The following is a 60,948-nucleotide window of genomic DNA, read 5'->3' on the forward strand; positions in this document are numbered from 1 at the left end:
CCGAGGAGCCGAGCCCCGCGGAGGAGCCGAGCCCCGCGGAGGAGCCGAGACCCGCGGCCGAGCCCAGCCCCGGGACGGCCGAGAGCATTCCCCGGAAGCCGCCCGCCGAGCCCCAGGAGGATGCAGGAGCCCACGCAGCATTTCCCAGCAAAGCAGAGGAGGAAGAGCTGAACCCAGGAAAAGAGAAGCTGGTGGTGGGAGAGCCGGCAAGCACAGCAGCTGCACGAGCCCCAGGGACAAGTACAGCAGAATCATTTGAGAGTTCTGAAGGTGTTAAATGGGCTTTGGGTACCCTTGGGACCTGCCTGCTGATTGTGATGGGGATCAGCATGTTGGCACACACACAGAGTGTGTTCTACCCACTACCATTGTGTCTGATCTCGAAAGTTAAGCAGAGTCAGGTTTGGGTCTTGTCTGGGATTAGACGATGATATGGGAGGACCAAGAGATCTTCCCCAAGGCTGGACAGTCATGAGTGGCAGGGTGTATGGGACAGTATGAGCGAGTATCTGGTCCTCTGGGCCCCTCCAGTGCTTTGGAAGCGTCAGAAATGGAAGGCAGCTCTATGGAGTCCCCAGCAACAAGCTGCAGAAACTGCTGAAGGGGACAGTGAATTATTCTGAGCCTGGTGGGCCCATGGCACTTCAGGCCATCAGGGCAGAGATGCAACATAGAGGTGGACTCATGGTGAGGGGTGGACTTAGCAATGGACACTATTGACCATGTTATTCACGAGAGTGAACACTGCACACAGCCTCTCCTGCTCTGAGAGACTGTTATAAGAGATAGAGCCTGACATCATGAATCAGATGGACTCAGCAGCTTTATAGGGACTGGTCCATGCACTAAGAGTGCACTGAGATAAGAGTGATGGTATATTGAAAATGTGGGATCTGAGCATGACGTGAATGGTACGGAGTAAGGGGGGAATACTGTCCTGGGTTCAGCAGCAGCAGTTATTTTTCTCCTTCTTAGTAGCTAGTGCAGTGCTGTGTTTTCATTTTTTGGCCTGGGAACAGCGCTGATAATGCTGATGTTTTCAGTTGCTGCTCAAATGTTTGGTCTGGCCAAGGACTTTCTGAGCCTCATGCTCTGCCAGGGAGGAGGGGAGGCCGGGAGAAAGCAGAGACAGGACACCTGACTCAAACTGACCAAAGAGGTATTACATACCAGAGCACATCTTGCCCAGGATGTAACAGAAAGTTACCCATAAGGGCTAGGGACTGGAGGGTTGGATGAGGTATCGGTCGGTGCTCGGCTGGGGGGAGTGGGGCGAGTTATTGGTCGGCTGGTGTTGAGGTGTTGTATTCTTTCCTCTTGTTATTTCCTTTACCATTGTTATTATTGGTGGTAGCAGTAGTGATTTGTGTTATACCTTAGTTACTAAACTGTTCTTATCACAACCCGTGGGAGTTGCATTCTTTTTGATTCTCCTCTCCATCCCTCTGGGAGTAGGGGGAGGGCAAGAAGTGGGGGAAGTGAGAGAGCGACTCTATGATTTATGGGTGACTTTGTTTAAACCACGACAAATGTAAACAAGGGGAGAGCTATGGAACCAAAAGGGAAAGAAACGCCAACAGCAGAAGTTATGCCAAATACAATTGCTCAGCACCCGCTGAGCAACACACAGCCTGACCCGATCAAGGACCCATCCCTTCTGGGTAACTCCCCCCAGTTTCTATGGCCTGAGGTGTTATGGGTCCACCAGGCTGAAAAGAATTTCTATTAGAGTGTATGATTTATTATAGTAATACATATGTTACCATAAAAGAGTCAGAGAAACTCTCTAAGACTTAATTTGGAGTTTCAGAAAGCAGCATTCTTTATTGCAGTGCTGGGTGCACACGTGAATTGTTTCACAAAGGTGAGCGCACCTCATACTTGCTGACAGCAGCTGTATACTTAGCATGCTCATGCATATCCACAGCTTCTTCGGGAGCTAATTATAATATTTGCGCTTAATTATGCATTTGCTTTCTTGCTGAGTCGTTGGTGGTTGTCAGTAGTCTTCCTCACTGTGTTTACTGAATGACCTCCGTGATTGTGCACACTTGCAAGTTCTGAGTTAGGAGCTGGTATGTCTTTGCTTCTGTCCTATTTCGTTATCACTCCATGCTGGGCACCACTCTGCTATCTTGAAGGCTGGCATCCTTGGTCTTATTTACTGGCTCCTTAGGTGTTTGGCCTGTTCTACTATGTTAAAGGCACACACACTATTATTAGTTTAAGATTCAAGGTTACACTTTAATCAGCTGTATTTGTATACTTAACAAAGCAGTTGGTAGGGCTTGTAACCAAGTTGTATAAGTTTCTTGACATATTTTACTTAACTGTAACTTGAGCATCTGATTCATACATTCCACTTTTCCACTAGCCTGAGGTCGATATAGGGTATGCAGATCCCACTTGATGCCCAAACACTCTCCTACCTTCCTAATTACTTTTGCAAGAAAATCCAGGCTTCTGTCCAAGGACAAGACTGCTGGTACACCATATCGTGATATTACCTGAATATATACCTGAGCCCGTTATGCTGTGGCAATTCTGTAAAGTCTACTTGCTAATAGTCTCCTGGACAATTGCCTTTGTTGTTCCAGGTTTGGGGGGGGGGGGGTGGGTTAGCATTGCAAGCAAGGTTCACAGTTCCTTATAACACTTTTATAATTCCAGCCATTTGCGTACTCAGAACTTGGAGTTTTAAAGCCTCACTCATTGATTCTGTTCCCCCATGAGTTACCTGGCGGTTTTCTTCCCATAAGAGGCTGGGCAATTCTTACTTGCCTGTTTGGTGTAAACCACCATCCTTCAACATGCTTCTTGGCTCCTAATAGACTAAGTAATTTCCCATCCTCTGTTTGATAACTTGGAACTTCATTATCCAAGCACTGATACTTATGAGGCAATATTAATGAAAGGTCCCCACCCACAGCTTCTTCTACTGCTTTTTCAGGGACGTGATTACCAATATTCACTGGAGTGTTATCAAACTGATGTGTCTTAAAAAGCAAATTTTGACTTTCTGACAATTCTGTAAGTCTCAGTTGCACCATCAGCTCGGCTTTCTGTGCTGATGGTTTGGGGGGGAGGGGGAGGGGGGAGAGGAATGCAGGGCTATAGCCTCTATTATGTTTGTTTACCACAGCGTAGCCTTCTTTCCGGTTTCCATTTTCATAAAGCTGCTCCCATCCACAAACAGTTCATAGTCCACATCCTTCAGGGATGTATCTTGCAGGTCAGACTGGAATACACCTGCTCAATGTCCTGTAAACAGTTCTGAGTCAGTTCTCTTGCTTCTGGATCGGTTGTCAAAACCACTGCTGGTTCAAAAGGTTAGTCACTTTCAATTCTACATCCTCTTGTTCTAAGAGCATAGCCTGATATTTTAGCAGACTGCTTGGGGAAAGCCAGTGATTGCTTTTCTGTTTCAGAATGGTTGTTAACATGTGAAGTACAAATACAGTCCATTTTTGTCCCAAAGTATTCTTTTTTTTTTTTTTTCGATTAGAGGCTCTAGTCCTTTTCTTGCTTCCAGTTTTATAGGATACTGTTTCTGTCTTAGCAGTGTGATGTTTGGTTTCAGATAAAGTTACTGCTTCTGTATTTTGTGATTGTCCCAGTGCTCCAGCAGCCCATACTTGTGGATATACCCACTTCCTCTTGGCATATCCGGCTCAGTGGCTGGTTTCTGTAACATAAAAACTCGGGCCTCCACAGCCTTTTCACTCTGTTCAGGCAACAGTGCCTGAAGCTGTTTGTTTGCTTAATTGCCCTTTACAAGTATTTATAACAGAATAAGTAGCTCCTATTCCCACAAGGAATTTTACCCTCTCATTCCCCAACCTAACTGTAGCCAGGGGCTCTGCTGGGAAGAGTTTAGAATCTTCCCCCACTCCTCCTCAGTCTTCATCTAAAGTAATCGTTCTCTCTGCCTGTCCTGATGTTCCACTAAATCTCTAGTGTTTATTTTGATTCTGAGGGCATTCTCTCTTCCAGTGCAACATACGGAGTTTGTTCACAAATCTTTTCATGTAATCCTTCTTTCCTCTCCTCCCTGGCTGCTCCCCCCTTTCCCGGTTTCTTGTGTGATAGCTACAGCCAACAATTTTTCTCTTTTTTTTACCTTAAACTTTTCAGTTTTGCTCTGGAGCTTATCTTATGCTCCCACATATACATTAAAAAATTCCTAGTTGAAACCTGACAGACTATAACCCACAATACACAATATTGTATTATATTAATGATCATATTGTTTTAAAAACTTGCCACAGACGTGAATTTGTCTGATTAATTTTATTTACAATTGATTAGTATTGAGAGGCAATAAGCAAGCAGCGCTCGGTGCGCCGGGGAGTCTCCGCTCCACCTACGACACACACCTATTCCCAAAGATTCTCTCTTTTTATACTCTTTTGTGTCTGGTATACGTGTCCTTTCACATATTGTAAAGTGTCCTTTTATGGTATGATCCGAGTCTGCGCCAGTCTGCTGCTAGAGGTCTTTATCTTCCTTCCTTGAAGATTGTTGAATCGAAGGTCTCAAATCTTCCTGTTTTGTGAATTCTACACAATAGGTGTCAAGCCTTGTTTACATTACCGGATATCTGCAGTTAGCATCAGGCTTAGCATCAGCATATCTATACGTCCGTGCTTGAGGTTACAACCTTGCATAAGCATGTGTTAGTTTAAAGTTTATCTTGGTTAATACAGTTAAATGCAAAAATAAATTCAATAGCTTTCTAAGTTACTGACACGAATCACACCCACATTCCTCACAATTCCCCCATTTGTCTTTCTGTGACTTATTGATTTGTGTTTTATTTTCTAATTTGATAACTGCCTTTTGGGCTGCAGACAAAACCGGTATTGTCTCTGCCTTTAATACCATTAAGGAATGAGTTTTCCAGTCATATGCAGTCTCTGGGTCTAATGGTACAGCCGTGAATTGCATTTTTCGTACAATTGTATGTATTAATTTGGTAAAGCATGGAATTATGCAAGGGATTATCAATAAGCCTCCAAATATTCCCAATATTACTATACCTATTTTTGTAATCCAATCTCCATTGAAGAATTGTCCCCAAGATCCTAATCCTCCAAAATTGACTCCATTCCAGGTTTGCACCGGAACATGGGCTACCTTCTTCATTTCTTTTATTAGCTCGCTTATAGCTTTACCTTCATCATTTATTTCTAAACAACAGTTACTAAGATTAGATTTTCCACAGACTCCTCCCTCTTGAGTTAATAGATAATCAAGAGCTAAACGATTTTCATATATAGCAGTCCTCATTTTAGTATTCTGTTTTGCAATTAATCCTAATGCATTTCCGGTTTTGTTTACTACTATTTCTACTAGAGCTTGTAATCTTATAATCCTATTCAACATATATATATAGGAGTCTTGTATCCCCAGGACCCATCTTCGGCCCAAGTTGCCGGGTCATAATAAGAAATTATTCGTTCGGGTGGCCATTCATTATCTTTCCAGTTACCAATTTGTAGCTCTCTTTTATATCGCTTTTTTTCTCTTAATTCATCAGTTTCTGTATATAACTGGACCCCCAAGCGTTCTCCTCGGCTAATAGGCAATAAAAAGAAACTAGGTCTGATCATTGCTAATATACATGATCCTGTCCAATTTTGGGGTAAAAATGCAAAGGCTATTTTACCACAGATCCAATAGTGTCCATCTGGAGTGGGCCAACCGTTTGGTATGTTAGTTCCATTGGTCCAGTTTTTGAATTGGTTATTCATTTCTATAGGATTTCCCCATCTTTCCCAGTCTTTCTTCATTCTGTTCCATTTATAACCTCCTTCACAAAGTAAATTCCCTACTGGTTTGCCACCATTTTCTAAATTTTGCCAGCAACTTTTTCCGATTATACTTGTTTGCAAGATCCATTGTTGTTTCCTTTTGTTCCTTTTTTGATTTTTCCAAATTGCAGGATCACCTATATTACTTTCCATTGCCTCCCAGGGCCATCTGTCTCCCTGGTTAGTTCCTCCACAAACATAGCAGTTAGTTGCACTTAGTGCTTTAGCTATATTTTCAGCAAGATTCACAAAAAGATTTTTAGTAACTGTGGGAATTTCATATTTGACTCCAGTTTCCATCTCATGATAAAATGAATTGAATAATAAGTGATGTTGTACTGACTCTCTAAATTTTTCTTTAATTATTATTTGTAAAACCACTACTGAATCTTCTCCAGGTCCATAAATCAATAGTCCCATTTTTACTTCTTGTTTCCATTGCTCTGGATTCCAGATGGTTAGATTGACAGGGTTACAAGAATGGGCTGTGCAGTTGGGAAAAGTTACTCCCTTTTTAATCTCTGCTCTCAATTGGGTTCCCCCACATTTTTGGGGCCATCCCCAGGTAGGAGTTTTACTCCAACAGGCACAACTCCATCCTGGGCCTGCACAATAGTGATAACTCCTGGCAATCTCGTCTGTATCACTATGATAGCAATTAAAGGGTAATGATGATTTAGGCTTGGGACATATGTATTTCTCACTTCTGCTGTAATATTTTCTCCAATTCAAGTTTCCACAGTTGGAGTAATAGTCATCATCAATAGCATCACAGGCATCAAAAGTCACCCATACAGGGTGACTTAGATTAGTTATTATTTGGCTTTCTGCTATCAGTCTTCCTTCTGCCGAGTTTGTTCTTATTTCTACCCAATATTGATAGGGGAGTTCTTCTGGATTAAAACATACCGTTTTAGTTTTTCCTTCGTTACAAAGTTCATATTTAGTTTGATTATATACACAACTACCTACTTTCGTTCCTTTTCATTCATAAACAGTGTGATATACCAATGTCTTTGAAGTTATCCTCCCTCTTCTAGTTGTGGTTATACATTCACTACAGTTGCTATGGATACTTTCAAAAGCCGCGGCATTTTCCCGTATGGTTCCGATCAGAACCAACACCAAAAGAGGTCAGGTCAGGCTCATAATGCTCAGCGGTCACAGCCCCAGGGGTTGCAGCCCTCGGCAGACCTTTTTTCAGCTGCAGCACCGATTCCCTCCGGGCTTGCCCTCTCTGGTAACTTGAAGGTATATTCCCCGTCGGCTATAGCAACAATAGTGTTTGACCCACACTAAGTGTTCCAGGGAGATAGTAATTTCACACCGACTGCAAAGGAACTTCTACTGATCTTTCAAATATTATTCATGGTTATTCCCTCAAATAATGATATATTTCAAACTGCTATAACACTTGGCTCTTAAATAATTATAACTATTTCTGCATGTCTCTCTTCAAGTTTGCAGGAGTCAATATGGATTCCCTCAGTTACTTGTTTAAGTCCTTTTGAGGGTCAGCTTGATGTCTCCGGGTTCAGTCACAACTTTCCATTCTTTTACGGGTCCTTTTACTCGTGACGCGTGTGTCCACCCTTTTTCCGCGGTTCTTATCGCCGTTTCTGTGAATTGCAACTTTGATTTTGAAACTTTTAATCCTTTTTCTCCCAGAAAATTCAATAGTCCTATTGTGTTTTCTCGGACCTCTTCCTCTAGTTTCCCAGCTATTAGTAAATCGTCTACATATTGTAAGAGTTTTACATTTCCCTCAGGTTTGAAGGACATTAATAAATTCTCTGGAGCTTGACCAAATAAATTTGGCGACTCAGTGAAGCCCTGAGGTAATACTGCCCATCTCAATTGTTGCTTTCTACCCGTTTCTGGGTCTTCCCACTCAAAGGCAAAAAAATCTCTACTTTCTTCAGCTAAAGGGCAGGTCCAGAAAGCGTCTTTTAAATCAATTACACTATACCAAGTATGTTCTGGTGATACTTGATTTAATAAAGTATATGGGTTTGCTGCTACAGGGAAGCGGGTGACTGTTAACTGCCTGATTAACTGCCCTTAAATCTTGAGCTAACCTATAACTCCCATCTAGTTTTCTTACCGGGAGGATTGGAGTATTATGTGGTGACATACAAGGTTCTAAAGTCCCCTTTTGTATCAGGTCTTCAATTATTGGTTTCAAACCTTTTCTTCTTTCCAAGGAAATTGAGTATTGTCTGACCCTAATAGGTTCCCTTGGATTTGTTATTTTTACTTTTAATGGTTCAATATTTAATTTTCCTACTTCCCCTTTATTATGCCAGACTTTCAAATTTATGCGTTCCTCATCCTTTTCTGTTAATTGATATAAGTTTATCGTTATTGCTCCTTCTCCCACCTCCAGATTTATCCCTAATTTTATGATTAAATCTCGGCCTAATAGGTTATATTCTGCTTCCTCTACTATCAAAAAATCACCTAAACAAATTTTCCTTTCAGATTCGATTTCTACATTCTTGATAATGGGCACCCTAAAAGGTTCTCCTTTTGCTCCCACTACTAGAGTGGATTCTTTGCTTACTTGGCATCCCGTAGGGACACACCGGACTGTAGATCTCTCGGCTCCGGTATCAACTAAAAACGTTATCTCTTCTCCCTGGGGGCCTATCTTTAAATTTATCAAGGGCTCGGATGATGTTTTTGTCCCCAGGATGTATAGCCCCTGACACCCCTATTCTTCCTCTTTGAACATTTTCCCATCTCGCATCCGCTTCTTACAATTCCTCTTAAGGTGTCCTTTCTTACCACAATAATAACATTCCGGGATTTCCCCAGAAACAGTCTTAATTTCTTCCCTTCGTTTTGTCTGTTTTCTTTCTTGATACCCAAATCCTGAAGCCTTGGGTCTTGGTTTAGACTTTTCTCGTTTTTGAGTTTCTCGTATTGCTGCTACAAATATTTTTGACTTTGCTTTCTGCTTTTCTTCATCCCTGCGTACGTACATTTTCTGAGCCTCCCTTAACAATTCCTGGAGCCCACGATCTTGCCAATCATCTAGTTTTTCTAACTTCCTCCTAATATCTCCCCAGGATCGTGCCACAAATTGGGTTTCTAACAGGGCTTCCCCTACTGGGGAAGCTGGATCTACACCAGAATACATTTGTAATGTTTTTCTTAACCTTTCTAACCAGTCTGTAGGGGACTCATCTTTCTCCTGATATTCACTAAAGGCTTTATTAATATTTTGTCCCCTCGGGACCGCATCCTTAATTCCTTGTATAATCATTCCTCTTAAATCCATCATATTTTGTCGGTCAGGGCCATTCTGATTATTCCAATTAGGATTTTGACTCGGCCACTTTTGTTCTCCGGGAGGACCTTGCTGATGTTGTCTCTCCCAATTTCGCATTCCAATTTGTCTGATCATAGGTCTCTCCTCTGCAGTAAATAGTATTCCCAGTATTGACTGTATTTCTTCCCAGGTATAAGTATTAGGACCTAGGAATTGGTCTAGGCGTTTAGAAACCCCTAAAGGGTCATCTAACAATCTGCCCATTTCCTTTTTAAAAGATCTTACAGCATTCGTGTTTAAAGGCACCGCCACAAATCCAATTCCTCCTGCTCCTCCTCCCATCGGAACCTCTCGGAGCGGTGCCAACGTTACTGTTTCTTCTACTTTCTCCGATTTTTCATTTTTCTTTGTTCTTACTTTGCTCCTAGTATGGGCAGAAGAGGGGGGAGGATGGGGGAGCCGACGGGACAGGGTCAGGTGAACTTGGAGGATTAGTATTCCTTTGTTCACCTTCCATGTTTTGTCCCTGATAAGGAGGTGGTAAGTGGTCTAACGGCTCCCAAGGTGGTTTGTTTAGTTTGTCCCCTTTCACTCTCCTTTCTTTTAGGGGAAATAATGAGACCGTTACAGACGATCCCTTCCATAAGGCTGCATACTCACTCTCTTCCTGACTAAAAGGTTCTTTCCCATTTACATATAAATTTAAAGCCTGACCATATCCAATCATCAAAAGACCAAAATATCGGCCAATACAAATGGTCGGGTCGGATTTCCTCTTTTGTCCATACTTCCATGCAGTAGTGGACCATTTTTTCCTTACTTTTTCCCTCCTGGGATGGCCAAGAGCCCCAGTATTTAAGCATTAACCCCAAGGGACTGTCTGGGGGTATATCTGGTAATTCGCTCCCTATCTTATTCCTGGGACCTCTCCGTGGGCCCCCTTCTGGGTTAGAGCTACGACCCACTTCCCGCCGGGTGTCTCTCCTTTCAATCATCCGCTACCACTTTTTCACTATCGCTTCCCTCCTTCAGCGGCCAAGTCCCTCGCGGGAGATTGGAAACGCGCTTAGAAGAGGTCCACACTCGCTTCACAAATCCGATATCCTGGCCCGTGCTTTACAGACCCAGGATGCTCGGTCTGTGTCTCGGTTACACCTATCATGCAATTACGCAACTTTGTTGCGTTTCAGACGTACATACACAAACATTCACTCTGTCTCTACACCAACCAGTTCCTTCAAGGATGCCTGGAATTACGGCGAGAGGAACACACCGGCCTTCCCACCCAACCGAACGATACTTACAGTCCGTTGTTCTCGTCCGGGCCTTCGCGCACAAGAATTACGGGTATTTTATACTGCAGTTTTCCGGGAGCTCGATTTCCTTGGTTATTGCCTCTCTGTTCGTTGATCTCTTGAGACTACCCGAGACTACAACTCCCGAGCCACAATTTGTGGGGGCGCCCCTCGTAAGAGCTACAGTCCCAAGCAGCCACACAGAGATCACGTCGGGGTCACCAATTTTGTTATAAAAACTTGCCACAGACGTGAATTTGTCTGATTAATTTTATTTACAATTGATTGGTATTGAGAGGCAATAAGCAAGCAGCGCTCGGTGCGCCGGGGAGTCTCCGCTCCACCTACGACGCACACCTACTCCCAAAGATTCTGTCTTTTTATACTCTTTTGTGTCTGGTATACGTGTCCTTTCACATATTGTAAAGTGTCCTTTTATGGTATGATCCGAGTCTGCGCCAGTCTGCTGCTAGAGGTCTTTATCTTCCTTCCTTGAAGATTGTTGAATCGAAGGTCTCAAATCTTCCTGTTTTGTGACTTCTACACAATAGGTGTCAAGCCTTGTTTACATTACCGGATATCTGCAGTTAGCATCAGGCTTAGCATCAGCATATCTATACGTCCGTGCTTGAGGTTACAACCTCGCATAAGCATGTGTTAGTTTAAAGTTTATCTTGGTTAATACAGTTAAATGCAAAAATAAATTCAATAGCTTTCTAAGTTACTGACACGAATCACACCCACATTCCTCACAATATGAATTATTATATTAAGTATATTAATAATCAGGGACTCAAACCCCTTTCCACCACCATTTGAACCATTTCAGGGAACTGAAATTAGTGGTGGACTAATTGCGATAGGTCTCCCAGGCCACATTCATTATCTTTCCCAAATCATATTGGTCCTTTCCTTCCTTCCTCAAATTCAGGATCAATAGTAGTATATTTATGCATCACCTCTTTTAATCTTTCCACAAATCCAGACGGTGATTCATTTGTATCTTGCTTTACTTTATATAGCTCAGACCAGCTCACTGCCCTGGGGACCACATTCCTAATACCAAATAAAATCTACCTCCAGTATTGTTTCAAAGCCTGCCTGTCCTGGTCCCGGTTAGGGTCTCAGTTAGGATTGGGGGTAGGTATTTGAAGATTCACTGTACCTGCCCATATGCCTTCTGTTATTTGTTGCATTACCGCTGTCCAAGCCATATGAATAATCATATTCCTGTCAACACTCTCAAAAGCATGATGCATGATTACCAGCCACTTGTTTCCAAATATTCCAATCTGTAATGGTGAACGGAATCTTCATCATGACCAGACCATCGTGGCCCACAGCTTGTCTTAAAGGCGCAATCAGAGTTTCCCCTCATTTTCCTCTAGTTTGCCCTGCTGTAGGGCTAAATCCTTCAGCCCCCTCTAATATCTCTGGTGCCTGTGCTGGTGCTTGTGCTTAATTCTCATTGTCAGTACCTTCAGCCCCATTGCTCACAATACTCCTTCTCTGGGCGGCTACCATCAAGTCCAGATCCTCCGCATTCCTCAAAGTCTGGTGCATAACTGTCCTATGCTGCACCAAGAGCAACAGCGTTTAAGCAAATTTTACTGTCTTTCTCCAAGGACAATACTAACAGGTCCTGGGGTGCAAAACTAAAGCTAAAATCCTTTTGCTGTTCCAGATGATATCTCAAAGTGAAAAACATTTCTGCATAAGCTACTTCATCCCACTTTCCTTCTCGTCTCAAGAATAACATCCACCATTGATAACAGTATTTTACCAGAGTCACCTGAGTAACTGAACTCCTCAGGGGTCCACCACTTTGTTCTGAAGTCTCCCAAGTGACCAAGCCACCCAGGAGTTCACCAATTTGTTTCCAGTGTTGCAAAATGCAACCCAGTGGGTATTTCTTCAAACCCCCCTAGGGAGGCAGTGATCCTGACCTCCACCCAAATTGTTACAAAATGCAACCCAGTGGGGGACCTTTTCAGAATCCTCCCTTTGGAGGCAGTGGTACCCATGATCCTGACTGCCACCAAATACCAAAGTCCAGACCACCAAAACCAAACTACCTTTTACCCAACATGCAGGGTGTTCCGCTGCTCCTTACATGGAAAGGGACCAAAAAGAATGCCATTTTAAAGAAATTAAACCAGGGTCTTACAGAGGTCCCAACTCAGCCCGGGGAGCTGTGGTTCCTTTCAGGGAAAAACCCCTCATGCTGGCATGAAGGTCCCAGACACTCCACAGATACGTGGGAAACATGGCTGGGTTTCCCCGTTCGGGCGCCAAATTGTTACCATAAAAGTCGGTCAGAGAAACTTTCAGTTTGGAGTATGTCGTGGTTTAAGCCCAGCCGGCAACCCAGAACCACGCAGCTGCTCGTTCTCTCCCCCCTCTTCTTCCTCCCCCAGCTCCCGAAGAGATGGGGAGGAGAACCGAAAGAATGTAACTCCCACGGGTTGAGATAATGACAGTCCAGTAACTAAGGTTAACAAAACCATTACTGCTACCACCAATAATAATAATGATAAGGGAAATAAGAAGGAAAGAGAATACAACCACTCACCACCCACCGATACCCAGCCCAATCTGAGCAGAGATATAGGCCTTCCAGGTAACTGCACCCAGTTTCTATACTGGGCATGACATGCTGTGTTATGGAATACCTCTGTGGGTAGTTCGGGTCAGGTGTCCTGTCTCTGCTTCCTCCCAGCTTCCCCTCCTCCCTGGCAGAGCACGAGACTCAGAAAGTCCTTGGTCAGAGTAAACATTACTTAGCAACAGCTGAAAACATTAGTGTTATTAGTGTTGTTCCCAGGCTGAAAGTCAAAAACACAGCACTGCACAAGCTACTAAGAAGGAGAAAAATGACTGCTACTGCTGAACCAAGGACAGTTCATATTACCGTGTAAACCTTTTGGTGTGGTGCTAACTTTAGTTATCATTAGTTACTGCTTAGTTTCCCATTGCTACAATAACTAAATTGCTGTTTATATTAAACTCACACCAGAAGAATAATAGGTGAAAGTTCCACATAATTTCTCTGAAGAAATAACTTTGAAGTTCTGAAATTGACTTAAACTTCCAGAAGCTAGCCGGCTTAAATGCTACGGTTTCATATATCTTCTATTTCTATTCTATTTCCTTGCGGTAGGAGATTTCACATTTGCCATAAAATCTGAAGCAGTCAGAAACTCATACGACTCAGGAAAAGGTCTTACAACATGAGACATTCTGCCTGTGGGAAAAAAAAAAATAAAATAGAATTGGTGCAATGTAACACGGATCTGGTTGTACCAAACATTGCTTAAAGTAAACCAGTTTCTCAAAGTGAGGTGTGCCTTTGGAGCAGTGAATACTATGTTGACCTCAATTGCTCAATATTTGTGAAGCTAAACATGCAATTTCAGAAACTTTGAGCCATGATCTAGCAACAGGCTCCAGCTATATAATCTTTATAGCATTTCCACAGGCCCTTACTTTATAGAGATGTTTACTACTTGAAACTAAAAAAATTATTTCACTTTGAGGATACTGAAGATGATGAAAATTCCTCTAGATTATCAAAGCTGTGTTTCCGAAGCTCTATTCAACCAATGCAAGCAGCTCTTTGAGAAGTAACAGATATGGAGCATTTGCCAGATTAACCTTTCTCTGTTCAGAAGACACATTCAGTTGAGCTGCATGTGACTTGAGAGATCTTTTAGTGTTCAGAACAACAATAACAAAACAACTACATATACACAACAAAATGCAAGTGCCAACCCCTTGGGAGGAATAAGTATCACAGCGACTCACACTGTAAAATTTGTTTAAATGAACTTTCTGAAATTACTTTTTAGTTCCTCTCCCTTTCTGTAGATAGATTGTAAATGTGCATACTTGGAACCTCCACAGCATAGCTGTACTTGGCTGGACAAATTATCTATACACATTACTCATTGTTGATTGAGTAAGCACCCACAAAACTCCAGTATCCATTTCCTAAAATTTTTTTGTACTAATTGTTGAAAGGAACATACTGAATAAATTGAAGATTTCTTTTTTCCCCATGAGAACAGCAAGAGATACAAAAGGGCTTTTGATCTGTAAAGGAAGTTTTGTTAAAATATAGAAGATCTGAATCTCCTTGGCCATGATAGATAGAATTGAAAGTTTTGAAATTTTCCTTTCTTATTCATTTTTTCTTTGAAGAATAGTTTTTTTCATTTCAGGGGCTTCTTTCTTTGTTTTTGTTTGGTGGAGTTTTTTTTTTTTTTTTTTTTTTTTTTTTTTTGTGGGTTCTTTTTCTAGATGAGGTTTCAGAGCTCAGATTGAGCTGACCTAACGGCTTGCTTACACTAATGGAGGCTATTTCACCCTTCAGTCCTAGACTGATTACAGTTATTATCTGACCCCTATGTGAGCTAGTACAGCAGAGAAATAAGCTGCTGCTTTGTTGTTGATGATGTTGGGTTTTGTTTTTTTCCCCCTTGGATAGGTTAATTTTCCATTAGTGTAATTAGCTAAGGGACAAGAATACAATCTGGGCTTGCATAAGAAAAATGCATAATCATTCTGTGGTTTTAGTGACGCAAAATTGACTGGCTTTCTTGCTTATTCAAGATTCAACAGACTGAAATTATGTAATATTAGCCCAAAAGAAAAAGCAAAACCAAACAAACAAAGCCCTTATAAAAATATTTTTGAGCACTGTTTGAGAAGTGCTGGAATGCTGTATCTTGACATTTGTGTTCTGAAATAAGCCATAAACTGTGTGCTGTGTGCTGACCTGTATGACACCTAATAAGATTTGGAATTGTGGTCCTTCAAATTCCTCTTTTTCTGTCATCAGTGTGTGTAAAGAAACATTCATGCACACTGGGTTTCTTTTGTATTCTCCTTTCCTTTTGCGTGTGTATTTGTGTGCATCTGTGTGTGTGTGTGTATGCATGTATGTGCGTGTATGTGCATGTGTCTGTGCATGTGCGCATGACATGTGTGATGTGTGTATGACGTGTCTGTGACACGTGTGTGACACGCATGTGGTATATGTCACGTGTGTGTTGTGTGACACATGTGACCTGTGTGATGTTTATTATGTGACATGTGTGACACGTGTGTGACAGGTGATGTTTATGATGCTACAAGTGTGACAGGTGTGATGCGTGTGACATGTCTTATATTTATGACATGTGTGATGTGACACTTGTATAACATCTGTGAAATACTGGTGACGTGTGACGTGTCTGGCATTTGTGATACATGTGATACGTGACATGTGTGTGACATGTGTGACATGGTTATATGTGTGACACATGACAGGTGTGACGTGTGTCACACGTGACGTGTATGTTGTGTATATGATGTGTGACATGTGTGTGACAAATTTGTGATATTTGTATGACACTTGTGTGACATGTGTCATGTGTCATCACTTCTGTGATGCTTATGATGTGATATGTGTGACACGTGTGATGTGTGTGACATTTCTGATCTTGCTGACAAGTGTGTGATGTGTATGACACTTGTGTGATGTGTGTGGCATGCATAACACGTGTGTAATGTGTGACACGTGACATGTCTGACGTGTGAGATCTGTGACACGTGTGTAATGTGTGTTACACATGCGTGATGTGAGGCATGTCTGTGACGTGTGACACGTGTACGATGTGTGCGGCACATGTGTGACAAGTGTGTGCCATGTGTGTGATGTGTGTGATGTATGTTACATTTATGACACGACATGTGACATGATATGTATGACATGTCTGAAGTTTGTGACGTGTGTATGTGTGACATGAGTGTGACATCTGTATGATGTGTGATGCATGACGTGTGTGACACATGCAAAAAGTTTGTCATCATGTGTCTGATGTTTTACCTGCATGACAGGTATGACATGTATGATGTGAGTGACATGTGTAACATGACATGTGTGACGTGTGATTCACCTCTGATGTTTGTGATGTGACGTGTTGTGTTTCATGTGTGTGCCACGTGTGTGATGTGTGATGTTTGTGTGACATGTGTGGCACATCTGTGACACATACATGACATGTGCCATGCATGTGTGACACTTGTGTGGCACATCTGTGACACCTGACATGTGTGACACATGTGATGTGTGTGACACATCTGATGTTTGTGACACGTGTGATGTATGTGAGACATGATGTGTGACAAGAGACGTGACTTGTGTGTGACATTTATGACATGACATATAACACGTGAGATGTTTTTGACATGGTTGATGTGTGTGACACGCATGTGACATCTGTGTAATGTGTAATGTCTGACACATGCGACAATGTGAAACATTTGTGTCATGTGTCTGACACGTGCTGTGCCCCACCTGTGCACTGGCCCCACCCACAGCATAGAGCCCACCCTCACTGGAGGTCACGCCCCTTGTCCCTCATTGGCCCACCCCAATAGAGGCCTCGTACCCTACTACCACCCAGCCTTATCCTGGACCACGCCCACACTCCTATATTAGCCTCTCCCACAGCACAGACCACACCCCAAGGACTTTATTATCCTTGGACTACCCCCTGTGCCCCGTAAGTGCCCCAACACCATTAATTTTTTTATTCACTTTCATTTTTAACTTTTTCTTAATTTAAAATCACTTTTAGTCACTTTTCATTGACTTTCTTCAGTTTAATTCACTTTTTATTTGGTTTTTAATCTTTTTTTGTCATTTTTTTGTTCACTTTTACTCAAGTTCTATTCATATTGATTCATTTTTAATTCCCTTTTTAATCACTTTATGATGGGTCTGGGCTGGGAGCAGGGCTAAAGAGGGGTTAATAAAGGTTGAGGGTGTAGTCTGCGCTGTGGAAAGGCTATGTGAAGTGCGGGCTTACTAAAGGCTGGGGGGTGTGGTCTGTGCTGTGGGAAGGGTTAATGTAAGAGTGTGGGCGTGGTCTAGAGTAAGAGATGGGTGGTACCAGGGGGACGAGGCGTCTTTTGGGGTGGCCCAATGAGGGGTAAGGGGCGTGGACTCCGGATGTGATCTGCGCTGTGGGTGGGGCCAGTGCACGGTGGGCCGTGGCCAAGTTTGGGGGCAGAGCTATTGCAGGGTAGGGGTGTGGTGTAGACAAGGGGCTGATGTCATGGTGCTGGGGTGGGCGGGGACTGTGCTGGGGGCTTGGCCGAGGCTGTGGCTAGGGCTGCGGGCTCGGCCAGGAGTGTGGTCGGGGTTAGGGTACGGTTGCTGACTGGGGGTTGTGGTCTCAGTCAGGGGCCTCAGTCCTGGTTGGCCTGGGGTGGAGGCGGGGGGTGTGACAGGGGGCGTGTCTTGGGCAGGGTGGTGGTCAGGGCTCTGGGCGGGGTTAGTAAAGGGCCAGGGGGGTGTCCAGGCTGGGCTCATGCTCCGAAGAGGGCGGGGCCATGCTTAGCGGCATCTCCTTGGCAAGGAATGTGGGAGTCGCCAGTGTGGGGCATAGGGCACGGCCATGATAGGGGCGGGTAGGCAAATCGGCCGCAAGCAGCACAGTAGGCGATGTGCGATATGGAGTCACCTCCTGAGTGCGGTGTGGTCCGCGCTGGGGGCAGGGCTACAGGGGAATGTAAAAAGGAAAAAAAAAAAAAGGGAATGAGCCTAAACGAAACTCAAAAAGAAGTGAATAAAAGTTAATAAAATTAAAGTCAACAGATAAATTGCGTTTGGGCATTTATGGGGCACAAGGGGGTAGTGGGGGCCCTAAGGGGCACCATGGTGGTTGATGATGCTCCTGATGCCATGGCAGTCCAGGTGACATCACACCACCACAAATCAATAAAAGCTGTGGGGGGTGTGTTGTGTGTCTGCAGGGAACTATGGGGCAGTGGGGGGTGGGCATCTACTGGGTGCTGTGTGGCACTGGAGGGAGTCTGTGGGGCACTATGGGTTGTCATGGGGCCATGTATGCATCTGTAAGGAATTTAGGAGTTGCTTTGGATCTCTATGGGTTGTCTATGGGTGGCCATGCATTTCTACGGGGCATATACAGGTCACTATTGTATGTCCATGAGGCATCTATGGGTCACTGTGGGTCACTATGGGTGTCTATGAATCGCTATGGAGTGTCCATTGGTTACTGTGGGTCTCTATGGCATGTCTATAGGGTGTCTATGAGGCTGGGGGGCGCCCCACAGGGGATTTAAGGGGGAGTCTATGGGGCTTCATGTGGCCTCTTTGGGTTTCCATGGGGTGCTGTGGATGGCTATGGGGTGTCTACGGGTCACTATATGGTGACTATGGGTCTCTATAAGTCACTATGGTGTGTCTATGGGTTGCTCTGGAACTCTACAGCATGTTTATAGAGAGTCTATGAGCCTGGGGGGGGGGGAGCCTATAGGGGATCTACTGAGGTCTATGGGGCTCTGTGGGGTGTCCATAGGTTGCCCTGGGTCGCCATCGGCTATCTAAAAAAAAAATACATTAGTAAAAGTGACCAAATCAAACTGAAGTGAATAAAAAGTGAACAAAAAGCACACTAAAGTGAATAAAAAGAGAATAAAAATGAACAAGCCTGAATAAAACGTGAATAAAAGCAAATGAAAGGTAAAAATAAAAGAATGAAAGTGAATTAAAAAAATCTATTGGTGGTGTGGTACTGATGGGTTGCAGGGGGATAGTGGGGGCCCTATGGGACACTTTGGGGCCATAATGGGAGCCATGTCATGGATGATGCTGACGTCATCACCATCCTGGTGACATCATGATGGCACATGTCAATAAAAGCTGTGGGACACATTTTGTGGGTTCATAGGGCTCTATAGGACTAGGGAAGGGGTGTGTCTATGGGTCTCTGTGGGGGACACAGCATGGCATCAGCGAGCAGTCCTGGGGTGCAAGATTAAAATCACAATCCTTTTGCCCCAAGGTGCAGCTCGTTACTTCATTCCTTTCGTAACTGCCGTTCACACAGACTCTAAGAAGAAGGGGGGGACTCTGCCTGAAAGAGACTAGAAGGACAACACCCCCAACTGGCCAGTGGCTGCGGTGCCGTCAATCCCTCCCGGGACGACACCCTCGCCACTGCCATTGGCCACCACGCCCCGCGGCAGTCATTGGCCACCGCTCCCGTCAATCACTCACGAGACCCCCCCCATCCCGCCCCCCAGCTCTCATTGTCTGCCGGGCCCAGCACCACCCTATCACCATTACCTGCAGTACTACGGTACTAGTTTGGACACAGGATGGCAGCAGCACTACCAAAAAAATCCCAAACAGCATGCTTTACTCCCCAAAAAATTCTGCTAATTCCACCCCCCCAGCCTTGCAGACCCAGAATCTGAGGGTCTGGAGTATTTTTGGGGCACCACAGTGTGATGAGCATCATGAAAAGTCTTCAACAAGTCACTCAAAAAACAGAAATCCCAAATTGTATTTCTACATGTTAAAAAAAAACCCAAAAAAAACACATAATCAAAAACCTACCAATGAAACAAAACAAAGGATTTTACAGTAAAAAATAAAGTCTGTTTCTTCTGAACAGCTGAACTCTTACAAACAGGTTTTTAACTCTTTTGTTGCAAAACTATTTTCTCACTGTCATTTAACAGTTAACCACACAGACACTTCTTTCAGGAAAACTAAAAGAAGCTTTGCATAGGCGTAACATGCTCCGCAATGGACCTTATGTCGAGCATTTGTCTTTAAATCTTTCATGGAAAAAAACAGAGAAAGAAAGTGGGCACGCTCTTTATGGCATCTTTAAATCCCATACTACAAGCACCTTAGGAAAAACGCAGACACGCATCATAGACATACCTTGCATCACAGACCATGATGGATTTGGATTCTTCCTTCTGTTTTGTCCTTCCATGGCAAAAGAAAGGGTGACCATGGTGGCAGTTGACATCCATCTGGGACAGGGAAAACATACCCCAAAACCAAAACCTTTATCATCAAGCTGGGTGGGCTCCTGTCCTGGGTTCAGCAGTAGCAGTCATTTTTCTCCTTCTTAGTAGCTGGTGCAGTGCTGTGTTTTCAAATTTAGTCCGAGAACAATGCTGATAACACCGATGGTTTTAGTAGTTGCTAAGTAATGTTTACTCTGATAAAGAACTTTTCAGTCTCATGCTCTGCCAGTGAGGAGGGGCACAGGAAGCTGGGAGGAAGTGGAAACAGGACACCTGATCCAAACTAGCCAAAGGGGTATTCCAAACCACAGCACGTCATGCCCAGGATAAAAACAGGGCGGGGAGTTACATGGAAGGCCCAGATCGCTGCTCAGGTTGGGCTGGGTATTGGCTGGTGGGTGCTGAGCAGTTGAATTGTGCATCCCTTGTATTTATTCTTTTCCTTTTCCTCTTTTAGTTTCATATTCTCTCCCCTTGTTATTTGCCTTATCATTATTATTATTGGTGGTAGCAGTACTGGTTTTGTGTTATACCTTAGTTACCAGACTGTTCTTATCTCAAGCCATGGCAGTTACATTCTTTTGATTCTCCTTCCTATCCCTCTATGAAGAAGTTGGGGGGGATGAGCAAGCAGTTGCGTGGTTCTGAGTTACTGGCTGGGCTTAAAAAACAACAGTTTAAAGCTTCCTTTTTTTATGAAGGCTACAAATGAGCAGAAGAAAGAAGTATTTTGCACCATCTCTGGTACAATTAGTGAAAGAGAAATGGAGCAAGAAAATGGAGGGTGTGGGACCAGGGCATAAAGATGCTGGAGGGTGGGTGGGGAAGGAGAGGAAGAAGGGAGAGACGAGGACAGTGGTGGGGCACAGGACATGTTGACAGAGCGAGAAAAAGAAGAGGGAAGAGAACAAAGGGATTAAGAAATAAAGAAATGTCAGATCTGTAAGAAGTGACCAAGAAGGAAAAAAAATCTAAAACCAGAAATTGGCCAGAGGACAGAAACAGAGGAAAAAAGAAAAGGGGCCAGGGAGCAGGACAGAGGAGGAGAGAAAGGGAAAAAGACAGCTGGCTGGATGGATGGAAAGGCATAGCAAGGAATGAGGCAAGGACAGGCAGCGGGCAGAGAGACAGAAGTACTGGGGACAGGAAACAGGACAGAGAGACAGTGAGTAGGACAGAGCTGGAGAGAAGCATCAGGGCAGAAGGAAAAGAAAGACAAAGACAAGGACCAGGACAAGGCGATACAGAGAGAATAAAAAAACGACAGGGAGGCAGGATAAAGGGAAAGACAGGGAGCAGGACAGAGACGGGGGTAAAGCCTGTCAGAGGCATCATGAGAGAAAGGTGGAGAAGGATAGGCTGCAAGACAAGGAGTTACTTCAGCAGTTACTGCTGAAGCTGCTCATCCATGGCTGCAAAAACTTTTGTGTTTTATTCTGTGCAAAATGCGCTGGGGAAGCAAGAGATTTGCAAAAACCAGATTACAAAGGATTGTGGTGGATCAATCCTCAGTCAGCCTGTGTGGTCATTTCCATGTCAGGGACAGTGCCTGGTATCCTGAACATACACAGCACTACCTTAGTTCCAGCTGCAGAGCCCTCCTCCTCCATCCAGCCAGAAGCCTCGCTAAGCTTTCTGGAAATGTCTTCTCTCTGCTCCCCTGAGGATAAAAAACAACGCTCCTCCTGGTAAAGCTTCTCTTGCAAAGAACGAAGCAAGCGCTCCCATCAAATACCACTGAGCATGGAAGCATAAAACCACCCATCACCCCCTTGCAACCAGGCTGGAATGTAGACTCCTGGAGTGCTGTCTGCACTGGCCAGGAGATACTCACTCAACCCTCCCACATCTGAGCTCCTGCTCCCAATGTTACCAGGAGCATGATGGTAACACAGTAAGTATAAAGACACCTGCACACCAGGTACACGATGGAAAAGCTGTAACCATGGTAACTTCACATGCACGTAACTGCACAGCAATGGTTCTTGAGAAGCTGTACCTTCTTCATAGCCTGAGAGCAAGCATTCCAAAATGCCTGGGTAGGCACACAGAAAAGGTACTTAACACTTAATGTGTTAAGACATATCTGGGGAAAGTCTTGCACTTCTATCTAGTCCCCGTGGGCTTAGCAAGGCTAGAGGTAGCAGAAAAATGACTGAAAGACGAAAGCTGCGCTCTTCAAATCATCTCCCCCTAGCCCAAACAACTCTTCTGCATTCAGATCAGCCAATCTGCACAAGTTACAAAGGTGCAACGGGCCATTAAAAACTACACTGAGAGCAATGGGTGGTGGGACTTTCAAACACTGGCATACAGATTTACCAAAAGCCACCTGGTTGGTCACACCAGGGGATCTGCCAACAGTGCTGCCCCACCCCAATCAGAACTTTTATGTACTGTAGAGAGGCATAACATTCCTGTGGTCCACATAAAGAATCTGTTGGGGAAGACAGTCTGGGTTATTCCTGCTTCAGGTAAAGGCAAACCTACCCATGGGACTGCTTTTGCTCAGGAACCCGGATACACTTGGTGGGTGTCCTGGGTTCAGCAGTAGCAGTCAGTTTTTCTCCTTCTTAGTAGCTGGTGCAGCACTGTGTTTTGACTTTCAGCCTGAGAACATTGCTGATAACACAAATGTTTTAGTCTGACCAAGGACTTTCTGAGCCTTATGCTCTGCCAGGGAGGAGGGAAAGCCGGGAGGAAGCAGAGACAGGACACCTGACCCAAACTAGCCAAAGAGGTATTCCATACCACAGCACGTCATGCCCAGGATGTAACGGAGAGTTACCCAGAAGGACTAGGGCACTGCGGGGTTGGACGAGGTATCGGTCGGTGCTCGGTCAGGTGGGGTTGGGGGAGTTATCGGTCGGCTGGTGTTGAGGTGTTGTATTCTCATCCCTTGCTATTTCCTTTATCATTATTATTATTGGTGGTAGCAGTAGTGATTTGTGTTAACCTTAGTTACTAAACTGCTCTTATCTCAACCCGTGGGAGTTACATTCTTTCAATTCTCCTTCCCATCCCTCCAGGAGCAGGGGGAGGGCAAGAAAGGGGGGGGAGTGAGTGAACGAGCTGTGTGGTTGGGTTCAAACCACGACAGTGGGTAATGCGGGAAGACGGGGAAGTCCTGTGTGTACCTCAAGGGGATTTAATTCTGAGGGAAAACAGCCAATGAACTCAATTATCTGCTGTTGCCTGCTATGTAATACTTCTATAGCCCATCACCTAGATGCCCATCTCCGCCATTCTGGGCTTTGAAGAAAAGATATGGGCTGTCATGATCATCAGCAGAGATTAAAGGCATGAAAAAAGCTAGCAGCAACAGCAGAAATGTCCTCAGAACACCATCAACTGACCCTGACTTCCCTCCAATTATCACCCCAACAAAGAATGAGCTTTGATGAAACCAGACGAGCCCAGCAGTGACCAGACAAGTTTGGCAGTGTCGTCAGCAGGCAATAACCTAATACTTCAGTCTGGGAAGAGTGCTGATAAGTCACCTATGTTTTTCGTTCTTGCTGAGTAATGCTTACTCTGATCAAGGACTTTTCAGACTCATGCTCTACCAGTGAGGAGGGGAAGCCAGAAGGAAGCAGAGACAGGACACCTTACCCAAACTAGCCAAAGAGGTATTCCATACCACAGCACATCATGCCCAGGACAGAAACTGGGGGCAGTTACCCAGAAGGGCAAGATTGCTGCTTGGGTTCGGCTGGGTATTGGTTGGTGGGTGGCGAGCAATTGTATTCTGTCCCCTTGTTACTTCCCTTATCATTATTATTACTGGTGGTAGCAGTAGTGGTTTCCGTTATACCTTAGTTACTGGACTGTTCTTATCTCAACCCGTGGGAGTTACACTCTTTCCATTCTCCTCCCCATCCCTCTAGGAGCAGGGGTAGAAAGAAGGGGGTGGAGTGAGCGAGTGGCTGCCTGGTTCTGAGTTACCGGCTGGGCTTAAACCATGACAACAAGACACTTCTACCTGCTCTCCTGGCCTTCTCATTTCTTGATATCCCTCTCTTACCTGGGTCTCAAAGGTGAATGACTCCAAGCTGTTGGCCAATTTCTCTCTTTCTTGTTTCTCTAGATCTCTGATTGTCAAGTCTTAGAGTCTAGCATGCAAAGAGAACAGTAATCAGAAGTAGCAAGTGCCTTTAGCTGAGCAGCACATCATATACATAAGCTTCTGATGACAGCAGCGCTACATGAGCCACCACCATTCCAAAGCAATTCACTTCCTTTACGTGGAGCTTTAACCCAGCAGAGCCATTTCAAACATCCCTTTTTCATCAAGCTCTTCACTTCGTCCTCCAGCAGGTAGGGCACATCATTTACACCCAGTTCCAAGAGGACCTCATGGACAAGTTTCTGCTTCTTGGGTGCTTTGATCTTCTTCCCTTCCTTTGTTCTGGTAACCGTGCTGTCACTGGAATTTTTGTATGGTTCTTCCTCTTTCACATTTTCTCTATTTCCTTTGGGATCCTGTAACAGAAAAAATACATTCTCAGGCAGTGGAACAGATTTGCGGGTTTTCCAGATTTTTTCTCAGGGCAGGGGACAAACACGGAAAGAAGAGTTCACCTGCGTACACTCTGTGAGAGAAACAGTGATGTTTTCACAATATCGGGGATGGGGCTTTGCAATATTAAGATTTTGCAATAGTGGGGCCGAGGCTAAGTTACTAAGGAAATGAAACAAAGGGTTTGAAATACGATGACTTAAACAGACACACTCTGTGGTTAAAGACAATGTCATCTTTGGGTGACAGACACACTCTGTGGTTAAAAAGAATGCTATCTTTGTACAACATATGAAACTTAGCTGGTGCAAACTGGTTCTGTAGTTAAACAGTAATTTGGGGTATAACATGTCTGCCAGAGAGTTATGAAATTGAACCATAAAAGGAGAGAAAGTGGCATACAAAATAGAATAAGGGAAGGTGTGACCAGAGGCGGGACAGTTAGCACATAGGTTATACATGTCAGATACGCTGTAAACCTTGGAGTCCCCACCCAATGGGAAAACGTGGGAAAAGGGAGGGAACATGCAGACAGGATAGGAAAAAACAAATCAAAGTTCTGGCTACTTGCCAGGACACTCGTTTTCACACAAACGTTAAATAAATACCTGCTTCACTGCTGTGTCTGACCAAGGTCTGCCTGAACCTAGAGACTGTTTCTCACAATTCAACTTCTCAGACACCAAAATCCAAGACCATTTCCTCAGTGGGATGCTCACCTGAGATTCCATCTTCTTGCCTTCTTCCTTTTTCTGGGATTCTGCTCTGGGAGGGGCAGTTTCTGCCTGACCTGGAGACAGATGCTTCTCTTCTCCCTGCTCTTCACTGGCATCTTCCGTACTGCTTTTCTGGGCTTGCTTCTTCCCCTTTCTCTTCTTTACCCACCTTTGTTAGGCATTCTTCTTCTCCTTCCTGGTCATCACAGGCAAGCAATGGGGAAAACAAAACAAGCGTTTCACAGAAGAGACAATCTCCTGCAAAAAAAACGTATGTACGAAAACCAGCACTCACAGCGACTGCAGCCATTAGTGAGGGCCTGTGCTTGAGCTACAACAGTAACTAAGAGTCACTTCAGTGCAGGACATGACTCCGTGATGAAGCACAGAGCCTGCTGGACACCTGCACAGACAACACACGGCCAGGAGCCTGTCCACAGTGCACCAGGACAGTCTAGAAATGAGAGACTTCCCCAGAAACAAGTCCTGGAACATTTTCAATTCATCCTCAAATAACCTCCTGTGACACCACACTCATTTTCAGCCACATGGAGTGACCAATAAGGTCATACATATTTTGTACTGTAGGGTGCTGTATGCATAGCCTGCATACTGGGCCATCCATAGCTATCTCATACATTAAACAAACTAAGATTTAAAGTGCATTTGTAGAGCTTTAATGCAATACAGTCCATTTAGTTTTTAGGCGGCATAATTTTTAGATGGCATAAGATTAGGTGAAAAAGCCCTAGATCAACTGCTCCTAGATCTAAAGCCTTCACCTCGATGACCAAAGCAAATCAGCAGCAGAGCAAATAAAGATTCTGCCCGCTCTCAACAGACTGAGACTTGAAATGACTTGGCATAAAATAGAGAAGCCCTAAAGCCACCCACTCTGGTAACTCAATGCATCTCCTGCTACAAGCACCTTGCAGCACAGATGGAATCCTGGATCAGCTCCCTCACAACACTGTCTCTGTATCTAGAATAGTAAGCATTTATGAAGAAACCTAATGACTTTATTGTAGCAAGGCAGGTGTCCAAACCATGGGAAATCAGGAGAGCAGCAGCAGCAACTGAAATCCCTGCTGACAGTCTCAAACAGAAGAGCTGTGATTAGCTGGGGTCCACCAGGGCACAACACGTTAAGCTCTATCTGCAGAACAAAAGGAGGGCAACTAGCCCTGCTCCTGCTGCAGATCTCACTGCTTTCATGGAGAGAGAATTTCAGTCTCTAGATCTTTCAGCATTTTAAAGCTATGGTGAACAGTCTCATTTCCAAAATAACTCCAATCTTAGAATGGAAGTGAGAAACAGGGAATTCCTTGGCTAGTTTCTAAACGGGTATTTCCATCTTCGTCACTTTCCCTATGAATGAAGATGCAGTGTGAATTAAGGACCTTCCGGGTGACCCCCAGTTTCTTTACTCCCCTCAGAACTGAGCACGACGTGCTGTGGTATGTAGGGAATACTCCTTTGGCTAGCTCAGGTCCGGTGTGCTGTTTCTGCTCCCCTCCAGCTACTTATGCCCCTCCTCACCGGCAGAGGACAAAGGACCAAAACGTCCTTGATCAAGTGTGATAAGCACATAAACGTATTGGCTTTCGCAAATCATAGGTGTTGCTATGTGGATATAATTGTATCAGTTCGCAAAGCTTGCTAAAGATGCAAGATTAGACAACAAGTTGAAAATGGCCAGAACGCTTGACCAAAATGGAGTCACATTGATTACAGGGTTAACCAATGTACAAGGGGATAATACAGGGAAATCCGACTAATATACAGGGGAGTGTATAAAGGGGTTAGAAGAATTCGCTTGCTTAAACAAAAGTATTGTCTGTTGTAAACACCTATCATGCCTACTAAGCAGAACAAGGCACAAACTACTGATAAGGGGAGAAGCAGAGGTCTGGTTCTACTGATAAGTAACTACAGACAAGGAAAAGCAGATGCCTGAGTCTATTGATAAGGGGGAGAAACAGATGGTTTATGGCTGGGATACCAACCAAACCCCAAGGCTATGCATGAAGATTAAAAGGTGAAAAGTTTAAGAAGAGGAAGACTCATTTACTTCATCTTTAAGACCCCTGCCCATGACCAGAGGGGGCACTGCACAGGCACAAAGGACCTTCTAGCTCATTATAATATGAAGCGGGGATAGATACTAAATATGTATATGCGTATCAGTAATCTAATGCGCATATATATACCTTAAGAGAATAAATGTAAAGGGAAAAACGACCCTGTGTGTGCATACTTTGGAGGAGCTATTCCCATGCACCTCAGCGCTGAATAAAAAGCATACCTACTTTACAACTTTAACGAGTTGTGGAGTCAATCTGTTAGCGTAAGAATAAATACATAACCACCGGAATGGTTATATGAGGTGCTTTATTGCAGCGCGGGGAAACCAGGGGGACTCGCCCAAATCTGGCTTCAACCTCGTCACATCGTGTCCACAATTTATATCCTAAAAGTTTCACAGTTAATACATATTCATCATAGGTTACAACATTTAACTAATACATATGCATTAGGGATTGCCACATCCATCTATTACGACATCTTTTCTTTTTGGCGCCCAACGTGGGGCCCGAAGGGTTGAGATAAGGACAGATCTGACCGGATTAATAGTCACTCGTCACAATGCTGATTTATTGGCTCTCAAAGCTGTTCCTCTTGGTCTCACAGGTTCAGAACTCTGTACATTACATACAGCCGGTATTTGCTGTGGTACTGTTTTTCAAGTGTGGGGCTTGGGCTAAGGTTTTTGTCTCATTGTACTTTATTATAATGACTTGTAATACAATAGAATCATTGATCATGAAACTGATTGGTCTTATGTTCCCAGTGTGGTCACCACCTTTATACTTTGGGAGGTATATAATACAGGTGCTTAGCAATTTCACATCTTTTTTCTCCTTCTCGGGTGGTCAACCTGTGAAGGAAACATTCTTTTACCCTCCTAGCCCCCCTCTCAGACCAGCTACAGCATCATTTGAGAGTTTCGAAGTTCTTGAATGGCCTTTTAATATTGTTGAGACCTGTTTCCTGATTGTGATGGGGATTTCCATGTTGGCACGCATACGGAGTATGTTTTGCCCACAACCATCTCGTTTGATTTCAAGAGTTAAGCAGAGTCAGGTTTGGGCCTTGTCTGGGGTTAAATGACGATATGGGAGGAACAAGAGATCTTCCCCAAGGCTGGACAGTCATGAGGCAGGGTGTGTGGGACAGTATGAGCGAGTATCTGGTCCACTGGGCCCCTCCAGTGCTTTGGAAGCGTCGGAGATGGAAGGCAGCTCTATGGAGTCCCCAGCAACAAGCTGCAGAAACTGCTGAAGGGGACAGTGAATTATTTTGAGCTTGGTGGGCCCATGACACTTCAGGCCATCAGGGCAGAGATGCGACACAGAGATGGACTCATGATCGAGGGGTGGACTTAGCAATGGACACTACTGACCAGGTTATTCACGAGTGTGAACACTGCACACAGCCTCTCCTGCTCTGAGAGGCTGTTACAAGAGATGGAGCCTGACATCATGGACCACATGGACTCAGCAGCTTTATAGGTCCATGCACTAAGAAATGATCTTTATCTCTATGTGTATGTAGACGTATATATATATGTAAGAGTGATGGTATATTGAAAATGTGGGATCTGAGCATGACGTGAATGGTATGGAATAAGGGGTGGATACTGTCCTGGGTTCAGCAGCAGCAGTTATTTTTCTCCTTCTTAGTAGCTAGTGCAGTGCTATGTTTTGCTTTTTTGGCCTGGGAACAGTGCTGATAACACCGATGTTTTCAGTTGCTGCTCAAATGTTTGGTCTGCCCAAGGACTTTCTGAGCCTCATGCTCTGCCAGGGAGGAGGGGAGGCTGGGAGGAAGCAGACACAGGACACCTGACCCAAAGTGACCAAAGAGGTATTTCATACCACAGCACGTCATGCCCAGGATGTAACGGGGAGTTACCCCGGAAGGGTGGGAACGGTAGGGTTGGACAAGGTATCGGTCGGTGCTCGGCTGGGGGGGAGTGGGGCGAGTTATTGGTCGGCTGGTGCTGAGGTGTTGTATTCTTTCTTCTTGTTATTTCCTTTATCATTATTATTATTGGTGGTAGCAGCAGTGATTTGTGTTATACCTTAGTTACTAAACTGTTCTTATCTCAACCCGTGGGAGTTGCATTCTTTTCGATTCTCCTCTCCGTCCCTCCAGGAGCGGGAGGAGGGCAAGAAGGGTGGGGGGAGTGAGTGAACGAGGTTTGTGGTTCGGTTTAAACCACAACAGGAATACTAGCACAGGACTTGGGCCTGTACAGGAGAGCAGTTAAGCAATTGGACTCTGTAGCTGAAGGATGGCCTGGATACCTCAGGGCCGTTGCAGCAGTTGTACTAAACATCCAAGATTCACCTTGGGCCAGAAAATGACTGTGCTGGTATCCTATACAGTGTCTGCAGTGCTGAAAGCGAAAGGTGGGCACTGGCTTTCCCCACAAAGGTTTCTGAAATATCAAGCCATCACGGTGGAACAAGACAATGTAGAGATAGTGGTAACTAACATTGTCAACCCAGATTCTTTCCTCAGCAGAAACGAAGGAGAACCAGTACACCACGACTGCCTGCAGACTATTGAGGCCACATATTCCAGTTGTCCGGATCTGAAAGATACCCCTTTAGATGACGCAAAAACCTGGTTTACTGATGGGAGCAGCGATGTCATCAGTAGAAAACAGCATGCTGAAGTAATAGAATCCAGACCATTACCCGTAAGCACCTCTGCACAGAAGGTGGAACTGATTGCTCTGACTAGAGCTCTGGAACTGGCAAAAGGGAAAAACATAAATGTCTGTCCAGACTCAAGATATGCATTCAGAGTTGTGCATGCACATGGTGCCATTTGGAAGGAGAAGACTGTTGAATTCACAAGGAAAAAAACATTAAACACACACAAGAAATATTGAGACTGTTGGAAGCAGTCCAACTACCTGAGAAGGTGGCAATTATGCACATCAAGGCACACCAGAAGGTGAGCTCAGAATTAGAGGAAGGAAAAGAGCTGGTGGACAGAGAGGCAAAAGAAGCAGCAAAAGATGAGATTACAATTGAAGGAGCTTTAATTCCTGATGGGAAAATTTCTCTGGAAGGTAAGCCAAACTATAATAAGGAAGATCAGAAATTGATTATAGATCAAGATGGAATATTTAATGAGGAAGGGTGGGCTAGTACACCACAGGGGAAGATAATTGTTCCCTCATCTTTCTTATGGTCCTTAGTAAAGAATGCATATCAAAAACACACTGGGGAGTGGATGCCTTGTATAAATATTTGATAAGCAAAATTATGGCTAGAACTCTGTATGCTACTATTCAACAGGTAACTCACCAGTGTGATCTCTGCCTCCAAACAAACCCAAAAAGTAATCCTAAACCCAAAACAGGTCAAACTGGGAGGGGCAATGAACCAGGACAACAGTGGCAGATCGACTTTACAGAACTGCCAAGAAAAGGGGGGTATAGATACTTGTTGGCACTAACGGATACCTTTTCAAATTGGCCAGAAGCCTTTCCAACTAGAACTCAGAAAGCCTGAGAAGAAACGCAATTGATACAAAGAACATAGGCCTTGACACAGAACAAGGCATTTATCATTTTGAAATCCATCCAGACATTACTCAAAGGACTGTACTTGTATATATTGTACTTGCATATACTGTATATATGTGTGTGCTTGTGACTGTTAAGAATAATTCTAATTTTTATATGCTACCATCCAACAAGTAACTCAACAGTGTGATCTTTGCCTTCAAACAAACCCCAAGATTACTCCCAAACTTAAAATAGGACAAATTGGCAGAGGTAATGGACCAGGCCAACAATGGCAGATTGACTTCACAGAACTGTCAAGAAAAAGGGGGTACAGACATTTGTTAGTACTAACAGACACCTTTTCAGGTTGCCCAGAAGCCTTTCCAGCTAGAGGCACACAAGCCCGGGAGGTAACAAAGATATTGTTACAGGAAATAATACCACAATATGGAGTTCCAGCCACTATATCTTCAGACAGAGGACCACATTTTGTTTCAAAAGTGGTACAACAAATTAACAAACATTTAGGTATTGATTGGCAACTTCATACTCCCTACCATCCTCAGTCAAGTGGTCAGGTGGAGAAAATGAACCATCTAATTAAATAACAAATAGTGAAATTGGGTGAGGAGGCCAGTCTACCTTGGCCCCAAACACTTCAAGTAGCTCTGTTGAGAATTCAAACTAAACCAAGAACTCGAGAAGGGCTGAGCCCTTTCGAAATTCTGTATGGAAGGCCATATGGAGTCCAACAGGGAACGTCTCTCCAAGTGGGAGAAGAGACTATGAGTAACTATATAATAGAGCTAGGAAACAACTCAGAAAAATTGAAGAATATGTGGCTGGAACTCAACTGGATAGTCCCATACATAATATACAACCTGGAGATTATGTGTATATAAAATCTTTCAGACCCACAGGGGAAAAAGATCTCGAACCAAGGTGGAAAGGGCGGTTCCAAGTACTACTCACAGCTTTCACAGCTATCAAAATTAGAGTACAAAATGTCTGGATTCATCATACTCGAGTCAAGAAGGCTCCAAAGGCTCCCTGGAAAATCACATCAATTGATAATAACAGACTGAAATTAAAACTAACTCGCGAAAGACAGAGTAATCTATGGCTGTCAACACAATGTTGCAATTGTGATCAGAATATAAATCCGGATTATCACTTATTACCTGGATATGAGATAAGGACAGTGTAGTGCAAGGGCTACACATACTGCATGAAGCTTGGCCCAATTATTATAGACAAATATTTTAGTAGCATATTTAGTTAAAATGAAACACTTATTGATATTAATCCTTTATACCTATAACATGGTCCAAGCCATAGAAAAAGAAACATCAATATTGTATGTCTCCCCTTACATGGGCAAACAAGACTGGGGTTACTGACTTCTGTCTGACCTTGGCACAGGTGGGAAATCCTTTCCAAACGTGCCTAATTGGTATACCATACTTGAGCCCCTTTGATTTTCAAGGATGGGTAACGAATGACTCAATTTTAAATCTTATCACAGTAATCGAAATGGTCAAGAGAGCTCGAGGGACCAATTGGACAGTTGCATCAGCCCAAATGGGTTTTTTATAAAATACTTAAATCGTTCCACTATCCCAGTGCAAGAACTCCCAACTCTTGGGATCTGACAGAACCAATCAGAGCTGTATAACTTTTAATACATAGTCAAGCAAAGTCCCTGAGACCAAGGTAACTAGTGGTAAGACATGGTATCATAATATAATCGCTTACTGCTCAGGATCATCTCCAACGTTACGATACAATGATAAAATACTGTCCTGGGTTCAGCAGTAGCAGTCATTTTTCTCCTTAGTAGCTAGTGCAGTGCTGTGTTTTCATTTTTTGGCCTGGGAACAGTGTTGATAACGCTGATGTTTTCAGTTGATGCTCAAATGTTTGATCTGGCCAAGGACTTTCTGAGCCTCATGCTCTGCCAGGGAGGAGGGGAGGCTGGGAGGAAGCAGACACAGGACACCTGACCCAAGCTAGCCAAAGAGGTATTCCATACCACAGCACGTCATGCCCAGGATGTAACGGAGAGTTACCCGGAAGGGCAGGGACTGGAGGGTTGGACGAGGTATCGGTCGGTGCTCAGCTGGGGGGAGTAGGGCGAGTTATCGGTCAGCTGGTGTTGAGGTGTTGTATTCTCTTCCCTTGTTATTTCCTTTATCATTATTATTATTGGTGGTAGCAGTAGTGGTTTGTGTTATACCTTAGTTACTAAACTGTTCTTATTTCAACCCATGTGAGTTGCATTCTTTTCGATTCTCCTCTCCGTCCCTCCAGGAGCAGGGGGAGGGCAAGAAGTGGGGGGAGTGAGTGAACGAGGTTTGTGGTTGGGTTTAAACCACAACAAATACCCAAAGCTCTACCCCCAGGATATTTCTTGATATGTGAAGACCAAGCATGGCCAGGAATTCCTTCCAAACCCTTTGGAGGACCATGTTATCTAGGTAAATTGTCCCTGTTTGCAGCCTCCAAAAGGCATTTAGTCCAGGACATGAAGGGCAGTCTCCGCAGAGACAAACGATCCATTGAGCAATTAGGCCCGAATTGCGATTCCACTTTAAAAATCTGGAATCACATAGCAAGATTTTTGGTGGCATTATTTGTACCAGGTATAGCTGCGGGAAAGCATTGGCAGATATACATTGTTTGGCATGTTGGGTGGCTAAGCAATTAAATATAACTTCAGATGTGATACCCTCACTTGCCACAAACACAGACAGTATAAGACACGCATCTTTACAAAACTGAGCAGCAACTGATTTTTTATTATTGGCCCATGGCCATGGTTGTGAGGATTTCAAAGGTATGTGCTGCATGAACTTATCTGACCATTCTGAATCAATTCATGCTAAGCTGCGAAAATTGCAATAAAATATGCAAGAGCTTAAAATTGTTGGAGGCAGATTGGATGAATGGCTAAATAACTTAGGAGTTACTGGATGGTTCAGGGAAATACTTACACAAGGTCTTCTAATCTTAGCTATAGGACTACTCATTTTAATGATTGTACCTTGCATAATATAATGTATATCAAAATCACTTCATAAATCGATAGAAAGAACATGGATAGCTCTATCATAAATAATACAGTAAAATAATTTACTTACTTTATAGAAAAGGGGGGATTGATACAGGGTTAACCAATGTACAAGGGGATAATACAGGGAAATCTGACTAATATACAGGGGAGTGTATAAAGGGGTTAGAAGAATTCGCTTGCTTAAACAAAAGTATTGTCTGTTGTAAATACCTATCATGCCTACTAAGCAGAACAAGGCACAAACTACTGATAAGGGGAGAAGCAGAGGTCTGGTTCTACTAATAAGCAACTATTGACAAGGAAAAGCGGATGCCTGAGTCTGTTGATAAGGGGGAGAAACAGATGGTTTATGGCTGGGATACCAACCAAACCCCAAGGCTATGCATGAAGATTAAAAGGTGAAAAGTTTAAGAAGAGGAAGACTCATTTACTTCATCTTTAAGACCCTTACTCACAGGAGGAAGACTCATTTACTTCATCTTGAGAACCCTGCCCATGACCAGAGGGGGGCACTGCACAGGCACAAAGGACCTTCTAGCTCATTATAATATGAAGCGGGGACAGATACTAAATATGTATATGCGTATCAGTAATCTAATGCATATATATACCTTAAGAGAATAAATGTAAAGGGAAAAACGACCCTGGGTGTGCATACTTTGGAGAAGCTATCCCCATGCACCTCAGCGCTGAATAAAAAGCATACCTACTTTACAACTTTAACGAGTTGTGGAGTCAATCCATGTATCAACATAACAAAACAATTTGTAAAGGTAAAAGAAAAGGGGGGGGGGGCTTGATATGAGGAAAGCTAGTGCCTGCAAAACATACGGTTAAAGTACTTTTAGCTTAACTTAGGTTGAAGATAAAGAACAACGTTTATGTTGTAAGTCTGTGGAATTTAGTGGCCTCACTAAACATGAGTAAATTATTTCACACCATCCTTCTACTTGACAGTTAGAGACAGTGCCTCACGAACATCTGCTAGCTTTGGATACTCCTTGTCTGCCCATCCTGCAATAAATTCTGCAGAAAGGTCACACTGTCCTAAATCTTTGCCAGCTATCAGAAAAATTATGGATATGGCTGGTTTCAGCTAGATTTGTGACTACTGGCGCATCCAACTGTGCCAAAGGTGTAAAGTACACCGTGAAGAAGACTGCTTACTTCATCTTGAAGACCCCTGCCTGCATGAGGAAGACTGCTTACTTCATCCTCAAGACCCCTGCCCACAATCACCGGAAAGCAGTGCGCAGATGCCAAGAGGAGGAGATTTACGATAATCACAGAATCACAGAATAGTTAAGAGTTGGAAAGGACCTTAAGATCATCTAGTTCCAACCTCACACTAAAACTTGCCACCTAAGGCTTCATCCAACCTGGCCTTGAACGCTGCCAGGGATGAAGCATTCACAACCTCCCTGAGCAAATAAGTTCCTGGAGCTAGTTATAATATTCCCCACCAATACGCGGGAATTATGACTATGCATATGACTAATTCAATAGTGAAAGTGTTAGCGTAAGAATAAACACATAACCACCGGAATGGTTATATGAGGTTCTTTATTGCAGCGCTGGGAAACCAGGGGCACTCGCCCAAATCTGGCTTCAACCTCGTCACATCGCGTCCACAATTTATATCCTAAAAGTTTCACAGTTAATACATATTCATCATAGGTTACAACATTTAACTAATACATATGCATTAGGGATTGCCACATCCATCTATTACGACATCAGCCTCTTCTGCGCTTGCGCGGCCCCCTCTGGTGGTCGTCTGGTGGTCGTTCCGATAAGTAAGAATCTTCCTCAGATGAAGTAAGAAGTCTTCCTCAGGTTGTCCTTTTCACCTTTCCCCCACTTGAGTATATTCCAATCCTTGTGTAAACGTTAGCACCCTCTTATCTTCTTTCTGGTATGCTCTTCCAGCTATCTTATACACAGGTTCCACTTGGGTATAGTCTCCAGTACATACTTTTCTAAATCCTTTTATACTCCTTTTACCATATTTGGTTATGCTATGTTTTTGTAGCATTGGGTACAAGACAGCTGTGATATATTGCAACATTAGAACCGCCGTGATACAAAACCACGAAGTCACAGCATTTTCTAATATACAAAACCTCACTATTAATTTATAAATTTCTCAAACATAATAATTTCTACTATTTTATACAATTGTTTTATCATACAAAATTCTGCTCTTTCCAACAAAAGTATAGAAACCTGTATCAAATGTTAATCAGTGCGCCTCCAGCTATGGTCACGCGCCCAGCGCTGTTGCTTTTGCTTTATTGACTTTGTCCCTCAATAAAACCCTGTTATTTCTATTAGAGGAGAGATCTCGTACTTCACATCGGGGTAAGCGGGACTGAGCAACAACTGAAACATCGGTGCGTTACCAGCGTTATTCTCAGAGTAAAGGTGAAACACAGCGCTGCACCAGATCCTAGGAAGAGAATTAACTCTGCTACAGCTGAAAACAGGGCAAAGGGAGAGAGACAAGCACAGTGGCAGGGAGCAGGATCCCGGGCCAGGAGACTCCGAGGCGCCTGAGATTCATCAACGGAGATTACAGGAGAATCAAGCTCACTGGGGGCTCCTGACCCGGCTCGTCTCCGGCAGACCGCAACCGTGGCGCTGTGAAGCTTCCCGCCCCGGGCGGCCAGCGGGCAGGAGACGTCCGTCTGCGCCGGCCCAAGGGACGGACGGGCGGGCGGGCGGACGGGCTGTCCTCGCTCGCCTCCCCGGTAACCCCGGACTCCCAGTGGGCTTGGATCTCACCTGCTGCCGCCGCTGCCGGGACCTGGACCCTACCCGCCGCCATGCTGCTCCCGGGCGCTGCGCATGGGGCACACCGAAAAGGCGCGCCGGAGGGACCAGAACCGGTGCGCGAACACCAGGCTACGGCCACGAGCACCCCAGTGTTCTACCGCGCACTCGCCGATACCTGAACGCGGAGCGGCTGCAGCGGCGGCGACTGCTCACCGGGAGGCAGCAGCGACCACGCGGCACTGACCCGCCAGATACCGCGACCGCTTCCGGCTAACAGCCGCGGCGACAAAGGGAACGCCATGGATCATGAGCGGAGCCCTGGGTGCAGTACCGAACTCCGGACAGAGATGGCAGCAGCGAGAGGCTCCCGGCTCAGTACACACACCCGCATCACCACCACCTGCAGTACCGAATTCTGGACACAAGACGGCAGCACCGAGCTGCGCCCGGCGCCACACGGCACACCCCACACCCCCCCCCCAAACCTGCTATACCGAGATTTGTAGGGGTATTCCCCCCTCAGGCACCCTCCCCTGCCTCAACCCTTGTAGACACAGAATCAGGGGTTTGGGTATATTTTGGGGCCACCACAGCGGGTCCGGCTGCACAAGCACAGCCCGTCATCGAAAGGTCTTTTGGGGAGAATCAGCCACAAATCACACCATTACCCCCCTTTCTCCAGAGGACTCCCCCATACTCTGCTCACTTGCTCCTCTGCCAAATCATCGCCAAGCACCAGCTTTCTGTCCTGCTGGCAGCTTGGCCTTAGCAGCAGGGGCTGGATGCTTGCACCCCCAACTTTCTCAGCCAGGCTCCATACGGGAGGTGCTCCAGCCCCTGATCATCCTCATGGCCTCCTCTGGACTTACTCCAACAGTTCCATGTCCTTCTTGTGTTGAGGACACCAGAATTGCACACAATGCTGCACATGGGGTCTCATGAGAGCAGAGTAGAGGGGCAGGATCACCTCTTTCCACCTGCTGGTCACGCTCCTTTTGATGCAGCCCAGGACACAGTTGGTTTCCGGGCTGCGAGCACACACTGAAGCCGGCACATGTTTATTTTCTTATTGACCAACACCCCCAAGTCCTTCTCCACAGGGCTGCTATGAATCTCTTTCCTGCCCAACAGGTAGCTGTGCCTGGGATTGCCCCGACCCAGGTGTAGGACATTGCACTTGGCTTGTTGAACTTCTTGAGGTTGGCAATGGCCACCTCTCAAGTGTGTCAAGTCCCTCTGGATCCTTCCCTCCAGAGTATCAACCAAACCACACAACTTAGTGTCGTTGGCAAACTTCCTGAGGGTGCCTCAATCCCACTGTCCATGTCACCAACAAAGGTGTTGAACAAGACTGGTCCCAGCACCAGTCCTTGAGGGACACCACTCATTACCCATCTCCAGCTGGACATTGAGCCATTGACCACAACTCTTTGCGTGTGGCCATCCAGCCAGTTCTTTATCCACCAAGTGGCCCATCTATCAAATTGACATCTCTCCAGTTTAGAGACAAGGATGTTGTGTGGGACAGTTTTGAACGCTTTGTACAAGTCCAGGTAGATGATGTCAACTGACATCATCAGTTCTGTAGCCCCATCCTAGAAGGCTACCAAATTGGTCAGGCAGGATTTCCTGTTAGTGAAGCCATGCTGGTTGTCACCAACCATCTCATTGTTTTTCATGTGCCTTAGCATGCTTTCCAGGAGAATCTTTTCCAAGATTTTTCCAGACACTAAGGGGAGACTGAGTGGTCTATAGTTTCCTTGGACTTCCATTTCATCCTTCTTGAAAATGCGGGTTATATTTCCCTTTATCCAGTTGTTGGGAGCTTCACCTGATATCACCATGGCACAACTGCCATGGTTTTTCAAATATGATGAACAGGCATGGATTTGATGAATGGACTACTCGGTGGATGAGGAATTGGCTGAATGGTCCAAGATTTGTGGTCAATGGATTGATGTTCAAGCAGAGATCAGTGACATGTTCCTCAGGGGTCAGTGTTGGGGCTGATCCTGTTCAACATCTTTGTTGGCAACATGGAAACCCTCAGCAAGTCTGTTGATGACTCCAGGCTGTGTGGTGCAGTCAACACATTGGAGGGAAAGGATCAGATCCAAAGGGATCTGGACAAGCTGGAGAGGTGGGACTGTGTGAACTTCATGTTCAACAAGGCCAACTGCAAGGTCCTGGGCTAGGGCAGTCCCCAGACACAGGCTGGGGGAGACTGAGTGGAGCAGCCCTGAGGAGAATAACTTGGGGGTGTTGGGTGAGGGGAAGCTCCCCGCGACCCGGCTTCAGTGTGCGCTTGAGCCCAGAACCCCCCATATGCTGGGCTGCACCCCCAGAGTGTGAGCAGCAACTCAGGGAGGGGATCCTGCCCCTCTGCTGTGCTCTTGCGGAACCCCCCCTGCAGTCCTGGTCCAGCTCTTGGGCAACAGCACAACAGGGACGTGGAGCTGTTGGAGCGAGTGCAGAGGAGGCCACAGAGATGCTGTGAGGGCTGGAGCAGCTCTGCTCTGGAGCCAGGCTGAGAGAGCTGGGCTGGGGCAGCCTGGACAAGAGAAGGCTTCTGAAGGGGAGACCTGAGAGCAGCTCCAGTCCCTAAAGGGGCTGCAGGAAACCTGGAGAGGGGCTTTGGACAAGGGCCTGTAGGGACAGGCCAAGGGGAACAGCTTTAACCTGCCAGAGGCGAGACTGAGATGAGCTCTTAGGCAGAAGCTCTTCCCTGTGAGGGTGCTGAGGCGCTGGCACAGGGTGCCCAAAGTAGCTGTGGCTGCCCCATCCCTGGCAGTGTTCAAGGCCAGGTTGGACACAGGGGCTTGGAGCAACCTGCTCTAGTGGAAGGTGTCCCTGCCTGTGGCAGGGGTTTAGAATAGGGTGAGCTTTAAGTCCCTTCCAAGCTAAACCAGTCTGGGATTCTATGAAAATTATATCTTGGCCCTGCCTGCCCAGAGAATCTCTGGCTTAGAGCACAAAAGTGGTGAATGTCAGCCCCAGAGGGTGGGAGATTATAGGATGACTGTGCATGCAGTGTGGCCACAGTGGTAAAGGCAGTCACAAGGCCTGAGCTTGTGAAGCTGTTCTGGCCCTCCAAGTTGACTAACATGAACACCGGGATGAATTGAAGCATGCCAGAGGTACTGTGATTACTCAAAATAAACACAAGCCACCTTCTGCCCACCACTTCAGGGATACTCCAGTAGCAAATAAGGATGTTGGAACTGGATAGAGGATGTTGATGAGAAAAAACAGATAGACCTTTTGCCCAAAGTCGTAAATGTAACCACAAGGCAGACACAGATTTGCTTGGCTAGTTGCTTGGAAGCATATAAATATCGTGTAATACTTGTAATAAATGATCCAGCTTGTACTCTACCTCTGGGTCTGTGCCTTCCATCCTCACAAATGGCGCTCAAGCAGGGACTTGACGGGGAGCCGTGACTCAGCGATCGGTGAGGAAGCCCAGCCGAACCCCGAAAGGGCTTCCAGCAATTGAATAGTACCTCTGATTGAGGTAAGCAGCTGCGAACATGGGAAACTCAGTATCCCGCGAGCACAAATCAGTGTTCAGAGTGCTAGTAAAATTCCTAGAGAAGAAGGGGGTTACTGTAAATGAAGATAGACTGAAAGACTTGTTAATATGGGTCTCGACCCATGCCCCTGAGGCAACATCAACTAATATTTATCAGAAGGGAATATGGGACAAGATTGGAGTCTGCCTCTGGGATGCAGCCACGAGGGATGACACGGCAGCCCCAAAATTACCAGCGTATGGTGCTCAGTCTATAAGGCACTTAGTGGGGCAGCACAGGAGTCATAGGCACTATCAGCCCCTCCTGTCCCAACAAACAACACCCCGGATCCTCTCGACCTGTTGCCAGTAGACCCATAAACTGAGCCTCATACTGGCATTGGCTGTCATGGGACGCAAGCTTTGCTGGTGCTCACGCACCCTCCCACGCGTATCGATCTCTGGGAAGATATCCGCCGGCAGGCTGCGACAGCAAATGAGCCAGGCAAAGATGACCTTTTTGATCCTGGACCAATCGACCCTGATAGAGAACCTGACCTCTACCCCCCTGACCTGCATGATATGTGGAAAAACATTAAAAAAGAAGTGAAAAATGAACGTGATGTAAACCTGCCCCAAAACCTGAATGCTCCACATCCCGTCCGTTATGAGGCGGACCGCGGGCTGGACAGCGGGAAGGAAAACGGCGCTACCGCCGGAGCCGGGCGGAGGCAGAGGCTCCCCTCCGCCCGAGGGGCTGCACCTGGTGGCAGCGGTGGGATAAGGAGCTGCGGAATACGGGCGCGCCACCTCCACCTCCCCGTTGCCGCGACCTCACTCACTCGCACGGCGGCGGCAGCAGCAGGCGCCGACGGGCTCCCCTCATTGTCTGCCCGCGGAGAGAGGGCTATGATACGCGCTCGCCCCTCGCCTTTGTGAGCTTCAGCAGGCGCGGGTACGCGCTGCGCCTGCCAATACCCGCGCTGTGGGGCGGCAGGGGGTCCACTCCTACCGGTGAGAGGCGGGAAGAAACCCAGCCTCTGCCCTGGAGGTTTTTCACCCACAGCAACGGTCTGTTAACAGATTCAGTCAAACATCCTACCCTTCAAAATAGAGCTGCCACAGACTTTCTGCTATTAGCTCGAGGACATGGTTGTAAAGACTTTGATGAGATGTGTTGCGTGAACCTATCTGATCATTCTGAGTCTGTCCATGAAGCAATTCAAAACCTAAAGGATGGAGTTCAGAAGTTGCGAATATACAGTAGCTGGAATTGGCTAGAAAGTTTGCTGTCAGGATGGGGCATCAGTGCATGGTTGAAAGACATTATTAAAATCGCAGTAGCCTGTGTAAAAATATTTTTATATATTTTAATCACAGTTCTTTGTTTAATTACTTATATAAATCGTTTGATCGCTAAATCTAGTAACAATGTTTTGTTAGTTTATAAAGAAGGGGGAGATGAGGGGAATGCTGCACAAGAAGCTGAGCCAGCAGACCTGGACAAGAGCCCTGACATCTGGACTCTTTATCAGCCACAAACCTTGGAAGAAGTGAATGGGACAAGTTGGGAAGAACTGGAGAAAGAACATCAGGTGGAACCGAAGAAATTTGGAAACAGGAGGATGCTTAAGGCAAGATAAAGAATGTGTAGTCAAGGGAAAGTGGAAGTGATGATGTAATGAGTAGTGATAGCAAAGAACTATGTTTAGCAATAATTACTCAAGCAAAGGCTTGACAGTGATGTGATTGGCTGAAAGAGTGCGTGATCAGTAAGATTATTTCATGATGGAAAAGTACCAAAGGAACTAACCACTACTAACCACTAGACAGAATACTATAAAAGCCTCTAAGCTCACTCAATAAGGGATTTTGTTTGTAGCCAGAAAAAGAGTTTGTGCCTCAGCTGCCGCAAGATCAGGCCTGGCAGGGGGTGCCATCCCATATAAAGGGTGGCCCGTGTGCAGTAGGGACCTTGGGCATGTTTATCCCTAATAACACTATGATAATAAATAAATGAGGATTGTGTTCTCGAAGGTCAGCACATGCTTTTCAGCTGAGCTGGGATGACAAAGTAAATTTTTGGAACTCAGGTGAAATAATAGCTGCCTCATTTTTAGCTCCCGGAGTAGCCAGCACTCAAGCTTTCACAACATTGACTAAGTTAGGATGTTGGCTTGCTAAATAAACTAATGCTACAGCATCTGCTCTCTCTGCTTTGCTCACTGATGTCAACTCTATTAGGCATGTGACTGCAAAATAAGGCAGCAATCAATTTTCTCCTCTTAGCGCATGGACATGGGTGTGAAATTTTGAAAGGAATGTGTTACATGAATTTATCAAACCATTCAGAATCCATACATGAAAGTGTCCATAAGTTGAAAGACTATGACAAAGTTAAGGGAAGATGATGCAGGGGGTATAACTGGGTGGCTATGAAGTCAAAGGACTTTAAAGGCTATAAAGTTAAAGGATGATTGACCTTTTTGCTTGCCCTCTTTGCCATGGTATGTGTTGTACCTTGTTTGTTACAATGTATGCAGTGAATGTTACCCCAGGCTTTTGAGAGACATGTCTCTACTGCACTGATAAAACAAGAAGGGGGAACTGTGGGGGTTGGAATGCATTGAAACTGCCAGAGACCATGAGAAGGAGGAACTACAGCAGGCAATTAAGAGTGACCCGTCCCCTGGCTGGTACTTGGAAGATGTTGGAACTGGCAAGGAATAAGGAAGTTGGAACTGGGTATAGGATGTTGATAAGAAAAATCAGACAGACCTTTTGCCCAAAGTCATAAATGTAACTGCAAGGCAGAGACAGATGTGCTTGGCTAATTGCTTGGAAGCATATAAATATTGTGTAATCCTTGTAATAAACGATCCAGCTTGTACTCTACCTACAGGTCCTTGCCTTTCATCTTCACACTAGGAGTAATGCAGACATATGTGCTGTAACATTTTTAGCCTTTTTCTGCTAGATGTATTATTATACATCTAGCACAATACAACACTTTCTGCTGCAGGCACCTAAAACTCCACATCAGCTGTAGAAGCTCACAGTCAAATCCAATATACACAATGCTAAGCAAACCTGAAGCATACAGGAATTTTTTCTCTTGTCAATCTGCTTTGGCCCCTTCATCTCATTTCCAAAAAGATGAAAATACCAGTACACAGTTTACCTTGGACACCAAAAGAAAGGAGACTGTGCTTTCTAGAAAGCACATGGGCCTGACGGTGCAGGCAGAGTAAGCCCGTCTTTATGCAAAGTGGGCTGAGCACCTATGGACACTAGTTTAATCCTAGCCTGAAATGGAACCAGGGCTGCAGGGCAGGGACAAGCCAAGTCCATCACCCTAGCCTCTAGGCCCAGATGGCAGCCAGGAAGTAGATAGATGCCACAAAAGCAGCAGAAGAGCCTGACTCCCACCACATCCCAGTGCCACCAGCTGACAGAAAGACTGAGCTCTGCTCCTGTCAGCGAGGCACTCCAATACAGCAGGCCAGGTCAGGGGCACTGAAGGTACTCCTGGCTGCTGTGTGCTTAAGAAGAAGCCTGACAGGGTGGCCCAAGTGTGGGGTCTTGTGCCCCACGAAGGAGGGGACCCAGGTGTGACAAAGATGTGACATGGGGCCAGGACTCAACCCAGGTTCTTCTGGGCAGAGGTGCATGGCAGATGTGGTAATACATTGGTGGGAGATGTGTTCACTGCTGGCTGGGGAATGTCATTGCACCATGCCCCAGAGGGGGATGGAGGAATTTGTGAGTGCATGGCATGTCCACACAAGCCCTCAAGCCTCCCCTGGGTCTGCAAGCTGATTGAATTTATAACCTCACCTCAGATGTGAAGCAACTGCACCATCCCTTTGCTTGCGCCAGCTCTTGTTTTGGCTTCCAGCCTTTGCAGAGATTTGGTTGTGCAAAGTTGTTTCGCTGCTCTGCCTTCTGTGTCCAGAATACCCTGTGGTTATCCTCCTTTTTATGTCCACAAAGCTGCAAGTTCCAGCTCAGAGCAGTGGAAACCAGAAAGACTTTTATCCAGTGCTACAAGAATTCCTTATGCAATACCACCAGGGGTATCCCACATGAAGGGCAGTGTCCCATGGCAGTTCTTGAGCCAGTTATAGGTTTACATGTTTATATGTTAACATGTTCACATGCAGAACCTAGCTGGGGTCATCTCCAGAGCCAGCTCCCCTCCCTGCTTGTACTGCAAAAAGCCTGGGCTTCTCAGGGACTGTCCCAGACAGGGTAACAGCCCCTTCTCCAGAGAGGGGAGAGCTGTGCCCCACACCCACTGGAGCAGGATGCAGTTGGCAGGGTGCAGGGTACACCCTCACACATTTGCATGTCCACACGAGACATGGACAAAGCCCCAGGACTAGCAGTCACCCACAGTCAGGACATCCAGCCCCTCCCTGCAAGACATCCCCACAAAAAGCATCACCCCAATGCCCATGCTGGCCTGGAAGTGCAAAAGGAAGGAATGAACCTTGCCATGACCCAAAGTTCAAAGCAGATAAACTCACACTTCTCCTGCCCTTCCTCCAGCCCAAGGAAGCCCAGCCGCAGCCCAGACCAGCTCAGTAGCCTTCACCACTCTTGCTACATTATGGGATGTCTTTCTTGTACGGGAGACCCCCAAATGCAGAGCAGAGTGTGTGAATCACTTCACCAGCTCATCCCTGCACACCTGCCAACCAGCCCAGGACCTGCCTGCCAGCCTCACCACACAGGACTGTGGCTGCCAGCACTCCCCTACTCAGTGGTGCCCCAGGAGCTGTGTCAACTCCTTGGCCTCTCAGCCCAGTGCTGACCTTGCTGTGCCCTTGGGTCATGCCAGTGGAGCTGGTGCAGGCCTGCGCAGGGCTCAGACCTGCACCTGCTGGCCAGACCTCAGCCTTACCCCAGCAGCCAGCAGCAGGGCAGCAGTTGCCTGCTTAGACACAGGGGGGCTCTGTGGCATGGGGCTAGCCACGTCCCTCCCCACCTGCTTGGGGGATAAAGGCTGGAACCCCTGGCATCCTGCCTTATCTTCCATTATGTTCCAGACAAACTCAAACTGGGTCCTGGGTCCCTTGGCAGCCAAGGCTTCAGTGTGCTGCCAGTGTGAGGCTACCCCTGTGGGGCCAGTGCAGGGCTGCAAGCACAACCTAGGCATCAGGCAGCCTTGGGGCACACTGAAGGTGCAGGAGACAGGAGCACAGTACAGGGTGGTAGAGCCCTCAGCAGAAGAACTCTGTGGTTCCCGGTGGGGTGGATGAAAGCTGGTTCCACTGACACAGGGTATCCCCTTGCAGAGCCCACCCCAGCACCAGCATGTCAACCACATCCCGCTTAGTGAACACAGCCTCCAGGGTGGAAAGGTCCTTCCATGGGACAGGGGACCTGTGAGCCTAGAGGTGGCCCACCAAGTGACACAGCATCTGAGAGGCCCTTGCAACACCTCTGGCCATGTCATGGGTGGCACACAGCAGCTATATCACTGTTGCAGTGGACTTTGCACTTGTCTGTGGCATTGGCCTCTGTCCATGCTGTTAGGGAAATTCTGGTAAAGTGAGATAAGGCTCTGCTGCCAAATCCTGGCTGACAGCCCCTGGCTGCCCTGCAGCACTCATGGGAGCGTGGAACTCTGCAAACTGTCCCATTAGAGCATAACCCTGGTCAAGTACTTAAAACAGAGGGTGGCTCCAGAAGCAAGAGCTGCACTGGGGGAATCATGGTGGCTCTTTCTGACTCTTCCTTCTCTTTCCAGCCCCTCCTCAGCTCCCTGTTGGCAGAGATGAAGCTGGACCTCAGTGCGTCACTTCTCGGGGGCAGAGCAAAAATCCCTGTGGGATGCAGCAGAAATGCAGTGGAATGGGGATTCCTGAACCCACTGGCCACCCTGATCAACCCTCCCCTGGGCACAAGGGAAGTGGGCGGGGGGGGGAGGGGCGGGGGGGGGCGGTGCGTGTGTGTGAACACTGCCCTGCAGCCCAGCCACACTCCTAAGGTATTTCGAGATCACAGTTCCCAGATGGTAAATGTACCAGCATAGTCTGGGCCACCAGCCAGAAAGCAGCTCTGCAGGGATGGATCTTGGGATCCTGCTGGGCACTGGCTGAGCAGGATCCAGGGATATATCCTCATAGCAGAGGCCACTAGTGGCCCCAGCTGCAGCAGGACAAGCACTACCAACCTCTGGGAGGAGAAAAGGGAATGGGGGGTTGCTGTGTCCTCTCCAGTCTGTGCCAGCTCACCCGGGCAAGGCACAGACTTGTGAGTCCAGCAAAGGCCATGGTGGTGGAAAGGGACTGGAGTAGCTGAAGAGGCTGTGAGAGCTGGGTCTGTTCAGCCTGGAGCAAAGGAAGTTTATGGAAAAGCTATTAACATATAGAAATGCCTGCAGGGAGGGTGCAAAGAGGACAGAGCTCTTCTGGGCTCCTCACTACAAGAGAGACATTGAGGTGCTGGACTGGGTCCAGAAAAGGGCAATGGAGCTGGTGCAGGGCCTGGAGCACAAGTGTGATGAGGAATGGCTGAGGGACCTGGGGGGTTTAGCCTGGAGAAGAGAAGGATCAGGGGGACTTTATTGCTCTCTGCAACAACCTGAAAGGAGGATAAAGCCAGGAAGTGACTCAACTCTTCTCCCAAGGAACAAGTGATAGGACAAGAGGAAATGGCCTCAAGCTGCACCAGGGGAGGTTTAGACTGGATATTGGGAACAATTCCTTCCCCAGAGGGTGCTCAGGCACTGGACCAGGATGCCCAGGGCAGTGCTGGAGTCACACTGTTCCTGGAGGTGTTCAAAAATGTGCTGCTGAGGTCCTTAGTGACATGGTTTAGTGGTGGACTTGGCAGTGCCTAGGTAAAGGTACTTGCATATACCCACACGCACATCGCTGCCCCAGCACGTGTGCCCCTGCACCCTCCCGGGGGCTCTGTCCCACAAAACTGACCCGAGGGTGTCCGGAAGCGGGGTGCACAGGGAAGACGGCACGACCGGCACCCCGCCCCTCCTGCTCACCTCCCACGGGGTGGGGCGGGGCCAGCGCGGACCAATCAGCGCTGTGTCCCCCGCCCGGCTGGCGCGCGTTCAAAGGCGGGGCCGGTGGACGGGGTGGCTCGCGCAGCAGGGTGTGGGTGCGGGCGGAACTGGCCTGTGCGGAAGCGCGAGCGCCCGGCCGGGCGGTGCCGTGTGGGCGCGGGGGGCGCGGGCGGCGCACGCCACGTGTCCTTCCTGAGCCGCGGGGACCGCGGCCCGGCCGCGCTGGTGGAGGGCGCCTGGGTTGGGCGCGGCGGCACCCGTGCCTGCTGGGTCCGTCGCGACCCGCGGCGCCGCGCCTCCTGTACCGAACCCGTGCCGCTGACAGAGCCTCCGCGCCGGCGGGGCTCAGCGTTTCCGGACACGCTGTGGTGCGGAGCCGGTGACTCGGCGGGGAATGCCGGCGAGGTGGGTACTGAGTGGGGAGGGCGAGGAGGGAGCAGCGGTCAGGCGCACCCCATCCTCCCGGCGGGGCTGTCCTCACCGACGCTGCGCGTAGGTCTCTTCCGCGGCCCCGACCGGTGCTGTCGTGAGCACGACCAGTGCTCGGCGCAGACCACGGCGCTGCAGTTCAGCTACGGGCATCCGCAACTACCGCCTGCATACCATATCCCACTGCGAATGTGATGCCAGGTGCCCCGGAGGCCGGGTCCGGGAGGTCACACACAGACACCCCCAGGGGCCGCCGAGCAGCTCACCGCCTCGGTGTGCCCCGTAGATTCCGGCAGTGCCTGCTGGACCTCAACGACACCATCTCCAACATCATCGGAGTCACCTTTTTCAACCTGCTGGAGGTGCCGTGCTTCGTGCTGGAGTGCGAGGAGTGCGTCCAGTGGCACTGGCGGGGAGGGTGAGTGCTCCGGTGCTGTAGCCCTTTGGCTGAGCATCCGCTGCAGCAGCCCTGGGCATGCGCAGCCCTGCTGCCACTGGCTTGGCTGCGGCAGAGTGGGTATACGGGGCCTTCTGGCATGTGATGTTCCCAGATGTGAGCGTTATGGTGTAGTACCCCTGGCCAGGATGGTGCAGCAGTGTCAAAACAACTACAGCCTGCCCACAGAGGGGACTGGCTGCCCTGCTGTGTAGCCTCCAGGCAAGGGAGGGGAGTTCTCAAGAGTAGGGCACAAGAGCCTCTGACAGCAGCTGAGACAAAACCCTCAGCTCTACCGGGCACAGAGACCTGCTACAGCCCAGCAGCCACAGGGACCAGGTACCTTGTCCCCCACATTCGCCAGGGACAAGGCTGAGCCCACAAGCAGGCATGCAGCAGCACAGTGGGGGCTGGAGCCTATGCCCTCAACAGCAATGACCATGTTGGAACAGGACCTTGCTGGAGGAAGGCAAGTGCCTGGAGGAGCACTGCAAGGGTCTGGGGCTCAGCACACCCTGCCTGCCCTCAGGATGGCAGCATCCAATCCAGCCCAGCTGTGGAGTGGTGCAGAGCCTCCCTGATGACTGTTGTGGCAAGGTGCAGACAGCAGCAGGGTGAGTGGGTGCCGGGGGTAGAGCATGAATCATAGCTGGGGTGTCCCAAGGTCTCAGCCCATGGTGGTTGTGCGCTGGGGGTGCCCCTCACTGCTGTGCTGTCCATAGGCCTGGGCAGGGTGTGCAAGAGTTACAAGCACTTGGATAAGTGTAAGCACCAGATTGTACCCAGCGAGGTGAAGTACCAGCTGCACAACATGGAAACCTGATGCTCTTCCACTGCAACTGCACTCACAGGTGTGTGTCCAGGAGGAAAAGGCTCTTCCCACCATCACAGGACACTATGTGCAGATACTTTGCGGTCAGGCAAGGTGGGCTATCCAACCTGGCCAGCAGCGGCTGACTGCTGCCCTGCTGTGCCCACAGGTTGGCATGGTTCCTGCATAGGATGAGGGACCTCAGTGATATGGAGCTGGCTTTCCTGGCAAACCGCATTACCACAGACTGCTTTGTTCTAGAGCCATCCACTGACTGCAGCCTGAATGAGGGCTCACAACACAAGTAAGTTTGAAGGGTCACAGGAACATAGCCTGCAGGGGCAGCAGGGATGCCCTGGCAGGGCTGGGTGCTGTCCTGCCTGCTTGGCATGAAGCCAGCATTGCAAGCACTGTCCTCTACTGTGCCATGAGTAAGGCTAGAGTGGAAAGGAATGCTTGTGAGTGGCAGTGTTACACTGATGCTCACTGATGGTTCTTCAGCAGCTGTATTGCAGCAGCCCAAGCTGTGCTAGTACCTGCATGTCATCTCAAAAAGACCCTGAGACACTAGGATTCTTTGCATGTGAACTCCAGGGACAAGCATCCAGACTGGAAGACACAGCACAGTGGTGTCACTCTGTATGAGCAATGCCTTTGGATGGCCTTGGAGCAGAAGCCTCGGGCTCAGCCTCACACCATGCCCTGATGATGCCTGAGAAGTACTGCTTCTTCTGGGGAGGAAAATGTCCTGTGCTGCAGCCATGAGGTGAAGCTACACAATTTCTGGTTCTTGAGGCAAAGGATGTCACTAAGTGCAACTGCTGGGGTGACTGCATGGAGCTGCGGGGTGCCACAGCTGTAGCAGGTGCAAGCAGATGGACTGAGAAGACTCTCAAGATGAGGGGATTGTGTATGCAGCAGTGGCTGCCATCTATGAGCATCAAAGCAGGCAGAAAGGAAGAGGAGGGCTTGGGAAAGTGGAACCCCACCCTCTTTAGTTCCTGCTGTGCTCTGGGGCACACAGATTCCCCCAGGCATGGGGGACAGCACTGCCAACAACCTGGGTTTGTGCCTCCTCAGCTGGGACAGCTGAGCATTGTGGTGTGATCCAACCCCCTTCCCCAGCCAGGGTGGGATGGGCACTGCTGGGCTGGGCTGGCTTAGGGAGGGGGTCAGTCCCTGTGTGCAGAAGATGAATACAGGATTGTCTGAGTGTGGTGTGTGGTGCCAGGGCCAAGCCTGCTGTCCCCCTTGCACATGCTGCGGTCTCCACACCAGGGGGCGATCCTGCCACCTCTGTAGTAAGCACAGTGCAACAGGAGTGGGCAGGATGGTTTATTTTGTCGCTTGCACTATGTCCAGGCTGAGGCACAGTGGTAGCAGCAGGGAAGGAGCAAGCTTTGATGTAAGGGGTACCCTGGGGCAGTCCTTGCTCTATGCCCAACACCATTGCTACCAGAGCCCTGTGCTCCTGTCCCACCTCATGTGTGAAGCCAGCACTCCTCCCATAGGACCAAAGGGTCTTGCAACTTTGAATCTCAAGTGGACTCTGTCCCCCCACCATACTAGACTAGCCTTGCCTTCCCCTGTGCCACATCCCAGCTATATCAGGCCCAGGGCAGCAGCTCAGGCTGGAAGGACCAGGGGGAGGCCTCTATCACAGTACTGAGAAATCACTGCAATAAGTAAGGGGGAAGACAGATGTCTCAGCAGGAAAGTGGCAGAGGAAAGCACACAGCAAGCACACTACAGGGAGGAAGGAGACAAGGGTCACTGTATCAGTGGCCCAGGGCACAGCTATGGCTGTCCAGCTCCTGAGGGCTGCTCCCCTCCTTTGGGGAGGTGCTGCAGCCAGGGGGGCTGGTGGGACTCATCCTCTGGCTAAGGTAGCCCTGGTCTGTGCTCTCCCTCCGCCGTCCCAGAGCTTGGTCGATCATCTCAAGGCGGAGTGCAGGCAGCAGGCCCAGGTTCCTGGGGTCAGCCCTGGCCAAGGTGTTGTCAGCAGAGACACGCCAGGGGCCACCTTGCTCCCGCACAGTCTGGTAGAAGGAGCTGCCCTCCTGGCTGCTGGGTGTTCGCCCTGGCTCCTTGGCTTTCACTCCACAGCACTCCAGCTCCTCCTGGGGCAGGTGGATGGTGGGGATGTCCCCAGGGAGGCCACGGCGGCTCTGGGGTGAGGGGCTGCGGCTTGTACCCCTGTCCTGGCTTGATGGCCGCAGGATGAGGCCCTGGAACTTGGCTAGGCTGGGACTTCGGCTCCGGTGCCTTTTCATCTTGCCTGGGCTGGGGCTACGGGACTTGGGGGCCAGCAGGACCAGTGTGCTGTCATCCTCCTCTTCTGAGCTGCTGCCCGAGCTGTCTGTGGGGCTGCTGCCCTCCTCTGACCTGGGCATGGAGATCTGCACCCCTGCATCAGCGCTGCTGGCTGATCTGGGGCACCAAAGCCACTGTCCTCCTCCAGCCAAGCACCCTTATATACATCACCCCCTGCCTCCCTCAACCCCTCACCCCTGCCTTTTGGCCATGCTGACCTGAAAGGGCTCAGTCACACCAGCAATGCTGCTGGAGGTGTTGCTGTAGTATCCAAGGATGTACTCGCCCTTCCCCTTGGGTAGTGCCTCCTCTGAGAACATCACCTGTAGCCCAGAGAGAGCTGATGGGCACCAAGACCTGGCACAGGGATGCCCCCTCCCACCTCCAGCCCAGAGCCAATATCCCTTACTCCAGCACAGTAGACCTGCCTAAGGCCCAGCACAGAGTAGTGAGGAGGTGCCCCCTTGTACCATCAGAGGCATAAAGAGGTCCTTGTCCCCCCATGATGAGACATGTGCCCAGCAGCACAGCAGGGCTGGCCCAGCTCACCTGTGCACATGGTTGCTTCTCCAAGCAGCGCTCACCATCATCGCTCCTAGCCCAGACATAAGACACATAATCCTTAGGGTGTCGAAAGCCCACCTGTGTGCATGTAAATGGGAGAACACCGGTGCACAGGAACATAAGCCTTACTCAGCACCATCACTTCCCACCCTGCCTTAGCTTGCCTTGCACTCAGCCCCCTCTCCTCACACAGCAAAACCAAGAGCTGCCTTGCACCCACTCAACAGTGCCCTGGCCCCCAGCCTCTAAAGAATGCCAGCTTTGGACCCTGTGGGGCCCACCGGGCAGGAGAAAGAGGGAACTACTGGATCTAAGCCTCCTGAAGCAGGGCCAAATCCTGCTCCTAATGCTGCTATCCAAATCCTGAATAATTGCCAGGGCTTCCCCAGGAAAAGGAAAGCACAAAGCACAGGCCCATGCCATGCACCAGTGCTCACCATTTGGGGGTAGCTCAGAAGAAACCCCCCAGTGCTGTGCAGTGCACCCCACTCCCTTCAGCCCCAGCAGCACCCAAGCCCCTACCCGGTAGAGTCCTATCCAGTCCCACGAGCTCCGGTGGAAGCCAGCAGCCATCTTGTACCTGACAACTGCTTGCTCAGGCCTGCTCCATTCATCAGCCACATAAATCTCAACCAGAGGCTTGTCTGTCTTGGAAGCAAACTGCAAGAGAAATGTACACCTCTGTGACTGGAAAAATCTTGGAAAAGATTCTCCTGGAAGGCATGCTAAGGCACATGAAAATGAGATGGCTGGTGATAACCAGCATGGCTTCACTAACAGGAAATACTGCGTGACCAATTTGGTGGCCTTCTAGGACAGGGCTACAGAACTGATGGACAGGGGTAGAGCAGTTGATGTCATCTACCTGGACTTGTACAAAGCGTTCAAAATGTCCCACACAACATCCTTGTCTCTAAACTGGAGAGATGTCAATTTGATAGATGGGCCACTTGGTGGATAAAGAACTGGCTGGATGGCCACACGCAAAGAGTTGTGGTCAATGGCTCAATGTCCAGCTGGAGATGGGTAATGAGTGGTGTCCCTCAAGGATTGGTGCTGGGACCAGTCTTGTTCAACACCTTTGTTGGTGACATGGACAGTGGGATTGAGGCACCCTCAGGAAGTTTGCCAACGACACTAAGTTGTGTGGTTTGGTTGATACTCTGGAGGGAAGGATCCAGAGGGACTTGACACACTTGAGAGGTGGCCATTGCCAACCTCAAGAAGTTCAACAAGCCAAGTGCAAAGTCCTACACCTGGGTCGGGGCAATCCCAGGCACAGCTACCTGTTGGGCAGGAAAGAGATTCATAGCAGCCCTGTGGAGAAGGACTTGGGGGTGCTGGTCAATAAGAAAATAAACATGAGCTGGCTTCAGTGTGTGCTCGCAGCCCAGAAACCAACTGTGTCCTGGGCTGCATCAAAAGGAGCGTGACCAGCAGGTGGAAGGAGGTGATCCTGCCCCTCTGCTCTCATGAGACCCCATGTGCAGCATTGTGTGCAGTTCTGGTGTCCTCAACATAAGAAGGACATGGAACTGTTGGAGTAAGTCTGGAGGAAGCCATGAGGGTGATCAGGGGCTGGAGCACCTCCCGTATGGAGCCTGGCTGAGAAAGTTGGGGCTGCTCAGCCTGGAGAAGAGAAGGCTGCGTGGAGACCTCATAGCAGCCTTCCAGTATCTGAAGGGGGCCTACAAGGATGTGGAGAGGGACTCTTCATGAGGGACTGTAGTGATAGGACGAGGGGTAACAGGTTCAAACTTAGACAGGGGAAGTTCAGGTTGGATGCAAGAAAAAAGTTCTATATTGTGACGGTGGTGAGGCACTAGCACAGGTTGCCCAAAGTGGTAAATGCTCCATCCCTGGTAGTGCTCAAGGCCAAGTTGGACAGGGCCTTGGGTGACATGGTTTAGTGTGACGTGTCCCTGCCCATGGCAAGGGGGTTGGAACTAGATGATTTTAAGGTCCTTTCCAACCCTAACTATTCTGTGTTTCTATGATACACGTTAAGGAAGGGCATGCCAGAGAGCTGCCCCTGCTGCCCAGGGCACCTGTCTAGCAGCCCCCAGCCATGGTGACAGCTTACCAAACAAAGTAAGCCCCACACACCCCATCATAAGCTGCACACACTATCTGCGTGTCTCACCCCTGAAGTCCCTGACTGTGTGCCCACTGGCCCTGGGTGGTGCTCACCTGCACTGCAAAGATGGCAGCTACTGGCTTGTGGTCACTGACTGTGTACTCCATGTGGCTGCAGTAGCAGAGCTGGCTCACTGAGAGGACACCCCGGCTGGGCCGGTGCCCACCTACGCCAAGCCCAACACTGGGAGATTTGATCTTCCAGAGGATGCGGTCAGTCCAGGCAGGTTTCCGCTTCTTGGCACTGCAGGGCACAGAGGGGCATCTCTTGCCTGGCAGGGGCCAGTGGGCTCCACCCCAAACTGCCTCCCCCGGTACTACCATATGCACAGGCAGGGGACGCAGCTCATCTTGGCACACAGCTCAGTGCAGCTGCAGGGACAGACCTGCACTGGCACCAGCACAACAGCTGTGTCCCAGCTTGCGAGTCCCAGCCTACCCCTCTCCCCCCATCCATCTGCACCAGCATCAGCCCCTGCCCCACCAGCACGTGCCCTGGCTGGCATCCGTGCCCCACCTGCACCCCTCAGCTGTGCCACCTGCTCCCAGGCCCAGCACATACCTGAGCTCTGCAATCATACCTGCTGTCATATTTGTTGGTGCCTACATCAAACTTGAAAGTGGGTGGGAAGTTCAGGGGGCCCTCCTGAAAACCACTGAGGACAGGCCAGGTGCTTTTGGCAATATTCAGCTATGGGAAAGAGAACAGGAGCACACCAGCCCTTATGGCCAGACCCCTCTGCAAGCCCCCCAATAGCTCTCCACCCCTAGCACAGTCATCCCTGCCCCATTGCTGCCAGCCCCACACACACAGTTCTCAGGGTTTGTCTATGCCATGCAAGCAGCAAATCTGTAGGCCCCCAGCTCTTCCTAGCATACTGCTAAAGGAAGCATGTTCCCAGCTCCTACAAAGACCATCCTGGGACTGTGTTGCCCTTTCCACACAGAACTAGGGCCTTTTGCGTCCCATGAGCAGTAAGGGCACATGTCCTGCCAAAACTGCCCATGCAGCTGTAGAACAAGAGCCAAGTGCCACCTGGGGCCTGGCTGAGGCTCTGCAGTGTGCCCATCCTTCTCACCTGATCCTTCTCCCATAGCTGGCTCAGGATGTTGCTGTCAATGGCATACTTCACAAAGCGGATGTCAAGGCTTTCAATGCGGAAGTTGAGGTCCCCAAACCAGAACACGAGGCTGTGGGTAGGAAGAGGGCAATGAGCTGGAAGGGGCAAGACTATTGATGCTGACAGGGGAGAAATATCCTGTGGGCAGCCTCAGCCTGTGGCACAGGTGCTCCCAAGAGCACCAGTACAGGTCAGCAGTTCGCTGACAGCTTGCCCAGCAGCCAGGCCCCACCCAGGTAGGACCAAGAACCATCAACTAACAGGCCCACCTTCCCTGATCATTGGTGGTAGAAATTTCCACAGCAAATCACCTACTGAGTTTGAATGCATAGCCAAGACACTGGGTCTGAGCCAGGCCCTCCACTCACCACTTCCAAAATCCAACAGTGCCAGTATGGCAGAGAGCTGCTTCATGCCTGGATGTGCTCCAGGGGAGACCAAGGATCTCTCTTAACACCTACCCCAACATATTGGGCTGCTGGGCCATGGGACAGTTTTGCACCCCTGAAGGCAAAATCCTGTCTCCAAGCTGTGCTGGGATTGAGGGAGTCAAAGACAGGGGCTGGCATTAGAGCCCTGGCCCAGACTGGGGAGCAAATTGATGGGGTACGCACTCATGGTCCAGGATGCCGCTGGCCACACGCCCCTCGAACTGTTGCATGTGCAGTATGGTGGCAAAGTCCTCCTTGCGCTGCTCTGCCTTCTCCAGATGTGCTGGCAGGTGGCAGTTCAGGAAGCAGACCATGTGGCCGAAGATGGAGAGACGAACACTCACCCCACCCTTGTTGCCCTGCACCAAGAGGATCCTGTGACTCCTTGGGAAGCCAGCCCCTCACCACCTCCCCTAGGGCTACACTCACCCAGTAGCCTCCCAGCCCTGTCCTCGTGCAGTCTGTCTGGATGTCCTGCAGGAAGGGGAGGTGGTAGTACTTGGCAAATACCAGTAGGATCACACCTTGCATTCGAACAGTGCTGACCTGGAATAGGGACAGAGGCTGAAGCAAGATGGTAGCCATAGCAGGGCCTGTAGGGCCAGGGACAGCTTCCCCCACCTCCAGGCCATAGGAGAAGCACCCCCATCCTTTGCATGCTCCCTATCTTGCAGATGACTAATAGCACATTTTGCTCAGAGTTTACTAACACCCTCCTGAATAGAATCATGTAATGGTTTGGGTTGAAGGGACCTTAAAGCTCCTAGAGTTCCAATCCCCTGCCACGGAGAGGGACACCTTCCACTAGAGCAGGTTGCTCCAAGACCGATCTAACCGGGCCTTGAACACTGCCAGGGATGGGGCAGCCACAGCTTCTCTTTACAACCTGTTCCATACCGACAGCTGAGATAAGCCCAGCAATGTCAAGGCCTGCATATGCTCTGGGGCAAGCACCCTGGGGAGTTGAACCTGCCCTGGGACCTGCAGGCTGCTGCCAGAAGCAAAGGCTTGTTCCCCCATACACTTCCTTGCCTTGGTGCGATGAAGCAGGCAGCAAGTGTCTCCAAAGCCCCACAGGGAAAGCCCAAGGTGCAGGAAAGGGAGCAGGGTGGTAAAAGCTAGACAGCACACTGGCGAGACACACCTCTAGCCCTCAGATTAGTCCCCACATGCTGCTTGGATAGCTGCAGGCTGTCCTGCCACCAGTTTGTGCCTTCCCACTGCAACTCCTCCCTCCATCCCTGCAGTCCAACTCTTCCTATCTGTGGTCTACCTGCCTGACAGGCACGGAGCGAACACCTGTTGCCCAGCCCCTTTGAGAACTCCTTACCAGGACAAAGTGGAAGGGGCTCAGCACATCCATGAAGAGCTCACTCCACTGATCTGTGAAGAGGGCATCCTTCAGGCGCTTGTTTATCTTAGAGTTCACCTCTTGCAGCCTGGGAGGAAAGGGACAGGTCCCATAGCCACACCAGGAAAGCATTTACCTCCAAGCTAGCAGGAGCTCCTTAGGAGAGGTGCCAAAGCATAGTGCTGTGGAGCAGGACCAGGGCAGGAAGGGCAGTTCAAGGAGGACCCTGGGTTTAGAGCACAAGCCAGCCATATCCTTGCTCCAGCAATGCTGGGCCATGTGTTAGCGGAAGGCATAAGTGGCCCTGAATCCATAAGAGGCCTCGGCCCTTTCTAAAGCAGGAGCAGTTCACCTGCACAGAGCTGGGCAGCAGTCTCTAGGTGTAAGAGGGACTTATCGGACATTTCAGCTGTATTGGTCTTTACAGAGAAGCCAAGTCTCACCAGTACTTCAGCACAGGGTGTCCAGATGCATCCTAGCCACCAAGCTCAGAGCAGCAGCAAACAGAAAGTTAATTAGTGTCCTCCTGGGTCAGCAATTAGTTAAGAGGAGGAAGGAGAATGTTCCCAGTGAATGGCAGAATCTGGAAATGTCTTGGCCAGAAGTATCAAGTGCTCAGGGCGCAGAGACATGGGTCAGAGGAAGCACACAGCCAGGGAGAAACAGCCTGGGGGTAGGGAGCAGCAGGACACCTGGCCCCAGCCAGGACACTGTCCCAACATGTCTCTGGCTGTCAGCTACACCCCTACCCCATCCATTCATGCTTCAATCTACCTCCACAGCCCCAGACTGCTGGCCTGCAAGGCCAAAGGGACCAGGAGACCAGCTCCAACACAGCATCATAGCTCTGGCAGACTTAGCCTTATACTGCCCCTTCTCTGGAGCATGGAGAATCAGGGAGTCCCTGGGAGCCTCCTTGAGGCAAATCCAGCTCTTCCACCTCACACACACAGGCAAAAGCAGCGTCTCACTCCCTGTGCAAAGGCAGCATGTCTCTGGTCTTAGCAGGAATCCACACGCCACAGCAAACCTCAAGAGACCAGTGTGCCCTTAGACTCTGGCCTCACCAGCCATGCCAATAAAACCTCACCACACTAACATGGCACTGCCATGCCCAAAGTTAAGTGTTGCCAGGGGAACAGAACCAATCCATCTATGAGAGAATGGCAAATTTGTGCCCTTGAGGCCTGTATACCATGGGCAAAAGATGAGCTGAAAAAAAACACTCCCAGAGGACTCCAACAGGCAAGTTGAATGCCTCTGCAGACCTGACCTCATGGCTGCCAGGGCTCATAGCAAAAGCAGCACTGCCAAGGCCCCAGCTCTGTACAGCACAGCCAGCTCCAGGCCCTTTGGGGGTTCAAGGCTACCTGGGATTTCTGTTTCTGTTCCTTTTAGCATTTCCATTTTTCTGGGACCAGACTCTCCATTATCTTTTCTGATATTTTGCTGCCTGCAATGCACACCTCTCCCTGCTCACTATGCCCCAGGGGGGCTGGGCTGCAGCTCTTCCATTCCCCACCCCACAGGGCTATGGCAATTCCCCAGAAAGGGATGTGGTGCAGCAGGGGAGGGGGCCCTGCACCTTAATAACATCTTACCCAATGGCAATCACATCCACGTCGTTTGTCTCGCCTGTGTTGAGGTGCAGCAGGGATGTCACATCATCCGGGGGCATAGCTGTGCCCACGTTCCAGGTAACCACTGTGATTCTTGGGAGGACAAAGGAAGAACAGACTAAGACTGGGGTTCAGAGGTGTTCCCTGTTCCCCCCACCCCAGTTCAATCCCCAGCTCCACCAAGGAAGCTCCCTGCCCACAGCAGAAACAGCCACAGCTGAACCTCAGCTAGGACATATACAGGAGATGGGTCCTTTCCTCTGAATTGCCCCATGATCTGCATCTTGGTGCAAAGCAAGCCCCACTCTAACCCAGAACCCTGTGAAATTCTAGAAACCAACACAAAAGACCTCTTGCTTTCATCACCACTGACTGACACAGGCAGGCTAGCACAGCAGACAGCCTGCAAGACAGGGTCTCCCTGAAAAACTGCTTCCCCTCCCTAGAAATCACACATCTCTGGGGCTCCTGGGGAAAAGAACCCAGTCTCAGCCCCCGACTCTGCCCAAGAGCTCAGCCAGTCTGAAAGGCCAGGGCACCACACGTGACAGCAGCGCTGCGAGCCCTGCAGCAGTGTCCTTCATCAGTGCAAAGCCACCATCAGTCACAACATGAGTGCTGTTATGCAGCACGCGCTAACAGCCTGCAGGCTCTTCCAGCAGCGCTAGGTCAAGTCTCAGTCACAGTGAGAATGTTTCAACAGCAAGAGAGGGTAGTGCCACATCGTTTCCAGAGCTCCAGGACAGTGGGGGCAGATGATACCCACTCCACAACCTGTGACATGCCACCCCATGCACACTGCTTGCACAGACAGTAAGCACTGAGCATCCTTCCCCCTCGCTAAACCTGGGTGTTCACAGCTCGTCATCCCAATCTCCTCCACGTGAACACCATTTACAGTGGGAAGAAAGGGGCGACTCCAGCCCCACAGGAGGCTGCACTTGCCGCTCCACAGCCCTGGCAGCTTTGGCCCAGCATTGCTCCCGCTGTTTGTCCCCCCACCCCAACAACACCTGCTCACCGGAACGAACTGTCCTCTGGGCTCCTTCCCGAGCAGCCGAGTGCGTCAGAGGAATCACCAGCACTTGGCTGGCCGAGGGACCTCCCGAAGAGGGAGAGCTCCTCCGGCTCCGCTTTGGAGAGAGCAGACGGCTTGGACAGGCCCACCCGCCCGCTGGCGAGGAACTCGCTGGAGACGGCTTTGGGCAGCCCGGCGGCCCGCGGCGAAGAGCTCGCCCAAGCGGAAATGTGGTCGCTGGACTCTGCCTTGGGGAGCATCTCTCTCCGCTCGGCGGACGGCAGCTTCCCAGGCACAGCATGCTCCAGGGGACCGAGCTCGGGGAAGGCGGGCGCTACGGGGGACTGCACGCCGGGCCGGGCCGGGGGGGCGCCAGGGCTGGGGGGCAGCAAGGCCGGCAGCGGGAAGGTGTGGGGTCCGTTGGGCCCCTCAGGCTGCGCCCTGCCGACCTCCAGCGGCAGGGGCTGGGCGGCCCTGCCCGGGGCCCGCTCCTCAGGACCGCAACGTTGCACCCCGCCGGGCCGCGGGCAGCCATACGGGAAGGGGTCGCAGGCGGCGTCCGACCGAGAGGTCCGGCGGGCACCAGGGACACCACCGCCGCCGCCAACGAAAGGCGCCGCCGCGACCGAGCCGCCGGAGCCGAAAGGCACCGGCCGCGCTGCGGCGGCGGCGGAGGGTGAGGGACCCCACGAGGGGCCGAGCCGGGGCCCCAAGGCGGCGGCCGAGCCCTGGTCCGCGCTGCCCCGCCGGGCCGGCTCCATCGAGAGGAAGTGCCCGAGCGCCCGGCACCGGCCCCGGGCCCGGCCCCGCCGCGCCCCGTGATGTCAGCTCTGCGCACCTGCGCGAGACTTAAAGGCGCAGGAGCCGCAAAAGTGACACTGAAACTGCCCAGCGCGCACCTGCCCACTTGACGGCCCGGGCCCCGCTCTCCGCCGGCGCGTGCACGACTGGCCTCGCGCGTGCATACCTGCCCTTGTGCGAGCCTGGCCTCGCACACGCGCGTCTTATGTGTGTGCACCGCTGCGACGCCGGGTCCTGGTGCACCCGTGTGCGGGCGTGCGCTGTGGCAGGTGTGTCTGTGTCCACGTGCACAACTGGAGCTGTGGGAGGTGCCGTGCATGCACCTGCAGCTGTGCAGGTCCTTGCGTGTGACACGGTGCCTTACGTGCACAGGTTTGCATTGGTGGGTGTGAGAGCACACGGGGCTGCTTCAGGTGTGTGTATGCACCCAAAGGAGGTGGGGGACTTGGTGACAGAGGGCATGGAGAGGCCAAGAGGTCCCAGAC

At 48.7% G+C, this 60,948-nt stretch overlaps 2 protein-coding genes and 1 long non-coding RNA gene across 4 annotated transcripts; 1 reads left to right on the forward strand and 2 right to left on the reverse strand.

Moving 5' to 3' along the window:
- Positions 1-23,031: 23,031 nt before the first annotated feature.
- Positions 23,032-37,222, reverse strand: LOC136020970 (uncharacterized). 2 transcript variants are annotated; one of them, XR_010615617.1, is made up of 3 exons: positions 36,902-37,222; positions 25,461-25,653; positions 23,032-24,704 (listed from the first exon to the last, which is right to left on the reverse strand). It is a non-coding gene; the product is annotated as an uncharacterized LOC136020970 (long non-coding RNA). The 2 variants fall into 2 exon arrangements; XR_010615616.1 differs by lacking the exons at positions 23,032-24,704; positions 25,461-25,653 and adding an exon at positions 35,663-36,566.
- A 1,706-nt stretch (positions 37,223-38,928) lies between these two features.
- Positions 38,929-53,361, forward strand: PLA2G3 (phospholipase A2 group III). Its single transcript, XM_065692884.1, is given in 8 exon segments — positions 38,929-39,075; positions 41,096-41,417; positions 47,522-47,838; positions 48,064-48,280; positions 49,021-49,116; positions 49,119-49,149; positions 49,279-49,413; positions 49,704-53,361. Coding segments are annotated over 8 exon segments (1,377 nt in total). The 3' UTR covers positions 49,816-53,361.
- INPP5J (inositol polyphosphate-5-phosphatase J) lies at positions 50,432-60,461 on the reverse strand. The gene is made up of 12 exons (XM_065692408.1): positions 59,666-60,461; positions 58,627-58,737; positions 57,005-57,113; positions 56,104-56,220; positions 55,858-56,033; positions 55,202-55,313; positions 54,704-54,813; positions 54,177-54,366; positions 52,509-52,646; positions 51,972-52,064; positions 51,641-51,745; positions 50,432-51,508 (listed from the first exon to the last, which is right to left on the reverse strand). The coding sequence occupies exons 1-12, from the start codon at positions 60,421-60,423 to the stop codon at positions 50,888-50,890; spliced, it is 2,640 nt and encodes an 879-aa protein (XP_065548480.1). The 5' UTR covers positions 60,424-60,461; the 3' UTR covers positions 50,432-50,887.
- Between the last annotated feature and the right edge of the window lie 487 nt (positions 60,462-60,948).

Source organism: Lathamus discolor, chromosome 12, assembly GCF_037157495.1.
Source record: "Lathamus discolor isolate bLatDis1 chromosome 12, bLatDis1.hap1, whole genome shotgun sequence".
Taxonomy (NCBI): domain Eukaryota; kingdom Metazoa; phylum Chordata; class Aves; order Psittaciformes; family Psittacidae; genus Lathamus; species Lathamus discolor.

Coding starts and splice junctions, on each gene's coding strand:
- INPP5J (XM_065692408.1), bottom strand. CDS start 60,423: ATGGAGCCGGCCCGGCGGGGCAGCGCGGACCAGGGCTCGGCCGCCGCC. Junction 55,314..55,857: donor AGCGGCATCCTGGACCATGA/GTGCGTACCCCA, acceptor TCCTACCCACAG/CCTCGTGTTCTGGTTTGGGG. Junction 54,814..55,201: donor AGCTATGGGAGAAGGATCAG/GTGAGAAGGATG, acceptor TCTTTCCCATAG/CTGAATATTGCCAAAAGCAC.